At 37.8% G+C, this 72089-nt stretch overlaps 2 protein-coding genes and 2 non-coding genes across 4 annotated transcripts; 1 reads left to right on the top strand and 3 right to left on the bottom strand.

The window, feature by feature from the left end:
- Positions 1-17700: 17700 nt before the first annotated feature.
- EEF1B2 (eukaryotic translation elongation factor 1 beta 2) lies at positions 17701-21356 on the bottom strand. Its single transcript, XM_044667493.1, has 6 exons — positions 21124-21356; positions 20486-20608; positions 19434-19563; positions 18879-18945; positions 17994-18119; positions 17701-17907 (listed from the first exon to the last, which is right to left on the bottom strand). The coding sequence occupies exons 1-6, from the start codon at positions 21201-21203 to the stop codon at positions 17753-17755; spliced, it is 681 nt and encodes a 226-aa protein (XP_044523428.1). The 5' UTR covers positions 21204-21356; the 3' UTR covers positions 17701-17752.
- Positions 18590-18724, bottom strand: LOC123243477. Its single transcript, XR_006505999.1, has one exon. It is a non-coding gene; the product is annotated as a small nucleolar RNA SNORA41 (small nucleolar RNA).
- LOC123243468 lies at positions 19027-19105 on the bottom strand. Its single transcript, XR_006505990.1, has one exon. It is a non-coding gene; the product is annotated as a small nucleolar RNA SNORD51 (small nucleolar RNA).
- A 393-nt stretch (positions 21357-21749) lies between the features above and the next one.
- On the top strand, positions 21750-54497 carry NDUFS1 (NADH:ubiquinone oxidoreductase core subunit S1). The gene is made up of 19 exons (XM_044670681.1): positions 21750-21874; positions 25807-25871; positions 26416-26507; positions 28415-28522; positions 33637-33713; positions 34838-34919; positions 35006-35136; positions 39174-39359; positions 40139-40273; positions 41088-41202; positions 41701-41846; positions 42437-42565; positions 43149-43278; positions 43651-43811; positions 47130-47284; positions 50973-51148; positions 52520-52654; positions 52756-52828; positions 54063-54497. Exons 2-19 carry the CDS (start codon positions 25811-25813, stop codon positions 54152-54154), a joined length of 2184 nt encoding a protein of 727 aa, XP_044526616.1. The 5' UTR covers positions 21750-21874; positions 25807-25810; the 3' UTR covers positions 54155-54497.
- The last annotated feature ends 17592 nt before the right edge of the window (positions 54498-72089 follow it).

Here is a 72089-nt window from a genome sequence, read left to right as displayed (position 1 = left end):
GCTGAATCTTCCTTACTCCAGGCCTGGCACTCTAACCACTGAATCACCTAGCTGCCCCATGAATAACTAGGGAAATACAAATTAAAGCATCTCTGATATTCCGCTTCCCGCTCATTAGATTGGCAAAGATAATTTTAAAAAAATAGAAAATGATAATGTTAGAAGAACTATAAGAAAACAAGCACATTGATGCACTCTAGGTGAATCTGTAAATGAATACAACCATTTTAGAAAACAATTTGGAATCATACACAAATAATTGCTAAACAATACATGGCTTTTGTAGCCAAACTATTACTGAGTCTAAAACTGAAAAAGATTATATAGAATAAAGTCATATATATATTTACATATATATATATATATATATATATATATGTATGTATGTATTGTGTAATTAGAATCTATTAACCTAAACAAAACTACAATTCCCAGCACCTCACTCTCTTCCTGTCATTAGGTGCTAATGTAGACAGTATATAAATTCTGTGGAGTTCTGTCTCTCAAATTTTTGTCTTCCTGTCTCAGCATTGGTGGAGTGGGTTTTTTGAGCAGGTAGAAAAAAACTTAGTTACATGGTTCTATTTTGTTAGATAATAAACTTTACAAAATATAATACTTGAAGTACTGGATATTAATTTAAATCCTACATTAATGGCAACCATAGAAGTGGGTTTTGGAACCCTTAATTCTCTCTGAGTAGATTAGTTTGAAAAGAAACAATGTTTCTCCTTCTATGGCCTCTCTTTGGAGTTTTCCTTGATGCTGCTGATCCTGCCTCCTTCCCTAACTGCCTGGGTGGTCCCAGCCCAACTACTGCTGCTGCCTGCTGCTGATTGTTGCATCTTTTAGAACACACAAGTTGAGAGTGAAGCAAAGTAAATAATTAAAACTAAAACTGGTCAACTGACCCCTACCCTGTATACCTGCTTGTTGTGTAACCATTAACTACAGAATGTTCCCAGAAAAGTTCCAGAAATTACAAGGTCCCCAATTATATCTGTACCCCACCATCTTTAGGACAAAAGTCCTGTTTCCTCATCTTCAAAGCAAAATCCTGTAAGCACCAGACCAAAGCCCTGAGTCTCTTCATCTCCAGGGCAAAGTCCTGTTTCCTCATAAGGACCATATTAAAGGCTCAAAAATGTATATAAACTCCACTCTGATTATGCTACCTTGGAGCTCTCTTGCAGAGCTTCCCTAGCGTGATAGAATTAAAGACTTCCCTTTGCTTTGATTGCATTGTCTCTGTGTGTTCCTTGGGCAGTCATTCACTCGGACCCTAACATTTGGGGTCTCGTCCACTGGATGTGACCTCCTGAGGACCACTGGGACAGGGGAAGTTCTCTCCCAGATTTCGTGACAGCTCTCCAGAGGTGAGCAGTGTGTCTGTGCAGTGTGACTGATTGTGTGACTGTTTATGGGGGGAAGCTGGACTCTGGATGGGCATAAAGCTTAGTGGATGGCTTAATTACCGTTCCTTCCGGGCAAGATAGAAGGACATCCTATGCCAAGTCCCTAGGCAAAAGTCACCTGTTTCTCACCTGTTTCTGAATCTGGACTGGCTATTAACGCATTTCCTGTCTTCTGTGAGGAAGCAGGTTGGGAAAGTCTGGAAGCGAATCAATTAAGACAGGTGGGAAGGGAGTTGTCTGAAACCTTGGAGACAAAATACGGAACTTCAGAAGGTTGGAGGTCTTCTGTCCCCTGAGAATAATTAGGGAGAGTCTCTGTCCCCCAGGAATAATTAGGGGGAGTCCAAGGTTAGAGTCCTTGGTGGGATTAGATCCCAGGAAAACCCATGGTGAACACACCATGGGCACACAGCAAGCATTAGGGCACTGGATCTTTTTAGAAGGACTACAGGAAATGTGGGCTGGAGCCCTGAGCAAGCTCCAACCCTGGTTCAAATTCTGTGTGAATCCACCAAAAAAAAGATATTTTGTCTGTTTTTTTGTCTGTCTCTTTGTCCTTTGTGTAATTCTTCCCTGACTGAACGTGGGCCAGGACCTGTTGGTCCCCCTGAATTTGGTCCTGAATCATTATCATGATTTCAAAGAAAAGGCACTAGCACACTAAGATAAATAGCATATCAAGATAAATAGAAGCTATGGAACATAGTGAATCAAAGGAAAGAAAACTAATTATTGAAATGATTAAGTACAGTAAACAGGAGCTAATTATGATTCAGAGATATAGTGATCCTGGATGGGACCTTCTCATTTGGGTTGGGCAGCCTCTAGCGGCCCCCCTCCCTCCAGGTATTTTTCTCTCTCTAGGAAGATAGATTTAAGACTACTTCGTAGATACAGAAATCTCTAAGAAACAGCAAATTTAAAAGTGACCAGGAATTTTTTCTCTCTGCCCCACCTTCAGAAGAGGCTGGCTACTCTTGCTTCTTTGCTTCAGCCAGAAAAACCAGTTCTGTCATAGTTTTTTCTTTCCCCTTTGGAAGGATATCTATTGAAGTATGAAGAAAGGTAATTAAGGAACAAAATTCATCATATGTCAGCCAGCTCCTTGCTAAGAGTTAACCCTTTTCTGACTCATTCTTTTTCACAGAATTTTTTAGTCATGGAGATATGAATTGTAACAATTGATCTTTTGCCAGGATGAAAAAAAGAATCTAGCTTATATAATTTATGTTTTATATTTGTCAGAGTGTGTGTGATATGCCGGGAAATGTGTCCTTGATCAGTCTGTGTTTGTCTGTGATCACAATGGGAGAGTTACATGCTGGGAAAAATAAATCTTTCTTTCTCTTCTTCATTCATTCTGGAGGGATGGAGAAGACAGACAGGTGTTTGAGAAATTCAGAAAATAACATCTTAATTTCTGAATGTTTTAAACTCTAAGATAATTTAATTGGTTAAAAGAAATCTTATTCTCTGTTCTTATTAAGGTAAGAGTTAAACAAACTAATCTGTCAAACATTTCTCCTTCCATTTCTCACTGGCCATGAGAAAGAGAACATAAAAATTAAAAGACAGAAAAAGGGACAAATTTGATCCCAACACCAAATTCTATCAACAGGTTAAGTACTGAGATATACATCTAATGAAAATTACAAAAGATTCTAAAATGCAATCTAAGAAAAACTTTTTCAGACAGAAAGCAATGATTCTGAGTTGTGTACAGAAGTATAGAAGTGTAGCTTAACTTTCCTAGCTAGCCCAAAAAACCATTAGTCTTGCTCAGTGCTTAACCAAGAGTGAAAAATCTTCTTTAAACAACCATGAATTCAACCTAACATTAATTAAACTGTGTTAGTGAAAATGTAACTTAAAGATTATTAAAACAATGCAATTGGCTTACATTTCAAAATTAGACCCCTTTAGACAGAGACTGGTCCATGAGAAAATTATATGTTGAGAGCGAATCATCCATGCTGCCCCAGTTCAGCAGGAAGTAGTAATGAGAAGTTAAAAAACACCACCCATTCTGCTGGGGGGTTACCAGCAGTCCAGTTCCCCTTGGGTGCGGGACAATTGAGTGAAAATGGAGTGAGAAGAGCCAGAGACCCAATAGGTTTGCAGTGGCTGATCTGAAGTGCCATCTGCTGATTTTAATTTTTATACCCTCTTTTCTTTATGATCTCATACAGGTTTTTTTCTTCCCATACATTCAAAATCACATATTAACTTTTGAAACATCACAAGATTGACATTTACCAAATATCTTACTATGGTTAAACAAAGAAGCAAGCTTGTCAAAAATTATTCATTATGGGCTGGCTTAGTTTGAACTTATTCTTTTCAGCCATGCGTAAGGTACAAGTACATCAGTTCCTAGCTAAGCATAATAGTTAATTATATTTTAACTAATTATATTATGTATATAGTTATGTTATACTATTCATTCCCATCATCAATCAAGGAGATAGTTATGGTAGTTGATTACATCCAATAAGATACAATAATATCAGTTTGGTCCAATGTTTTGTTCCCATGGTGTTTTTTCTGTTATAGGATCACTAAGAATTCAGTTCTGGTAGGGTGACTCTGTGCTAATTTGTCAGTGCCTTAATTTCCTTGTGTTTCACTGTTTCCATGGTCTGTAGGAGTTTGGGAACAAACTCAGGCCAGGTATTTTCTTGCTGGGAACTTTAGAAACTTGCATTAACTCACTAACTGTTGGTTTTCTGCTGGGCTGATTCTAGGGGAAATTTCTATACTCTAGTGGGTTGTACAGGGGTTTATTTTTGGATAGTGGGTAGTCTATGGCTGTGATTGTTCTTGCCATGAACCTGTACTGTTTTTCTGTGTCTCCTTTGAGCTGGATAAGGATATTGATTGCAATAATTTCAATGCAAGTGAATGTCACTGTAAAAAGAATCACATGGGGTAAACTGAGTGTGGAATTTCCATCCTCCTGACAACCTGTCGTGCTGGATTTTCAGAGCTTGTGAGTAGCCGTGCTAACCTCACAGCCTTGATGGCGTCCAGCACCATTCTCCCCAAAACTCATGGACCTTTCTCTACCCTTTAGAATATATTTGTTGAGGAATTGAATAGGTATTGATGGTATAGTGTAAATTTATTGACTACTAGTTAAAAAAATGGAATTTTATTTAAATTCAAGAATGCACAAAACTTATATTGAAAAGCTATCTATTAGAACTTACAGTGTGTGAAATACTGATTTGAATGATCAGATTTACCAAAAATGCTTATCAGACTGAATTTGAGGATTGCTAAATATAAATATAAAGCATATAAGAAATTAATATCAACTCATTAAAAGACATGATATAATATAAAGAAGTTTTTATGTGATCAAAAAAATGAGCATGTAAAATTGTTACGATCTGTACCATCATATTAAGCAATAGGTAAAAATATAATTAACATTAGGGTTTCAAATTTTGGTAATTCAAAAATAATATGTGCATTAAGAATCTAGTGCATTATGAATATAGAAATTTGGACAGCATTGTAAAAATTATTCTAAAAGCATGTGCAATGTATGAGAAGAAATTCATGATTTAAGTAATAACATGCAATTTGTTTAAAAAATATATTATTATGGGTAAGAGCAAGCAAGTAGAATAGCCTCATGTGAACAGACTCAGAGAGGTACAGTGACCAATCAAGTATGACTTGCCAGCTTAGCTCTGTAAAGTGAAGGGGAAAAAAAAAGAACAAGATGCTAATAGCAACTTTATGACATCTATAGTATTGTTCAAAAATTCAGGTTTCCTTAATTCACCACAATTGGAAACATCAAAACCCACCTTTCTTTGAGCAACCCCAGAAACTAATCGATCTGGTAGAGTCTATTTTCTTGACTCACAGTCCCACTTGGGACAACTGCTAACAACTCCTCCACACCCTCTTTACCTTAGAGGAGCATGACCGCATTTATGCCGAAGGGCCCAAATTGGTCCTTGGTGGTGATGGTCAGCCCACCGTCAACCCCACCCGCCTTGCTGCTGTCTTTCCTGTCACCTGTCTGGATTGGGACTTCACCACGGAGGAAGGTAGGGAGCGTCTTCGAACCTACCACCAGACTCTCTTGGCCAGGCTCTGGGCAGTGGCCCAAAAGCCCACAAATTTGGCTAAAATTGAATTTATACCTCAGGGCCCTGAGGAAACTCCAGTGGCGTTTTTAGAACACCTACAGGAGGCATTTAGGATTTATTCCTCCTTGGACCCCATGGCCCCCGCTAGTCAGACTGTGGTTCTTCTGGTGTTTGTGAATCAGGCAGCCCCTGACATTAGGAGAAAGCTCCAAAAGCTGGACAAATTTGTTAACCAGACTCTCTCTGACCTCCTCAAAATAGCTGAGAGAGTCTTTAATTCACAGGAAACCCTGGAGGAAAGGGCAGAGCTCTTCAGACGGGAGGATCTTGAATGTCAATCGCAGCACAGGAAGGAGGAAGAGGAGAGGGAGAATAAGAGACAGAAGGATCTCCAGATTCGGGAGGACAAATTTAGGAAACAGTTTTTGAAATGCCAACAGCAGATAACCTGCATTCTAGCCGCCATTCTGGCTCAACCCCCACCCCCAGATTTTCCCAGGGGACACCCCAAGGCTTCCACTATGGGGACCCAGGCCACTGGAAACGTCAGTGCCCTCAGTTCCAGCGAAGGGAAGGATCCTGAGGGCCACGCCGGCCCCCATGGCACGGCCATCCCTTACCAGCCCTCACCCAAGTGGAAGAGGATTGAAGGGGACAGGTCTCGGGCCCCCTCCCCAAGTCCTGGGTAATGGCAAACATCAAGGGGAAAGCGCTCCCTATGCTAGTAGACACAGAGAGGAGCACTCAGTTTTAACAGCCTCTTTTGGAAAGTTGTCCTCTAAGTCATCCTGGGTCCAAGGCGTGGTCAGAGTCAACCAGTATCCCTGGACCAGCTCCTGTACTGTCAACCTAGGAACCCGACAAGTCACCCATTCCTTCTTGGTTATCCCAGACAGCCCTGTGCCCCTCCTTGGGAGAAACCTATTACATAAGATCGGGGCCCACATCCAGTTTTCTGCGGGAAAAGTTACGACTCAGGAACGCCCCTACACATCCTGACCCTCTCCCTGCAAGACAAACATAGACTCTTTTCTGGACCAACACCTGAGGGTATTCCCCCTCATGTTCTCCCCTGGGTGGAAAAATTCCCCACCGTGGGCAGAGTGATCAGGGGTGGGCCTCGCCGTCAACCAAGCCTCCATCGTGATAACCCTCAAGAGTGGGGCTGTACTGGTGAGGGTCAAATAATATCCTATGTCCTTGGAGGCACGCACAGGCATCCAACCCCACATTGCCCACCTCTTAAAAGCCAGGATCCTAACACCCTGTCAGTCCCCGTGGAACACCCCTCTGCTGCCTGTCAAGAAACCTGGGGGAACTGACTGCAGACCGGTCCAGGACCTAAGGGAAGTCAATGTCCATCCCTCCCTTATCTGGTACACCACCCTGGACCTTAAAGATGCCTTTCTCACCCGTCCTCTTGCAGCCATTAGACAGCTCAAGTGGTTGCCAAGAAACTCCTCGAAGAAAATCATTCCTAGATTTGGGGTGCCTGCATCTCTAGGGTCAGATTTGTGTCCAAAGTCATTCAGTCCCTGACTAAGTCCCTAGGGGTCAAGTGGAAATTCCACTGTGAATACAACCCCCAAAGTTCTGGCCAGGTGGAACGCATGAATTGGACCCTAAAAGAAACCTTGACTAAAATGGTCCTTGAGTCTGGCGGAGATTGGGTGACGCCCTAGCCCTGTTTAAAGCTTGGAATACACGGGCCCCCGGTCTTATCCCCTTATGAGTTATTGTATGGGTTCTTATCTCCCATCCTATCTTCCCTCCCCTCTCCTGACAACAGCCTCCCCCCACCACACTTCGCATTCCCTTAAGCCTGGGGACTGAGTCTGGGTTAGGAGACACCAGAAGAGGGCACTTCAGCCCCATTGGAAGGGGCAGTTTGTTGTTCTTTTCGTAACCTTTCTGCCCTAAAGGTTGATGGGATCAGCCCCTGGATCCACCATTCCCACGTCCGACCCACAGACCCCCAACCCCAGCCATATCGCCTGGACTGTCTGCAGCCAACTTGACAACTCCTTGAAGATCCGTCTGACCCGCAATGTTTCGGCCCTACCTTAGGCCCCTGCTTCCTTTCCACCTACTATTGACCTTAGCCATGGGATATCAGCCCCACAGAGCCTCCTTTGCCAACCCTCATTGACCCTGGAAATGGACCCTCTATTCATTAGAAGGGGGAGAGCTCCAGACGATTGTCACCTCAGGCTCCCCAACTTTTTCCCTTCCCCGGTGTAAGATCATCACCTACATTTGGGGATGTGACTATCAAGGGGGCTGTCATAAAACATGGGCCCCGTGTGCATCACTACCTCTGCCTTGCGAGCCCCCAGCCTTCTGACCCCTCCTAGTTCCCCTGACCTCACCACTGCCCCTCAATTTAAAGATCCCTTTGAAGGCCCCTTGTGGCCGCTTCTTCAAGCCTCTTATATGGCCCTTAACAATTCCTGAACCAATCTGACCGAAAATTGCTGGCTTTGTTTGAGTGCTCGGCCCCCTTACTATGATGCTACAGCTTTAAATGCCTCCTATAATACCTCTGCCTCAGACCAACCAACTCCTTGTGACTGGGGGGACTGAAAGGTTGGCCTAACATTGCAACCCATTACTAGTCGGAGCACCTGCATTGGGAACTCTTCCCTTATTGGAAAAAACTCCAGTGCCTTCCCCAAGTTGGGAGCCCCACTACCATCAGCACTAAGTACTACGTTCCCCCTCCAGGAGCAGGTGGTCCTGTTCTGTAATTGGTCTCACTCCTTGTGTCGTGTAATCTACTTTAGCGACCCACTCACATGAGGTCTGCCTGTTTGTCACAATCCTCCCTTGGGTGATCTATTATCCTGAGGAACAAATCTTGGCCCTACAACACTCGGAGTCCCCTCAGGTTCAACGGAAACCCGTGATTGCCCTAACCCTCACTACTATTCTTGGGTTGGCAGGAGTAGGAGCAGGTATCACTTCTGTAGCTCTCCATTGAGCCCATATGGCAGCATTACACCATGCTGTGAATACTGACGTTAGGAGGGTCGAGCAGTCGCTGGAAGCCCTGGAAAAGTCCCTAACTTCCCTTTAAGAGGTAGTTCTGCAGAATAGGCGGGGCTTTGACCTCCTTTTCCTTAAAGACGGTGGTCTCTGTGCTGCCCTTCCAGAGGAGTGTGGCTTCTATATAGACCATACAGCATTATCAGAGTGGTGGAACTTAAAAGGAGCCTCAACTCCAGGGAGAGGCCTTGGGCAACAGGCCAACCATGGTACCAGCAGCTATTTCAGTCTTCCCCATGGCTCATCACACTTATCTCCACTCTTCTGGGACTCTTGGTGATTTTTGTTCTTCTGCTGACTTTTGGGTCCTGTATCCTTAACCTCTTGGTTTGGTTAGTTAAAGATTGTATCAACACTGTCCAGCTCATGGTTCTGAAGCAACAGTATCAACCCTTGGATACCATCCCCGAACCATATAATGATGTGGCCATGAGGAGGATTCCTCATTATAAACAATCAGAAGTAGGGAATGAAGTAAAGTAAATGATTAAAACTAAAACTGGTCAACTGACCCCCACCCTGTATACCTGCTTGTTGTGTAACCATTAACTACAGAATGTTCCCAGAAAAGTTCCAGGAATTACAAGGTCCCCAAGTATTTCTGTACCCCACCATCTTTGGGACAAAAGTCCTGTTTCTTCACCTTTAAAGCAAAGCCCTGTAAGCACTAGACCAAAGCCCTGAGTCTTCATCTCCAGGGCAAAGTCCTGTTTCCTCATAAGGACTAGATCAAAGCCTCAAAAATATATATAAACTCCACTCTGATTATGCTACCTTGGAGCTCTCTTGCAGAGCTTCCCTAGCATGATAGAATTAAAGACTTCCCTTTGCTTTGATTGCATGTCTCTGTGTGTTCCTTGGGTGGTCATTCACTCGGACCCTAACAAGAGTCCTTGGAGCCGCTCTCCAGGGAGCTGAGAAAGTTAAAATCCCTCTTTTGCCAACACCTGAATGCTTGCTTGCTGCTTGCCTTGGAAGCCCAGGTGTGTTTCTCTTAGGCAATAATTAGCCTCCTTAAAGGGCTTTTACCTGAGGAAAAGCTTCTATCCTCTTAACTCCCTATCCACATGGCAGGGGAAGCAAGCTGCTCCCTGGCGTTTTTACCCCTGGGAGGAGGGGAAGGAAGGTTACTCTTCCAAACTACAGACAGGAAGTAGAATTGTCAGCATGGCCCAGTTTCCTGCCTATCTCAAACAGCTCCCAGTTTTAAGATGTCTTTTCTTCCTACTGTTCTTGGGTACACTGGTCCTTGTGATTAGCTTGAATAATCCTGAAATTCAGGAGAGAAATCATCTCCCTACACCCCATTGCCATTCTGGCCTGCCCAGTCTCTAAAACACATCCAATATGGGATCCCTTCGCACTATGCTCAGTGTTGAATTCTCCCTCATTATGAGAGATCCCAGAGGTGTGACCAAAGGAATCTAGATGGATGATGATACTGGGGAGGGGAAGGAACTTTAAAGAGTCTGGAGGTGAAATTTTTAAGCCTTTTCAGCCTCCATTGTTTTATGGAAGTCTCTCTATTGGAAATGGAAAAAAGGACTCTTGAATTCAGTGCCTGTATCCTGTCACATATATTGTATTTGCTGATTGCTTGTTTTAAGATTTTATTTTGTTTGTTAAGCTCTGTTACACTATGTCACTTTAAGTTACTGTGTTTTGGCAATTAGCTGTATGTGCTGTTACATTGTCTTTATTTGTTCCTCCCCATATGACTGGACTAGAGAAAATACCATTGTAAAAATAGTTTTGAATTGTTTGTAACAAAAGGTAAGGATCCATTTAGTAGCTGGAGTGAAGTGCTATAGCACTATTATAATCCCCATCTCCGTATTTATAAAAATCTAATGGATGAGACATATAAAGACATGCCATATGCAGCTGTTACAGTCTCATTCAGGAGGTGGGAAGATTTTCCTAGGGAGTGTGGCACCTCTGGATGACTCTTGAGAAGGGAGCATTACCCAGGTAGCCTAGTGGTTTCTGGATAGTTTTTTTTTTTCTATTCATAACTCTTCAGCTTACTTTAGATTCTTGGTGATGTTTTAGACCCAAAAGGTTTTCTTTAATTAGCTGCTATACTACTGTTTTTTTTTTATAAAGCTGTTTTCTTAGTGAAAATTAATGTATCCCGAGTTGATTCATGTGTTTGTCAATACCCTCCTCAGGGGGGATTGCATAATTGTCATAAAATTCTAGTTTTATAAAAATTTTTCTTGCTTGAGAGTAATTTTAGAATAAGAAACTTGCAAAAAAAAAAAAGAATAAGAAACTTGCTATCTCCCAGAATCCAGGAAGTGAACTGCGTGGAAAAGGCCCCATGGAGATGCCTACAGAAACCTCACACCACACTGAAAGATCCAGAATGAACTTTGGAATGCAGTGAAATTGAACTGTGGGGGTTGAATGCATTTGTTTTGAATGTACACTTTTATGGCAAAGGGGACTGCCTCCAAATGGCTTTTTGCCAAAGTGCCTAGCAATCATTAGTTTTGTTCTCTTTCCCTTTTATCCCCAAATTATTGCAATATTATGTTTACATGATCCATTGGGGAGACTAGTCTCCCAAAGGATCCCAGGGGGGGATTGTGTAATTAGAATCTGTTACCCTAAAAAAAACTACAATTCTCAGCACCCCACTCTCTTCCTGTCATTAAATGCTGATGTAGACAGGATATAAATTCTGTTGAGTTCCTTCTCTTGAGCTCTTGTCTTTCTGTCGAAGCCTTGGTGGAGTGGGCTTTTTGAGCAGGTAGAAAAAACTTAGTCATGTGGTTCTATTTTGTTAGATAATAAACTTTATATAACTTGAAGTATTAGACATTAATTTAAATCCTACAGTAGATATAGTAGTTCTTTTTGTGGTGGCAAAAAACTGGAAACTAAGGAGATGAACATCACCTAAGGAATGGCTAAGCAAATTGTAGTATCTGAATGCAATAGAACTTTTTAAACTTTATTATTCTTTCTTTTGGCCTGCATTTTCTTTTGTAATATGGCAAAAATGGAAATGTTTTGTATGATTGCACATAATCCATATCTTGAGAAAAAATAAGTATTAATGCAGTAGAATATTATTGTGCTATAAGAAACAATGAAATAGATGATTTAAAAAAAGGCATGGAGTCCAAAGAATAATTTGTACTACACTATCAATTTAGAAAGTGAACATTTTTGATAATGTGTATGAATTGATAAAGAATGAAATGATCAGAACCAGAAGAATAATTTCTACAATGACAAAAACACTGTAAAAACAAACAACTTTGAAAATGATGAGACAGGCAGTCACTAAACATTTATTAAGCACCTATGTGCCAGACATTGGGCTAAGTGCTGGGGGTACAAATATAAATAAAAACAAAAACAGTTTCTGTCATCAAGGAACATCATTTAATGGGGGAATATAACATATAGAAAGGAGCTAAAAAGTGGGGGATAGGAGCATAATGGAGAGTCCCAGAGGAGCCTAAAAACATCATATGTAGTAGCAAATGGGGAGGAAAATTGCTGAGCCCACACTTTCAATAGAGTCCCTGTTACTCTGTCCTTTAGGAAATAACCATGCACAATTCCAGGGTTTCAATGATGAAGAGTTCTATACCCTTCTGACAGGGGTGATGGACTCAGGCTACAGAATGAGACATTTTTTATTTTATTATTATTTTTTTTAATTGTTAAACCCTTAACTTCTGTGTATTGACTTATAGGTGGAATAGTGGTAAGGGTAGGCAATGGAGGTCAAGTGACTTGCCCAGGGTCACACAGCTGGGGAGTGTCTGAGGCCGGATTTGAACCTAGGACCTCCCGTCTCTAGGCCTGTCTCTCAATCCACTGGGCTACCCAGCTGCCCCAATGAGACATTTTTTAAACACAATCAATGAAAAATTTATTTTGCTTGACCATGCATATGTGCTCCAAGGAATTAACAAAAAATTGTTCTTAATGACCTAGGGAATGAGAGGAAGAGAAAATAGATTTGTTTGCCAAAAAGAAATCAAATCTAATGAAAAACAAAGAAAGAAAAGGGGATTCTTTCCTCAAGCTCTTTGATCCAATAATTCTACCACAAGGTATATACCCTACAATGAAGTCAAAGCCAAAAACAAAAGTCCAATAAATAATCATAGCAACATATTGCTTCTTGGCTTTCTTCAAGTCCCAGATAAAAAATCCTGCCTTTATAGTTAGCCTTTCCCAATTCCCATTAATTCTAGTGACTTTCTTCTGCTGATAATCTATAATTCATCTCATATACTGTTTGTACACAGCTGTTTGCATGTTGTCTTCCAAGTTAAGAGAACAAAAACTGTCTTGTCCTTCATTTCTCCTGTGCTTAACACATAGCAGTGCTTAAATGTTTAAAGGAAGGAAGGAAGGAAGGAAGGAAGGAAGGAAGGAAGGAAGGAAGGAAGGAAGGAAGGAAGGAAGGAAGGAAGGAAGAGTGTAGCATGTCTTAAACATTGGTAGAATATTATTGTAAAATAAGATTCTCTAAGTATGAGAAATTCAGGGATTTATATGAATAGATGTAGTGATATATGGAAAGTTGTCAGAACAATATATAGAACTCTAACAGTGCAAATGAGAAGACCCTTAAAGGGAAACTGAATTATTGAGTAATTGAAAAGGTCAGTCATAGTCTTTAAGAACAGGCAATGAAATCCTTTCAGCAAAGAAGATGAGATCAGTAGGGTCCCTAAAATATGAGTTCTGTGAACTATCATCACTTTCAGTCAATCAATAAACATTTATTAATTTATTTACTTAGTTCTTTTAAAACCTTTACTTTCTGTTTTAGTAACAACTCTTGGGCAGAAGTTGATACCTTTATTTCCTGATGTAAAGCTAATAAATTAAATAAAAACAGAAACTAACCATGAGATCCATAATTCCTTAGGTTCCAATTGACCTCATTCCTATTCTTATAGTCCCTGGATGATTAACAATTTCTGGGGCATAGATAGTTTCAGAGAAGCATCTTCTATTTGTAGCCATTCAAGTGATAAATGGTTAACCAGCATTTATGAAGCATACATTACATGCTGACAGTTGGTCATCTTAAGCTTCCTTAAGATTGACTCTTGTCACAGACAACAATAAATCCTCAATCAGTTACCCATGATACAACCCAGTTAAAGACAATCAAAATTATAATTCCTTGTACAATCCCCTTATCCTCTGGATATTGCATTTGACCCTCTCCCAGTCACCTTAGACTGGCTAGGGCTTTTCCCCAAGCTGGTGGCTGGGCTCCTCTCCAAAAATTGATAAGCACTTTGCCTTCTTCAGTTCAGCAGAAATTCCCAGTAATTATATTACTGCTGGTCTTTCCTGAGATGTGACCATCCAACCACATGGTATTTCTGGCCATGGTCTCTCTTGTCCTCATTAAAGACTTGTCCTAATATAACTAGAATTTTCAGGTTGACAGTGGAGATAGAAACCATGTTGTAAGATGGTTCAGGTTCATACCTTACTTACTGCCTCCCATCCAGTACTTCCTTAAGATTGGTTGTTTCAATCACACAGATCAGATTGGTCAAGATGATAGAAAAGGAAAATATTAAATATTGGAGATGTGGGAAATTTGGGACACTAATGCATTGTTGGAGGATTTAACTTATCCAACTATTCTGGAGATCAATTTGGAACTATGCTCATAGTGCTATAGAACTGTGCATATCCTTTGATCCAACAATGCCACTTCTAGGTCTGTATCCCAAAGAGATTTTTTTTTAAGGTAGACACTAGAGAAGGACCTACTTGTACAAAAATATTTCTAGCAATTCTTTTTGTGATGGCAAAGAACTGGAAATTGAGGGTCTGTCCATCAGTTGGGTAATTGCTAAACAAGTTGTGTTACATGATTACAATGGCATACCATTGTGCTATATGTGTAAATAGAATTAGCTCCAGCCCATTAATAATGATGAGTAGGATGATTCAGAAAAACCTGGACTTTCATGAACTGACGCAAAGGGAAGTTAGCAGAACCAGAAGAACATTGTACATAGTAACTAATATTTTTTGATGAACAACTGTGAATGACCTAGACTCAGCAATACAGTGATCTAAGATAATACCAAAGACTCATGATGAAAAATGCCATCTGCCTCCAGAAAACTGAGAATGAATGCAGACCAAAACATACTATATTCCACTCATTCTTTTTTTCCATCTGAGAACTCTTCTACAAAATGACTAATATGGAAAAATGTTTTACATGTTTTGCACATGTAAAATCTATATCTGATTGCTTGTTTATCTCAAGGAGAGAGGGACGGAAAGGCTTGAGAAATCCTCATATCTGAGGATTATGGTCAAATCCCCTAACCCCTGTCCTTTTGACTCTGGGCAAGTCATTTAACCTGTTTCATTATCTATAAATTAAGGGTTAGAATAAATTACCACGTGGCCAGACTAGGAGAAATAGTCCAAACTTAAAATCATCAAGTGTGGAAAGAATTACAATTTTACTTAACCTGGCTGTAAAATGGGATCATAGCTTTAAACTGTCTTTGAAGGACTCTAGGTAATAATGGGGGCAACATTCTTTGTAAATGTGCACAGGGGATGGCACATTAATTCATGATAGCAGTAATTAATGTTAATGGTTGAACTGACTGGAACAGAGATTAGAGACTTAAGGTTTTTCCTCATAAATCACCTTTCAGTGATTTGAAAGCACTCTCATTGTTGAAATGATTGGTTCTGCCATGGCATCCTATCAAGGAATGGCTAAAAAAATTATGGTATAGAAATATAATGGAACATTATTGTTTCGATAAGTAATGAAACAGACAGTTTCAGGGGATACTGAGGTCTCTATGAACTGCAAAGAACTGGAGCTGAACTGGAATGGTAGCAGAGAATATAAATCATGAGTCCAAAAGAATGAAGATAAAATATCTGTTACTTCCTGACAAGAGTTGAAATTAGAATGTGGATGCATTGTTTGTGGGTTTTGAACACAACCAATATGGAAATTTGTTTGGCTGGACTATGTTGATACATATGGGGCTTTATCATTTAATCTTGCTCTGTTTGGGGGAGAAGAGAATTGTGGTAAATGGGACATTTTTTTTAGGACAATAGTGCTATGCTATGCTGCATTTATTTCGATATAATTTACTGTTATTTTGCTCTGAACTGAAACTTATTCAATGAACCACATTGCTAGAAGACTGACAAAAACATCCTGCATTACATTGTTGGTAAAAGTATTTTAATGCACTGCCTTAATGGGTTAGATATCACCAATTGGGAATGAATTGGTTCAGACATGTCTGACTTCTTGGTGACACCATTTAGTTTTAGTTTTCTTACCATTTCCTTTTCCAGTTCATTTGACAGATGAGGAAACTGAGGCAGTTAAGTGATTAGTCCAGGGTCATACAGCTAATGTCCAATTTGAACTTGTCTTCCTAACATCCCCCTGCAGGGAATAAACTATTGGGTGGGTGGGGAAATAAGTGCACAGAACTTAAAATGGACATCAATTATACTTTTAAAATCATTGTATTGCTATAAAATGGGCAGGTAGGTGGTGTAGAGAATAGTGCCAGGACTGGAGTCAGAGAAAGCTCGAGTTCAAATGTGACATTACTTATTGGCTGTCCAATCCTGGGAAAGAAATAGCAAGCCACTCCATTATGTCGAGAAAACCCCAAAATGAGGCCATGAAGTGAAGACACAACTGAAACAATTGGACAACATGGCCATAAAAAACAATGAGAATAAATCAGTCCTCCATAAGACCTAGGCAGGACATTCATCTCTTTACCTTTACTCTTGCTATTCTGATTATACAAATTCTTTGGGATCAGATACATCTTTTGATATGGAAGCCAGTGTGTCCACATCATTGCCAAGTAAATCCATATTCACCATCTATCTTTCCTTTAAGGCTATAATGAAATATGGTTATTTGAGCAATTCATTTCAGACTATTGCACCCATAGTCCATGGTGGGTTTTGTCTGCAGCACCATGCCTTCCCTTCTCTATACAAGCCCCACAACCTTCTTTAGGTACTAAGGGTTCACCAGTTGGGAACCAAATTTGTTATGGATTCTTCAGAAGCCAGAGAAAATCTGACATCACCACCCAGACTTCCCCTGGACCTTTTGGGGGAATTAAAGCTAGGAGTGGAGTGACTGCTAATGGATCCAACTCCCACTTCATTTTAAAATGGGTTAGGTTGAGATGCAAAGTAGGATAAGGATGGCACTATGAATCAGTTTCACATTTCTCCAATCTTCCTTATTTCAACTTCAGGAACTTGACACAATTCCTTTCCAGTTGCAAAATGTCTTTGCTCTAATGCTGTATCTGGGTCCCCATTAACTCAGCTTTTAAGTTAACTTTTCAGGGTCTTATTTTACCATACACATAGCAGCATACATCTAGCATAAATTTTAATTGAGTCAAATACAACTGAGAGCGGATGAAGTTCTAGTTAGGCAGCCAGATTGGCTTAATACCAGAAGGACCTAATACTATCAAGTTAAAGGAGAGTGGTAGGCTACATTTACAATTTGATTCTGGGTTGTGTCATCACCTATCATCAGAAGCCTATCTCTAGGGGTAGCTGGATGGCTCAGTGGATTGAGCCAGGCCTAGAGACCAGGGGTCCCAGGTTCAAATCTGACCTCAGACACTTCCTAGCAGTGTGACCCTGGGCAAGTCACTTAACCCCCATTTTTTCCTAGCCCTGTAACAAATAAAATAAAGGATATGCGTATATATACATATACACATACATAAAAGATATTAGGGTTTAAAATTTGAACCTAGGACCTCCCATCTCCAGAGCCTGATTCTCTATCCACGGAATCACCCAGCTGCCCCACTAATCTTGAGGGAAGAACAAACACTCCCACCTTAAAATTTCCCAAATCTCAACTCCTGGAATACTTATTACAAAAATTATGTATGTATTGTTATACAAATCACATTCCAAAAACCATCTATGAAGAGAATGGGAAAATATATTAAGGCATTCCTGTGGATGATGGGAAACAAATGTAAGCTAGCAGGTTGGATTGGAAGAAATTAAGCTAATCAAGTATAAAGAATTTGGACCGACCTACCTAACTACTCTATTAAGAAGACCTGTGATACAAAAGGTTTTTGCTTGCAAATATTTTTATTTAAATGAAAATTTCAAAGATGGTTGATTTTAGATTTTATTGAAGGCAGCAACATCCATGGATTGCACGTAGTCACCAAAGGCAGTTATCTGCTCCTCTAGCATGTCAGTTCCAACTTTATCATCTTCAACTACACACTGTATCTGAAGTTTCTTGATGCCATATCCTACTGGAACTAGTTTAGCTGGGAAGGAAAAAAATAAAAATGCTAACCCTATGACAAATTCATAAGATGCCAATCAATACTTAAAAAGTTACTTTTCAACTTACAAGATCCCCAGACCAAGCCATCTGCCTGAATGCTTCTGACACATTCTTCCAGTTTTGCCATATCTGTCTCGTCATCCCAAGGTTTTACATCCAGTAAGAGAGAAGACTTGGCAACAATTGCAGGTTCTAAGGAAGGTAAAAGATTAAAAGCCTTATTAATAATTCCTACTCATCCTTCAAGGGTCAAATTAAATACCATCTCCTTCCTCTTATCTAAGAAATAGCAATCGGTGTCTCCTATTTTATGTATGTAACCCCCCTCCCCCAATGTACTGTATACTCTACTAGCTATCTCCCCAGCATCTTGTTCTGACAATACACTCAGCTGTGGAAAAATTGTTAAATTAATCCCATCTAATTAAGACTTTACCCAATAGTAACTCAAGCTGAAAGAAAAGTAAACCTGATATTTCAGGGCATAGGAAGAACTCAAAGCAGATACACTAAATGAAAGGTATTGATGCGTCTCAGTGTCATTATTATGAACATGAATTGTTACTGTATTATATAGAACGGAGTTCTAATGGAATCTGGAATAAACTATAAAAGTGCCAAGAAATTCAGTACTATCTTTTCTTATTAAAATATCCTTAACTAGTTGTCTGTCACACAAAGAACCCACTTTCTGTTGTATCAGAAAGAGGTTATTTAACAGTGTAACAGTTCCTTTCCCACAGTGGAATACAACAACTGCTATAGATGAAAACAGCTGCAGACCAGTAGCTGTGGAATGTATAGTCTCTCTTTTAGAATTCTAAGTAGTGAACACATAGGCTAATCAACCAAGAGTCAAGCTTACCAAGAAAGAGTGGATTAATAACCTCATGTTCTGGCTTCCCTCAACAAGAGCTAAAATGTGTAAGGTCAAGCTTTAAGACAACCTACTTTTGGATTTCTTTGATTCATACTGAGCAAGGCGTTCCTCTCTTAGTCGCTTTGCTTCTTCACTTTCCTGAGGAGAGAATTCAATACATTTCAGGGCATTATTTTTTTTCTTGCTAAAATTAGTTAACAATTTACATAGAAAAAAGACCAGCCAATCAGAAAAAAAGCAATTCCATCAGGAACTCAGCCGAAAGATGGTGATTAGATTTTATTCATCATGTAGCCAGCAAGTTTTAAAATTAAGTAATAGTCACATAACTAGAATAATAACTATTTGATCTAATTGATTTTTGGGTGACCTCTAATGCACACCTACAATATAAATTTAAAATAGGTGTTCCCTCAGGTACCCATCTGTAAAAACTTACTAAATCTATTGTAATAGGATGCTTTATCTAAGATGACTCCAAAGAGCATTTCTTTTGTGAACCTAATTCACGAGAAAAATTTCATGAATTTTTCTGATCTCACCTAATAAGAGCTAATAAAAATCCATTTATGCACAAATATGCACTTTAACCTCAATAATGCACATTTCTACTTGATATGACATACCTCCTCCTCATCAGACCCAAAGAGATCAATGTCATCATCATCTTTGCTATCTGTAGCTCCACCACTTCCTGTGTTATCTTCTAGTTCAGCAGGCCCATACTTGCCCAAAGCTTTCTTTACTCCTGGCAAGCTTAAAAGAAAAAGAAATACACTATCACTTTCAATATAACTTCAAATGCTAAAATTGAGGTCACTAAAACAAATTTGTATCACAGCCCTAACAAAATTTTACCAATGCCAATGCCTCACACGAGTCTTTTCATTTACAGTGAACTGATAAAATACTAAGACCTAAAAACATTTTCTGCAACACTTCTTAGAATACTAACAATCAAGATGCACTTCTGAATCTAATGCAGAAGCGGAAATGGATTACTTTTGACCTAGTTTTAGGAATTGGAATTACACTAAATGGGGGAAGTGCCCAAACATTGCACTCTTAACTCTCAAACTCCTCTATAAACAGGACATTAACTTCAGCATTACTATAAGTCAATACAATTTTAGTACTCAAAAACTAGCATTTCTATTATACCCCATTTAAATACTTCTTTTTAAGATTCTCACACCCAAACCACTCTGCTACCCTGGAGACATTATATTGAATACTCACTATGATTTAATCTTTCAGTATGAACATTTTTGTTTGAGATTTCATAACAGTATGTTCAGTTCCGTTCTTAGTGAACTGGTTGTCCACTTCCCCAAACTTCCACCCTTGTTGGCAGTTTCAGAAGCATGGCCAAGGATTGAATGAATGAGCCATAGATGAACTACCCTCTCACCCCAGAGGTGGCCCCCCCAGGTCAGGGTCGAGGCATTTTGGCAGGACAGTGTGGGGAAAACTTGAATTGCTGTTGTCCATGTTCTACCTGTTCTGTGAAAAAATGGAGGACTTCAGTCTCTTGGCCTATCAAGGTGGCACAAGCAATTAATTAAGCTTACAACATCTCAGCAAAACTAAAATAGCCTAGGTCCAAATTTGGAATGTGAAAAACCTTATTATGAGCTGCTCTCCTTCAGAGGACGTTCACACACCAGCATAACCTTACCTTGCCTTTTGCTTCTCATAAGACTTAATGTGGTTATACCAACGGAGAGCATGGTACAGGTCAGCGGGCGGGGGGCCCGAAACTGCTTCAAATACTGCAATGTCAGCCTGTGATGGCACATACCTAAGGACCAAAACAAACCAACAACGCCAATTAGGAAGCAATGCCAGCACGCTAATTACAAGTACATCCTACAGCCCCAGCAAGTTAGACTGGCATGACGCACGCCTGCCTTCACTTTGCTGAGCGCCACAAAGTACCTTTTTTTTCTCTTACAAACCATGTTTAAGTCGGCATTCAGAAAATCAAGGAGGGGTGTGTGTGAAAGCCGGGTGGGAGGTGGCCGCACACGTGAGGCAGGCCTGTCCAGGGCAGAGTGGTGACTGAGGGAAGCTCCTTCTGCCCTTCCCCTTGGGCCCGAGGTGCTCCTGCCACGTGTCCTACCCAAATCGGGCTGGCCCTACAGCCTCCACCTCCTCCCACCACCTTCGGGTGACCTTTCCGGGGGTGCACCCCTTCCCTCTTTCTCCTCCTCTTGTTCGGTCCCCGCAGCCCGCTCTCGTTCCTGGGCCCTCGCCGACCACCCGCGCTGTACCTAAGGGCCTCCCGGTAGACGCCGCCCCAGGGGCCTCGCTCACCCCTCGATGTAGCTCTTGTCCGCTAGGAAATCGTTGAGGTGCTGCAGGCCCGCGGGTGTCTTGAGATCTCCGAAGCCCATGGCGGCGGCGGCGGCGGCGATGGTGGTGTAGGGCCTGGGAAGAAGCGGTGGCGGCGTCGGAGGAACTGAGCCCGGGGTAGAACAGGAGCGAGGCGTGGAAATACGATACTGCCGGCCGCCGACTGAAAAAAGGGCCGCGCGCAATCGGCGACTCCCTTATATAAGGTCAGTGCGTATCCTTCCGCTCCGCCACGCTAGGAAAGGGGGCGGAGTTCAAAGGGCAAAGTTCTCGGATTAGACCCGCCCTCAGTTGGCCTTTAAAATTCATTATCTTGCGTGTTAAAGTCTCCTGTAGCTCTCTAAACACTTGATTTCCTAATGAGAAACAATAAAAATGGTCATTTCCGACATTAGCTCTTTCCCCCGGAGACATTCGTGGTATCAGGAACCCAGAGAGCGACAGCAACCGAAACGTAACCAAGCGGCTCCGGAGATTGCCGAACCAAACTGGCCCCGCCTCCGCCAGAGCCTCCTGACGGACAGGGCCGAGTCCCGTCCCTCCCACAAGCCGGAAATTGCCGAAGTCTTTCTCGCTGCCGCCCGGTCTCGTCCTGTTCCAGGAGACGGAAATTGCCGAAGGCGCCATAGAGAATAAAGGACGGGGGAGCTGAGGGCCTGCTCCGGTCCCGGAGGCCCTGTCGTGCCAGCCCCCCCCTCCACCCCCGCAGAAGGTAAGGCCCGGCGCGAGAGAAGAGGGCCGGGTCGGAGGTGGCCTAGGGGAGCGCGGTGCCTGCAGGCTTCTTGGCCGACAAGGCCTAGAGCCCCTTTCTCCCCTTGCCCTTGAGTTCAGGTTAGTCAGTTTCCCCGCCTCCGAAACGGGGGAACTGGACACCCCCTGCGGGCCAGAAGGCTTGGACGTCCTTCTACATCTCCCTTCCCCCTGGGAGGCCGAGCGGGGCCGCAGCCTGGCCTGGGCCCGAACCCGCAGCCTCGGTCCCCGAGTCATGCCGCAGTGAAACCCAAGTGACCCTCGAGAACGAAGGGCGATGTGGGCCGTGGTTCTACGGGCCTCCTCCGGACGTTCTAGCCCTCCGCCTGGGACGCCCGAGAAGCGCCTTAGGGACCCCCAAGTCTCCCGGAGAAGAATCCCGAGGTCCTGGGGCCTCTTCAGGCAGCTCACCCTAGAAGCCCTGAGCCCCAGGAGGGAGTCTTGGGTCACCTTCCCCCATCCTTATCCCTGTTCAGAGAGGGGTCAAGTGACCACTCTAGGGACACTCGGTTTTGTTGGCCCTGAATGAGAACGAAAGATAGAACCAGTTTGTGGGGGAACCGTCTAGTTCAGCTCCCCCATTTCACAGATGAGATAGAAGGGACCTCCCCTAACTCCCAACTCCTACAAACTCATTGTTTATGATCGATTTCTTTGCGTTTTTCTATGCTCAGCTTTGATAATCTGGGAACCCTCTTGGGGAACCAGAATATTGAATTTATCAGAATTCTTTCGTTGTTTTTTTTTTTTTTTTTTTTTTTTTTTTTTTTTTAAGGAAGAACGAGTTTATTGTATGTACCTCCTCAGAGTAACTTGGAGCTATGCAGGTTTTGATTTTCAGTGACCCAGGTTATTACACAAAGAATTTTTTTTTTAAGATAGGGACTATCCAACGAATCATAATAGGCTAAGGTTAGTAGGAACCCTAAAGAGATCATGGAAGAAACTGAGGTTCAGAGTGAGACCCTGCCTTTCCTTGCTTATGCAACCTTTCTGAAGATGTCCTACATGTGTCAGTATCTCCTAGCTATGGGACTCCTACAGTGTATTTGGCATTGTATTAATTATTATTAGTTATAATTATTGAATTATTATTTCCTATGTTTAAAAAATTGCAGACCATTTCACAGCAAATGCCACCTGTAGGAGATCAGCAGCACCATTTTCAATAGTATATGAAAGAAAGCACATTGAGGATGAGTAGTGTTTGTTTATATATATATATATGTATATATATATATAATATTTGCAAGATTTAAACAAAATTGTCTCATATACCTTAGAGATAATTAACCGAATGTTAATTCTTTAATTCCTCTCTTTGTGTCTTAAAGTTCTTGAGGGCACAAACTTTGGGGCAAGAATCTTGTATCTTCAATTGCTTTACATATATAGATATGCAGCAAATGTTTATTGAATTGAATTGATCAGAGAAGACTTTCCAAAAAAGTCTTTTTAAAAAAAATTTTAATCTTTTAACTCTTACTTTCTGTCTTAGAATCAGTATTAAGCAATAAGGGCTAGGCAATGGGAGTAAAGTGACTTGTCCAGGGTCACACAGCCAGGACGTATCTGAGATCAAATTTGAACCTAGGACCTCCCATTTCTAGGCCTGGCTCTCAATCCACTAGCTTCCCCTATTTTATACTTTATAAAATAAAAACTTTCAGGTTTTAGGTAGCATTATATGCAAACAATTTCAACAAAATGATAAAAAATGAAAACAAAACTAGAAATGTAAGGGTAAGAAGATGGAAGGAACTCAGCAAGTACTAAAGAATTGTAATTGTTTTTCCTTTCTCCATGTGTGCAATAATTGACCAAAAGGTAGAAAACTTTTACTTGGAAATTTAGGTAATCTTACAGTAGTAGCCAATCTTAATTGAGAACATATTACAATTAACTAGCTAGGAAAATAATGCTCATTTTATAGAAGTCAATCCTGGGAAAAATAAGTAGATCCTGGATTATAAATTCTGAGTAGAACAAATTATGGATTAATAAGATTTTCATTTTAAAATTTACATATATGCTTAAAATTCTATAATTACTTTGATAATGGCACTTTACTGCTGAAATAAAATTTTTAAAAGAGAAAAATATTGATTTGGAAAATCCCATTTAGTCCATAATTTGAATCTTCTATTTATCTAACTCATAAAGGACAAATGTTCCAAGTTTCTATTAAAAGCTGTCTGAATTTTAGAGCTCTGGGTTGGAATCCCACTTCTGATACTAGCTAACCACATTAGTAGCACATAATCCCTCTGAGCTTTAGTTTTCTTATGTATAATATAGGAATAATGATAGCTAAAATATAATCAAATGAAGTAATATCTAGAGTTCTTTGTAAGTAGTAAATCACTACACAAATGTTATAAATGTCAGGGAAAATCTGTATGAGTCTTATAGAAAAATTAAGCTTTCCCACAAGGAAAGGGAATAAAGCATTTCATAGTTTCTACTATGTGCTGGCAATATTTTAAGTACTCATAAAAAATATTATCTCATTTAATTCTAAGGACAAGTCTGGGAAGTAGGTGTTATTATTATTACCCAAATTTCACAGTTGAAGAATGGGGGCAGAGGTAAAGTGACTTGCTGAGATCACACACATAGGAAATATCTGAAGTCACATTTGAACTCCAGTCTTTTAGAGTTCAGGAGGAGGGATCTATCCATAATCCTGCCTCCTCTCTCCAAATGTAGTTGGGTAAAAATGCTTTTTTAAACTTAATGGATACTGTGTAACAAGAAAATGAATCATAAATGGAAGACTTTATTTTTATTTTCTATTTTATGAAGACATTCACTAAAGTCAATGTCTTGTAGTGACAAAGAGTTGACCCTGAGTTATCTTATGGCAGTGACATGGAATCAGAAATTCTGGAAGATGTCAGTAAACAAGCTAGAAGAGCTTCAAGGACAAGTGTTGTTATGAGGGTCAGAAGGACCACTAAGTCACTAGGTACCAGAGAAGCTTATTTTCTGATTGTGATTTTTTTTTTAAGTCAGCTGAATCATGGACAGTCACAGTCTGTAGAGATTAGAAGGACAGTTCATTGCATTTCAATAATGGATCACTTAACTATGCATCTAGTCAACTCTTGATTATTCGTATTACTAGTAATTTTTTAAAAATGGTATATTGGGTTTGGAAACTAGTTTTTTTTGTAACAGTTTCTTGTGCAACAAACATCTTAACTTATATTTTCCTTAAGCAGATCCTAAAACTATTTTGTATTCCATATTTGCATACACCAACTAATTAAGAAGAGATAGCTCAGAAATATATTGAATGGAAGGAGGAAGAAAACCAGTTTCTGATATTTTTTGAAAATTCAACTGATAATTAACATATGATTAACTGAAAGTTGGTTTTAAAAGTTCATTTTATTGACATTGCAAAGGCCTACTTGGTTGCTAAATTTTAAATGCCTTGAGATGTGGAAAAACTTTCAGTATATATTTTGAAATATTTCTTTATGATACTGAACAGTCTTTTTTTTTTTACTAAAAGAATAGATATATTGTATGTCAAGGATGTTGTGTATTTTAAAGCTTTGTGAATGATAACCCCTTTGTTTTCAAAGAAGCAACATTCTATACTTAGTACTTTTAGCCACTTAAAAAATCATTTGTAAATAATACTTAAGGTTTTTTAATCATCTCTTAATTTGTGATTCCATTTTACACAACAGAAGGGCAGGTTAGTCATAGCTCTTTTAACAGTTTAGAGTATATTAGATAAAATTTGTAACATATTAATGGAATTTTGTAATTCAGCAGCATAAAATATCAAATGTAAAATAAAGGTGTTAGCAATCTAAACTTGTTAGCCACTAAAGTATTTTCCTACAAAGAACTTTTAAGATTTTTCTGTTTCATTTTTAGCAATATGTTACGACTACCAGTACGCAGGGCCTTAGCTGGCCTTGTGCAGTGTCCTAGAGGATGCAGTGAGTATTCTTTTTAAATTTACTTTTATAATAAATAGATGGAGTTTAACTATTCATCTCTGTTAAGATATAGGACTAACTCTTGGAATTCCATACATGTGTGATTTTGTTTCTGCAAAAATAGAAACAAATTGGCTAAATTGAGTAGGCTATTTCTCAGTAGATAACATATTTGAGTTTTTAAATCTAGGTTTTTAAGAGATATGAGTAAAAATTAATGAGTAAAGTTTCTTAAGGAATAGAATGTTGCTAGAACTGGCTATCAGATTTCCTGATGACATGTATAATTAATCCTATTTGGATAACTAATCTATAGTACCTTAATACTAATATTATAAGTTTCCATTTACACTATTCTTCAAAATAATCATAGACAAGTGTGGAAATGTATCTTTTGATTATAGGTGATCTCTTTTATTAATTCAGTGTTTTAAAATCAGTTTATCTAGCTTAGTGGTTAGAGTAAACAAATCCATTATCCTATGCCATAGCAGATTCAACTCTAGTTAACTTGAATTCCCAACTCAATATTTTTGATGGCCAGTGCGAACAACTACTACAGCATCCAGCAACTTGATAGAAGTATTTGTTGATGGTCAACCCGTCATGGTGGAACCTGGAACCACAGTGCTCCAGGTAAATCTGAACTCAAAGATCTAAGCATTTTCTTTTTTGTTTTAATTTTTATACAACTTGCTTTAAATGCTTTTCTTTCAAAATATCAAGATTTCCCTATTGATATCATATAATGGCCAAGTATTTGTGGAATTAATAATAAAGCCTATTAAAGTCTAATATAAAGTAGTCCTTCTATTCCAAACTGATTTACTACTCCATATCATACTACTTCCCATTGTTGTGTACCTTCTTCTCCACTCAAGACTCATTCTATCTTCTATTCCATGCAAGTAACATGTTATCGCTCTTTCCAAGAATGGCTTTCCTCTATATTGCTTTTTTGAAATCCTTTGCCTCTGTTAGGTGCCAGCTCAAAGTTAACCATTTTCTTAAATCCTTTTCTTATTCTCCCATTTCTCATTCTGAAAGAGAAGTGATCTTTCTGTCCTGAAATATCTTGTATTGCTCTTTTACCTGATGTGTACTCAAACTATGGTTCCCCTCTCCCTTGTAGTCTCTCAGGCACTCTGGAACGCTATCTGACTGATGAATGACTTTTATTATTTGCAATTCAGGGAATGGGGAAAGGGGTGAAGGGCAGAGGGATTTTGGGGTGCCCTCTTCATTATTTCTATGGGGTACATCACTTAGTTGGGAAACACAATGGTTCCCACTTCTAAGCTTCTCCCCTTGCCTCTTCTTCAGTTTCTATTTCTAGCCTTTCCTATAATTGTAAGTTTTGACTGAAAAGGGGGTCTCTTAGCAAGGTTGGGTAATGGGTGAAAGAGACTAAGAGATCGCTTCCAAAATGGAGTCCAAAAACTTAGCTAACTTGATGATTGAAGTCTTGATGGGAGAGATGCGATGAATGGCTTTGACCAGGGAATCAGGGTTTCAGTGTCCAAAGAAAGATCCTCAGGAAGCCCTCAGGACTGGATCTGAGCTAGGATGCCTCCTCCTCCTCTCTCCTCCCAGTGCTTCGCTCAAAGACCTCTCTTCCTCCCCTCTCCTGGAGAAATACCCAGAATTCTCACTGTTCTCAACTGTCACCAACTGTCACCAACTGTCTGCAACTCCTTCTCTGGCTCCTTTCGTCCCATCCCCCTTGCACAAATCCCATCCTTACACTAACCCTTAAGGCTCTTGCACTTGGAACCAATACTTGATTCTAAGATGGAAGGTAAAGGTTTTAAAAAAAAAAAAGGTTTGCCAGCTGGTCTTTCATTAAAAAGGACAGTAGTATATATGTATTAGTTTTGTTTCTTAGCTAACATAAAATCATTATGTGCTCTAGGCAAGTTTATATGAAAATCTTCCATATTATGGACTTCTTGAGGTATTTACTTTTCTGTTACCTTTATAGTTTTAGTTCTACATTCATGGGTTTTACTTGGAATAAAAGGATTGTAATTTTTTTCTATATGTTGATTCATATGTTTAGTACTTAATCCTTAGTTTTGTTACGATTAAAAATGATAAAGACTGATATAATAAGAGAAATTAGTAGTTTAATTAAAACCATGGCCATGTTGGTAAAATATATATGACCACGCCTATCTTTTAATTTTATCGCCGGAGCCCATTCTCTCTCCCGCTTGCCAGCCAGCTCTTCAGGAAGACCAAAAGGCCTTCTCTAGGCCCTCCTCTGAATTTAAACTGCCCCCCTTGCGTGGGGACCTTTGATGTCCCCACACCCTAAGACCCATTGGAATCATGGGTAATGTAGTCTCAAAGCCCCCACATGTCCATAGAGAGTCTGCTAGACATTTCCAAATAGCACTTCCCAGAATTTAAAACAAACTGTTTCAAGGTATAACTGAAATATCTGAGCCATAGAGGAAAAAAAAGGAACTATTTTCTATGTGGCAGGCAGCTTGGGTGGTAAGTACTAATTCCCTTTAATATAATTTCTTTTTATTTCCTAGGCATGTGAGAAGGCTGGCATGCAGATTCCTCGATTCTGTTATCATGAAAGGTTGTCGGTGGCTGGAAATTGTAGGATGTGTCTTGTGGAGATAGAAAAAGCCCCTAAGGTATTTGTTACCTAAAAATATTACACTGTTGTATAAAGAAGAAAAACTAATCATACTTTATAGTTTGCAGTGTGGTTTTTGAAAGAAAATGGATGTGATCCTTGTGGGGCAGATGACACCACTATCATTTTACAGATGAGAAAATTGGCCTTACTTTTCTGAAGCTCCTTATCCAAAGTCAACTAGCTATTAAGTGGCAGGACCCAGTTTTGAACTGACAGCAAGGTCTAGAGTTCTCCAAGCTATAAGCATGCTTAGGTGCTGCTAGGATTGAAAGAACCAACAAGCTTTGTTTCTACCTAGACCTTTCTGTTCTGAAAGTGACAGCATAACTAATGTGGGATTCATTTCCTTTGTTCTTTACAATCTCTACAATTCTTTCCAGCTCCACTGTCAAAAGACAAGGTATTTCCATTTTAAAAGCCCTCTCCCCTTTTTTTTAGGATATTTTTCCATGGTTACAATGATTCATGTTCTTTCCCTCCCCTGCCTCCACCCTGTGTGTTCAAGCAGTTGTTTTTCTTCTGTTTTTCCTCTCTTATAGTTCTTCCTCTGAATGTGGGTAGAGTTCTTTTCCATAAATCCCTCAGAATTGTCCTGGATCATTGCATTGCTGCTAGTACAGAAGTCCATTACATTAGATTTTACCACAGTGTATCAGTCTCTGTGTACAATGTTCTCCTGGATCTGCTTCCTTCACTCTGCATCAGTTCCTGGAGGTCTTTCCAGTTCACATGGAATTCCTCCAGTTTATTATTCCTTTGAGCACAATAGTATTCCATCACCAACAGATACCACAATTTGTTCAGCCATTCCCCAATTGAAGGGCATACCCTCATTTTCCAATTTTAAAAGTCCCTGTTTTTGACTTGTTTAGGATACACAGATTTCAATGCCAGATGGCTATGATTGCCTAGCCTTTATAAACACACTTCAGCAAAATCCTTAAGTTCTCGCCAAACTGAATAATGATCAAGAAATCTAATGATGAAGGCAACTGGGTGGCTCAGTGCATTGAGAGCCAGGCCTAGAGATGGGAGGTCCTAGGTCCAAATCTGGCCTCAGATGCTTCCTAGCTGTGTGACCCTGGGCAAGTCACTTAACCTCTTCTGCCTTGGAGCCAATAAACAGAAAGTAAGACAGAAAGTAAGTATTTTAAAAAAAAAAAAAAGAAAGAAAGAAAAAAAACTAATGAGAATCTTTAGTAAGTAACATCTTCCCACAACCTCCTTCCTAAAATGCACAAGATATTGGGCAAAATCAAAAAAGAAATGGAAAAAATAGAAACTGTAAAGCCAGCACAAATTCAGGGTAGCCTCCTGGCATTACCAGAAAGGCCACATCTTATCTGCTAGACTCTGTGTGTGAATGGGCAATAGGAGAATCCCTCATGTGTGTCCTGTCCCAGGATAGAGATCTTACAAGCACCAAGAGAAGCAGCATCCAGATCAGGACAGCAGCACTCAGACATGGACAGCTCAGATCCAAGGGTTTCTGGATTCCTAACACTGTCCTGAAAAGGAAGAAAAGACCCAGAAGATCTAGCCCAACAAAAGCATAGCAGAGAGCTGAGCCCCAATACAGAAACTTAATCTGGAGAGATAAATAAATTAGAGAAAACATTAACCAGTATTAAAAATTATAGTTCTCGTGATCCCCAAAAAGGAATATTTCCATAACAATTACAAATAGTGACAATGAAAAAAATGGACTTTCCACAAGGATTATATGAATAGGTAATAATAATAATAATAATAATAATAATAATAATAATAAAGAGTTAAATGAATTAAAAACTCTTGAGAAAAGAATTAGAAGGCTAATAATAGCTTAGAAGAGAAAGTTTTAAAAGTTATTCAAGAAATATACTTCCTGAAAACTAGAATAGAACAAACTAATCATGAAGTAGTAGAATAAAATCAAAGGATTGAAAAAATAGAACAGAGTAAAGATGTGTTATCAAAAATGTTTAACCTGAAAAATGGGCCAGGGAAATATAATTTAAGAATCATTGGTCTATGTGTGGCCGGAGCAAATCTACAATCTCCACTACTTAGGAGGCAGAGTTTAGTGAATTGCTTGAGCCGAATAATTCTCAGTTCAGTGAGCTACGAGATAATCATGTGTCTGCCCCAAGTCTGGTACCAATGTGATGAGCATTTGGGAACATGAGGACAGAGGGCCCATACTGCCTAAGGAGAGGTGAGCCAACACAGGTTGGAAATGGAACAGGAATTGGGATTAAGTCTATGAGAGATCTGCTGTGCTTTCAGACTGGGTGAGATAGGGAGTCTTGCTCTCATCTCGCCCTCATCCAACCCGCTACCCCAAAAATAATAATTGGACTCCTTGCAAACTGATTTTTTGTTTTAGTCCAGACATTGTATTTCAAGAAATCTTAAATCAAAACTTCCAAGATCTACTAGAACCAGAGGGCAAAGTAGATAAAGGAAAAATTCACTCTGAAAGAAATCCTAAAAGGACAAATACTAGGAATGTCATAGCCAAAATCTAAAGCTTACCCATCAAAGAAAAAGTACTTTTGAGTATCCAGAAAAAGCAGTTCAAGAACTAAGGAACTGTTCAGAATCACTCAAGACCTAGCATCTTTTGCTAAAAATCAAAAGTCAAATAAACCAAGAGTCACTTACTCCACAATACTGATTATAATACTACAGGGGAAAAAATTATATTTAATAGGACAGAGGATTTTCAAATGTTCCTTATAAAGGAGTCTAGTGCTGAGTAAGAACTTGGAGAGATGTAAACACAAGAGTCCAGAGACACCCAAAAAATCTAAATTTATTTAAGGAATTAAGAAGTACTCTATGATGATATCATGCAGACATACTAATGGGTTCTGTTCAGAGGGTTTGAAGAGGGAAAAGAGCACAGGACAGTAAAAGGAAGAATATGCTTCCTGTAGGAAAGAGGAACTTGCTATTTTTCATAATTTAGGTGCTCGAGTATTGCAGGCATGAAGAAAGGAATAAAGAGCTGGCATCAGATGAAGCTCTTACCTAAAATGGACAAAGGAGAGTTGAACTAAAGAGTTTTGTGTAGAAATAGATCAAAAGTTAACAGAGAAAATAGTGAGTAAGGAAGGAAGAAGTTAAGAAGGTGAATAATACCAGAAGGTAATAGTAAAAAATCTAAACATACTTATAGATCCTGAAGGAGAAATTAATTGGGTAATTGGAGAAGAAAAGAACTAGGATTGAATCAGATGCCTTAAATTGCCTCTTAGACAATTGTTTAGCAGCTGAATAAATTGTTCTATGTGAATGGAATGGAATATTATTGCTTGTTAAATGATGAAAGAGACAATCACAGAGAATTCTGAATAGTATGAACTAACATGATGAAATGAGCAGAACTAGCAGAATAATTTGTGCAAGAGCATTTGTTTAAAAACATCTTTAGGGGGCAGCTGGGTGGCTCAGTGGATTGAGAGTCAGCCTTAGAGACTGGAGGTCTCGGGTTCAAATCTGGCCTCAGACACTGCCTAGTTGTGTGACCCTGGGCAAGTTATTTAACCCCCATTGCCTAGCCCTTACTCTTTGCCTTGGAACTAACAGTATTGATTCTAAGACAGAAAGTAAGAGTTTTTAAAAAAATCTAAAAGACTTAACTGATCAGTACAATCATTGACTGTGTTTCCAGTGGATCCTATTCTGAAGAATATTTTGTTCCTCCAGAAAGAATTGATGGACACAAGATGAAGACATGCATGTTTTTGAACATCTCTACTGCATAGATTCATTTTGCTTTTGACTGCTTATTTGTTATAAGGATTTTTTTCCTTTCAGTTTTTAATTGTAGAGAGACAGTGAGGTTAACAATAATGTTGTCAATAAAAAGTGACCATGAAGTATTTTTAAGATTTTTTTTGAAAAGATTTATTTTGATGGTTTTTTTATATCCCATTAAGAAGATTTTCTTCTAGGGATTCAAGATTTAAGAATGCTCTGTATTATTGTACTATTTCTAAGATCAAAAGACAGGGTTTATCCTGTTTTTTTTTTTATGTTCTAGCAGTACTTTTCACAAGGTGCTATACTCTTTTTTTCCCCCCTCCTTTTAAATCCATACTTAATATTCTAGTAACATTATTCTAGGTCAGAAGCATAAGGGCTAGGCCAACAGGTTTAAGTGACTTGTCCAGGGTCACATAGCTAGGAAGTATCTGAGCCCAGGTCCTTCAGACTCCAGGCCTAAGTGCTCTATCCATTGGGCCACTTAACCTTGTTTGGTACCATTCTCTTCTAAATTAGTAAACATAAGATTTAGTGCTAGAGGAGACTGTGGCCAATTTGCTGTGTTGGTCCAGCTTCCTCAATTTAGGAATCACGTGATATAATGAATGCCAAAAATATTGGCACCTGCAAAATGTATACACATTTAAGTCATCATCATTAGAAGTAGATGTACTCACCATGTATTCACCATGGGACATAAATCTAAATAATGTGAGACAGTATCAAGAAAGGTGTCAATATAAGTGAAACATTTTTGGAAAACCTATTAGAAGTTAAGAGTAGGGGCAGATAGTATGCACTAGATAGCATGCCAAGCTTAGAGTTGGGTTCAAATGTGATTTCAGATACCTTCTAGCCATGTGATCCTGGGCAAGTCACTTAACCTCCATTGCCTAGCCATTACTTTTCTGTGTTAAAGTTATTACTAAGACACAAAGTAAGGGTTTAGGGAGAAAAAAAATTAGAGGAATTTGTTGTGTTATTTCTATTTGGAAAGAAGTTTTGAGTTGTAGAGGAGGGTAGTATAGCTTTTTATTCAGTGGAATTTTATTGCAAGCTTTCTAATTGAGATGCTCTTTTGATACCTTTTATCTGAATTTGTTTATCAAGCAGAATAAACTTAAACTATGGTTTACATTTATTACTCAAAGGGAATGGCAAATGGGAACTTAAAGCAAAACATAAATAAGATGGGAAAATTTAATGTACCTTGTCATGTAATTACTTTGTTTTCTGGTTGCAAATGCCTCATTTTTTTTCCCTGAAAAATATTGGATTGATGTATCTAAAGAGAATTTATTATTTTTACTGTCAGAGAGGTGCAAGTGTTAATGGGTTTTCCCATTGAAATTCCAGCCTGTAGCTGCTTGTGCTATGCCAGTAATGAAGGGTTGGAACATCCTTACGAACTCAGAGAAGTCCAAGAAAGCAAGGTACTTTACTATTATCATATTTTGAATGTTATAAAATCTTTTTACTTTTTATCCCACAGGTCCAAAATTCGACCTGAAACTTGTGGGAAATTGGTATGCTAGGCCTTTATGGTTTAGAAAAGAGTAGAGCAGAACAGTTCAAGGGTGATACTGAGCCATGAAAAGACTTCAGTCTGGTAGGGCAGAATTGACAATAGAAGCAGATTGTTCAACTTGTGGTAGTTTGCTTCCCTGAGACCATTGCAATGGTGTTCTTGGCAGGGTAATGTTAAATATCATTGTCATGGGGCATCTGGGTAGCTCAGTGGATAGAGAGCCAGGCCTAGAGACGGGAGGTCCTAGGTTCAAGTCCAGCCTCAGACACTTCCCAGCTGTGTGACCCTGGGCAAGTCACTTGACCCCCATTGCCTATTTTAAAATATATATATATCATTGTCATGTACACCTAGGCAGTTTTGCCAACTCATTTTTGTAGTAAATAGTTTTATTAGTATTCAATATGAATGTTATGATTTTGCAGTTGTGGAGGGAACATAAGACATGAATTGAATGTCCATTTTTACAATTTTCTAGGTTTTTAATGAAGTTTTAAGTTCTTTGCCTTCACTATTTTTAGGTTGCATAACTAAAATTATTTGTAGAAATGACTCATATAGCTAGTTGTATTGACTCAAGTTTACTAACAAATACAAAGTTTTAAAGAATAATTTCCTGTTCGTTTTCTGAGTCAAGAAAGTCAGCATTGCATAACAGCTTGAGAGCTAGTTCCAAAGCCCATGTGAAGGCTTTGGATATGAAGGCCCAACTTTGACACATCCTAGTTTTTTGACCTTGGGCAAGTTACTGCATATCTCAGTATTCTAGTCAACTCCCTTAAGTCTATCAGTGGCAGAAAAGGTACCTGCCTAATTGGTAGAGGGAGTTTCTTCAACTGGGAGTTCCATATGCTATTGAAACCACAGGTTTGATTTCTATCCTGTAACCCTATCTCCTGATGAAAGTGTTGATATTAATTGAGGGAAAAGTATATGTGAAATGTATTGATTTCCTTGGGAGAAAAGAAATATATAAGCACAAGATGATGGTACTTATTTGCTCATATGTACATTCTTATTCTTTTATAGAGAAGGTGTAATGGAGTTTTTACTAGCAAATCACCCACTGGACTGTCCTATTTGTGACCAGGGAGGTGAATGTGATTTGCAGGTATATAGTCTAATTCTATAAAAATTGAGATTGTCTCTGATTTTATTAGGTTCATTGGTTTAGCTGTCTCTTATGATTGAATCTAGGACCAGTCAATGATGTTTGGAAGTGATAGAAGCAGATTTTTAGAGGGAAAACGAGCTGTGGAAGACAAGAATCTTGGTCCACTCGTAAAGACCATTATGACTAGATGTATACAGTGCACTCGGTGCATCAGGTAAATTTTTTGTGTGTGTGTGCCCATGTATTAATTTCTTGGTTCATTTAGTTTTTGTAAAATGTAGTTAAATATAACAGTAGAAAATGTTATTTTTTACAGGTAAAGCCCCTGATAAATTTTGTAAAGTTTCTGAATGCTTTAGCTATAGATTAATTTTTAAAAGATTGACTATACTTCAAGAAGCTATTCTATATCTTGAAGTCCTGGACATGAAACTGTCCTTCTAATAACTAAGCCCTCAGTAATAAATGAATGAGAATATGAAAAAATTGCTTTAAGCCCAGTAAGGGAAAAGGGAGCTAGTGTGCACTCACTTATACCACTTCTTTCTAGCTATTATATCTTCTTGAGTGGTGCTAGTTTTTTTTAATGACTGGAATGAGGGTTTAGATGAGTTGTTTTGTTTTTTTTTAAATAAGTTTCCTTTGGTGGGGAATATGAAAGTGGGAGGAGAATAAGAGAAAAGAATGCTAAAGAACTTAGTAAGGCAGCTTACTAAGAGTGCCAGGCCTGGAGTTAGGAGGACCTGAGGTCAAATTTGACCTCAAACACTTCCTATATGTAACCCTGGGCAAGTCACTTAAGCACAGTAATCTAGCCCTTATTACTACTCTTTTGCTTTAGAACCAATACACAGAATTGATTCCAAGTTAGATGGTAAGGTTAAAAAAGAACTTAGTAACATATCAGTGGAACTTTTCTTTCTCTACTTATAATATAGTAAGCATAAAATCAAGAATTTTGTTTTCAAGAATTATCCCTTACATAAATGGGAGCCAAAGTACATATCTATGTTAGAAAATCTGTTGGTAACCATATTGTTAAAGCATTTTTACTATGAATTTTCACCAGGACATGAATATAACTTTGATATAGCCAATTCTCTTTTCTAAAGTTACCATTTATTATGGGATTTTATGTAGACTAGAAGTAGTGTCAGGAATATTCAGAGATATGTGTGGTCCTTGTTATCAAGGAATTTATCTTGTTGGGGAGACAGGAGAATTGGAAAATATAAGGCATCTATATACGATGAATGCCAAATGATTAGTACAGAGGTCTATCAGAATTCCCAGGACCCTTGGTTAGGGTCATTAGGGAAGGCTTTCGAGTGGAAATAAGGGATGGGGAGGAGTATAATCAAGATGACAGGGTGAGAGGTAACAGTTTGCCTTTGCATCTCCTGGCTAGTAAACTCATTGCAGCAGAAGAAGATGAAGAAAGCAGGTTAATGCCCAGGGATGGCAAGGGGACTGAACACTGGGGCAGAAAGAGATCACAAAGGATTTCCATATTAGCCTTGGGAACAGGAGTGGGTGCCACTGGTGGCTCTGTTACTCACAATCCAGTGTGGCATCACAGTTCCAGAGTGGAGAGGAGTGGTCAGAAGTGATAGAGAGCCTAGCTACTTACAGAGCAAGGACCAAATTCCAGAAACAAAGTGCGTGCCTCTGAGCCCAAAAGGGAGGAATCAGTTCTGAGTTTTAGTCTTGCACAAAACTACATAGAATAAACCAGGGTGGAAGGCAAAACAATGGGGGGCCAGCAGTTTGTCACTCTGAACATACAGAACCTTCCAGCAGGTTAATAGTGGCTTGAATCCAGCAGCAGTCTAAGGAAATTCAATCACACACAATTCAGCTGATCCAAACCAAGTCTGGAACTTATAGCTCTCAGAGCAGGAAGAAAGTGAACAGACTTCTCAGATCACATCACTTTGGAAGTACTGAAAATCTGCAGGTCCTCAGGCTGAGCTGTGAAAGCAGCAGAACATAAAAGACAGAAGCTGAGGTTAGACATCTCCCCTTCCTCCTCCCCACAACCCCCATGAAGTGAGCAGAACCCAGCACTAAAAAGTTCAGTCAAGAAATAGACTGGAAGAAAGAACAAACAACATCAGGAAAAGAATCTGACCTTGTGGTCCTGCTATTATGGTGACAGGGAATATTAAGACACAAACTCGGCAGAAGAGAGTGACTTGAAAACACAAGCAAAGAAAATGCAATTTGGACACAAGTCCAACAAGAATTCCTAGAAAAGTTAAAAAAATTTTTAAAGCTAGTTTAAAAATCAAATAAGTACAGCATAGGAAAAAATTGGGGGGTGGGGAATGAGAGATATGCAAGAAAATTATGAAAAGAGAATCAAAGGCAGTTAGTTGGTTCACTGGATAGGGGGCCAGGCTTGGAGATAGGAAGTCTTGGATTCAAATGTGGCCTCAGACACTTTCCTAGTGATATGACTCAAGGCAATTCACTTGACCCCAGGTACCTAGCCCTTAGTACTCTTCTGCCTTGGAATTGGTACTCAGTTTAGATTCTAAGGCAAGGCAAGGGTTTTAGAAGATAGAAAGAGACTTAACATTTTAATAAAAGATGAACAAAAATTACTGAAGAAAATAACTCATTAAAAATCAGAATTGTTCCAATGTAAGACTTGAAGGTGGGTCCTGAAAAGAGGATCTAACCCAGATAAAAAGAAACAAAGGTGGCATTTGAGGTTGAGGAAATGTTTTAGGACTATACATAGAGACAGTAGTGCATGTGATTTATAGATTTGCCTTCTTTGGCTTTATTTGTTGACCCTGAAAACAAAAGCCATGTAGACAAAGTAGCAAGTTTGCAGGGTGACTTTTCTTGGTTTCAGCAACAGTTGAAAACCAGAAATTGGAAATTACAAATTTTTCAAGTACTAAAGTATTGCTTGATCTTATTTATTTATTTTTCACAGCACCTTTGTGAACTAGACAGGGCAGGTATAAAGATTCTCATTATATAGATGAAGAAGATGCGATTCAAAGAAAACAGTGTGGCATGATAGAAAAAGCACCAGACCTGGGGGAATAGGTGTTCAGTCACTGTTTCGTCACTTCTTTGTGCCATACCCTACATAGAACTTGTGTAATTGTGGGCAGCTCTTTTAATCTCAGTTCCATTTTTAAAAAATAATAATACCTGTAACATATTCTCTATGGGGTTGTTGTAAAGATTAAATTACCTAAATATGTGTAAAGTGTTTTGCAAACTTCAAACTGCTATTAAAAATATTAGGTTTTTACAAAATGACTTGCTCAACTTAAGCTGGATTTCAAATCACTATTAGTAGATATAAACAAATATTTTTTGAGTGCCTTTTTATATGCAAAGGCTGCTCAGTAGACATAGTCATTCAGCATGTTTTTATTAAACCCTTACTATGTGCCAGAAACTGTCCTCAGGCCCGGACTACAAAGAAATAGTGAAAATGGTCTCAGTCCTTAAGGAACTTATATTCATTTGGGTAGATAATGTGTACCTGTACATATGTAGGCATGTATACAGTGGTGATTTAGTTCCTGCCCTCAAGGACCTCACAGATTAGTTGGAGAGGTCAGACTTTTAATACATGTAGAGTTAAAAACCTCACAGATTAGCTGGAGAGGTCAGACTTTAATACATGTAAAAACTCATTAAGACAATACAAAAGAAAAGGGGTATGGTGGGAAAAACACTGAATTAATGCCTAGGAAACCAAGGTTTGATTTTTCTGCTTTGGCACTTTGTAACTGTGAAGAAGATCCTAACTTCTCTGAACTTTGCTTGAATCATCTGTAAATACTTACCCTACTGATTTCATGGGGTTGTGAGAAAGGCTTTGAAAACTGTAATGCATCGTAATATATAAATCAGAGTTATGGCCATTATTGTTACTGGTCATGAGAAAGTATTAATTACCAAATGAATAGCATGAATAAAAATTCAAAAGAGTAAGAAAGAACTATGAGGGAGTTTTTCTTTTTTTTAAAGTTCTATATCCAATAGAAGGGACTTTTGAATGGCTTGCTTACTCCTTACATTTTTAGACTCTTAATTTTGTTTCTCTGTTTTCTTATGGGAATAGAGAGTTTGGGATTTTAAAAAAATTAAACTTAGATGGTTCTTATTCATAAAAATAAACTGGAATCTTTTTTAAAAAATGTTTTCCTTTTAATATAAGTTAATGAATGGGAAAAGGTGTATAATTTGAAGATTTGACACCATACTTTTATCCTCTAGGTTTGCTAGTGAGATTGCAGGTGTGGATGATTTGGGTACAACAGGAAGAGGAAATGAAATGCAAGTTGGAACATACATTGAAAAAATGTTCATGTCTGAATTGTCTGGGAATATCATTGATATCTGTCCAGTGGGAGCTCTTACATCTAAGCCCTATGCCTTTACTGCACGTCCTTGGGAAACAAGGTTTGTATCTTCATAATCACACTATATTTGTTTTTCTTATTATTTACCTATCACTTAAAAAATGAAAATGGTGTAGTGATTGGAGAATTGGCCTCAGAGGAAAGAAGACCTGAAAACTTAGATTCAAGCCCCACCTCTTATATATACAGTTTCTGTCACCCTGGGCAAATCACTTAGCATGCCTAGGCTACTCATTAAGACTGTACATTTTGGAAAAACTTGCATTGGTAAAATTTCCTCATCGGGGAGTTGTCTATACCAGTGAAATTATAATTCTTTTTCCTATCCCTAGCCCTCTCCCACTTTAACAATTTATAAATAACTTTCAAAAGCTATTTAAACTCTTTAGTTTTTTTGATTTGGTGAGATTTTAGTAGTCTCTAAAAAAATTCAAGACTTAATGTTAGCATTGCATTCTTTGTTAGTATTTAGCCTATGCATATTATAATCCTATAATGAACTTGGAAATGAAGTCCAGAGAGTTTACACATAATGAATTTAAGTGAAAGGATTTTGTTTTTTATGCCATTATTTTCTTGTGGCAAGTAGTCATTTTCACAGCTGATTTTCTGTACTAGCGATCACTGAAGTTGTCTCCAGATTTTCAGGTGCACTTTGAAAAATTACCCTTCTTGAATCTTCATTTGATTATTAGAAAGTCAGAAATTGATTGGAAACACAACTTTTACTAAGATTTGAAGCTAATTTTTGAATTTCTAATTCACTTTTGCTTATTGGAGTCAGTACATATTTATATGATCTCCTTTCTCTTTTCTCAGAAAGACAGAATCAATTGATGTTATGGATGCAGTTGGAAGTAACATTGTAGTCAGCACAAGGACAGGAGAAGTGATGAGGATTTTGCCAAAGATGCATGAGGACATCAATGAAGAATGGATCTCTGATAAAACCAGGTATTTATACAACTGTACCAACTTTGCTTAAGCCTACTATTCAGGCATAAACATACACATTTAAACCAAAGTGTTTGATATTAATAAAACTCCTTTTGATTGCCATTATCTGTCTGCTATATCAGTTGCTATGTGGGCTGTTGTAGAGGAACTGGGCAGTTAGCAAAGAATGCCATTTCTAGGTGTTTTCTAATAGTTTTGGAGAACTCATTTAATGTTCAATTTTTCTATCTTGGAAATATATGGGAGCATACTTTACACTGTATAATGCCAGTTAAACAGAGGTGGTCAAGTTAAATATCTGTAAGCAAAAATTATCACAGAAAAACATGAAAATGTTGGGACTATCATGTTAAACATAGTAGCAATTCATGATTTCACATATAGTGCTCTTTTTGTATTCTTTGTATAGGGAAATGTTTGTGCTTGTTGATGGCTGTCAATTTCATTATAGTGGAGAAAAATTTTTCAACATTAAAAATTATCTAAGTTGTTAATGAATTCACAAGATCTATCTGCAGTTTAATAGCAGATTTCTTAAGTATTAGGCATTTTCAGAGCTAACTAAACTTTTTAAGATACTAAATCTTAGTTTCAATTTTAATGTAATGTTTTAGTAAATAGATATTTTGTATTTGTTAGTCCTTCATTTCCAAAAAGTGGGCTACATTGTTAACACTTAGTAGTTCTAAAATTGCTTTGGTCACTTTAACCAGTGCAATATTTTTGTCACTTTTTTTTTAGTCTTTAAACTTGAATGTTACAAATGATCCTTTGGGATGACTCTACTAATAATTTCATTTCTGTTGTCCAGGTTTTCCTATGATGGATTAAAACGGCAACGACTTACTGAGCCAATGGTCAGAAATGAAAAAGGGCTTTTAACTTACACTTCATGGGAGGATGCACTCTCTAGAGTAGCTGCAAAGGTATGGGACTTAAAATAAAGAACTCTGCTAACTATAATTTTTCTAAAAGGACCCACAGCAGGATCAAGAGCAGTTATTATCATTCTCTGGTTCCCAGCTTCTCCCAGCATTATGTTTCTGATAGACAAGGTTATAGCATTTAAATGGAACTATCATATGTTTTGAACCTCTAAAACACTGCTATTGAGGATCGTCTACCCCTCAGTTCAAAACTACCTTCCCTCCCACCATCAAGATAATATTTTCCTTGGTCCTGGCATCACCTATTTCTGATTTTTTGTTCAACATTTTAGATATGTTTAAAGTTTGTGCAATTCTGCAGAGTAGAAGTTTAGGCTCCCTGCCATGCTATGCATTGAGTTTATAATTTATTAGACCTTAAAAGTGTAAGTTTGGCCTGCTTTTTTCCCAAATTCTTGAATGATGGCTAGGTTCTTTGTTTTTATGTAGCCTTTTATAGTAGACAGATTCACAGATAGTATTCTTTTCTATTTCTAGTTACAAAGAGTTCAGGGCAAGAATGTAGCAGCAATTGCAGGAGGTTTGGTGGATGCAGAAGCCCTCATCTCTATCAAAGACTTACTTAATAGGGTAGACTCTGATTTCTTGTGTACTGAAGAAGTCTTCCCCACTGCAGGAGCTGGGTGAGTTCAATTATAGACTAGATTTTTTTCAAGTCTCATGTAGGATCTTTGTGGTATTTTAAGTGTGAGAATATGTGCCTATAGCATAATGGGATATCTTCCAAATTATATAAATTTGATAGGCAAAGGAAAATACTCATGATACACATAAAGGGGGCTCAATGGATAAAAAGCCAAGCCTTCAAATGTGGCCTTAGAAACTTCTTAGCTGTGTGATCCTGGGCAAGTCACTTAATCCCCCATTGCCTAGCCCTTACTACTCTTCTGACTTGAAACAATATACAGTATTGACTCTTTAAGATGTAAGGGTTTTAAAAATAAACAAATACACACACATATGGGCTCCTGTACCATGCCATCTTTGACAGAGACCCACGCATGGAATAATAGGAGATTAGATGCTTTAGATGAATGCTGAACTTGATCTAGACTAATGTAATTTGTGGAGTCTTTCATATTTTCCTTGCAGGCAATGCTACTGATTAGATGGTGCACTTTTAAAAATTCATTGTTTTAATCGCTCAGAAATTAGCTTCACCTCGTCTTACCACTCCAGTCTTCATAACATTATGTGTGTATTGTGTTTCTAGCACAGATATACGCTCTAGTTACCTACTTAATTCAACAATTGCTGGTGTAGAGGAGGCAGATGTTGTCCTTTTGATTGGTACAAATCCACGTTTTGAGGCACCCCTATTTAATGCTAGACTTCGGAAGAGGTTGGTATTTCAAGAGATATAATATGTTTTTATAAGATAATTGTTTATATTTCTACACAGACCTTTTTTGAGATTTACTTAAAATAATATAGTGGCATGTTCCTAATGTTTAAAAAAATGCGATATGACAAAGTAAAATAAAGGATAAAACAAACTACAAGTTTAGATTTGTAAAGATAAGCATAACCTGGATAGCTTTTCTACCATTTCTCATATAACTTGGAAACTTTTCACTTGGAAAGAGCAGCAGCTTCTTATAAGAGTTATAAACTTCTTAGAAGTTTATAACTAGTACTAGATCATCTGTATGAATAGTGAAAGAGGGGTAGGAGGGTGTGGACAGGGACAGTTATAATGTATGCAGACTTTTTTCACTTATGCTCTAGTTTTCTCTTGATAGTAGTAGTTATGCCTCCATTTGATTGATTTGTTAAATAGTACGACTTTAATTGCCAATTCAGGTGTTTTGTTTTTTAAACCTGTAGCATTTTCTGTCCATTGATTGGACTATCAGTAATAAAAAAGCTTAACTACTTACCTCAAAATTGAGACTTTGTTTGACTTTTTGTCTTTATTATTCCAGCTGGCTTCATAATGACTTACAGGTGGCCCTTATAGGCACAAAAGTTGATCTGACATACAGTTATGACCATCTGGGTGATTCTCCAAACACCCTTCAAGACCTTGTTTCAGGAAACCATCCATTCATCCAGGTTCTCTTATAGTAATACATTTATTCAGACTTTACACAATACCTTAGCACAACGCAGCCATAAAGTCATAAGATCATAAACTAAGGCATCTCTGTAGTATTACATTTGCCACTAAATAGAAGTATGTTTTGAGTTATACCTAAGCTTTAAAGGAAATGCAAATTTTGGTTCTTTTTCTATAGCAGATTTCTTAATGATTATGTCCTTGGGGGTGGGATGTGGGGAGAGAGACAGAGAAAGGGATAGGAAGAAGGAGGGAGAGAGGGAGAAAGAGAGGGAGAGGGAGAAGGAGAAGGAGAGAGGAGGGAGAGGAAGAAGAAGAAGAGAGAGTATTGTGTGAATCACTATTTTTATGATGTTTCTTTTGTACAGGTTTTGAAAGAGGCTAAAAAACCAATCATAGTTTTAGGCAGCTCAGCACTCCAGCGAAATGATGGAGCTGCAATTTTTGCAGCTGTTTCTATCCTTGCACAGAAGATCAGTTTAAAGAGAAACGTTGGTGATGATTGGAAAATTATGAATATCCTTCATAGGTTTGTTGAAATTTTTTATCATATTCTAATTTCTAAAATCTGGTTTGTGTACTTTGCACAGTATCTAATTCTTGGGGTTAAAGTTAGAAACCCCTTTAAAACAATTTGCATATTAATTCAGTACATTTATGAAACAATAACCATTCCACTGGATGTTTGGGCAGGAAAACCACTTATTTTAAAGAATCTGAAACGATGGTTAGGAAGAAAGTCTTTAACTAAGTTAGCCTGCATATCCTCAGTACAGTCATGCACCTGATATTTCTTGTGTTGATGAAATGGGAAGAATTAAAAACTTGTCTGCAAGAAGGAGGTAAAATAATGAATTAAATTGTGAAATATTTGTGTGCCAATGTAAACATGACAAAATAAGGTATTCATGTGTGCCACTGTAAAGGGAGTTTTTTATTTGCTAGTCTCCATCTTCACCTTGTCAAGCAAGACACCCTATATTGTACTGCCGTATTATCCATCCCTGTCTTCTTCCCTCCTTATCCTGGGAATTAGAGCAGGGAAAGGCAAAACAAATATGTCAAGAGGTATGTGTTGATCTATGTAAGTTTTGGAAAGAGTGGAGCCAGAAAAAAAGGGCACAGATTCTTTGTAATTTGTTTGACTTAACATTAACATTCCTTATTTCTGCTTTTGAAGAAAGGAGAAAGAGAGAAGGGTGGGGTGGGGAGAGAAAGGGGCTGTAGGAATGTGAGGGAGGGAGGCAGACAGGCAGGGAGGCGTTTTACATAGCAACAACATCTATTGAGAGAGAAGAAGAATGATAGTTATAGGTTCAGAGCTATCTTCCCACCTGTTCCCACAAATTATTTTTTAGTCTATAGAAAAGAGCAGCTAGCTTTATAGACAAAGGGTCTTCAGAAATTAAATTTCTATCTTTTGTTTCCTTTTGTTGGGAGCTAGGATATAGCAATTCAGTAGAGAAGACTTCTTATTAATCAAATTATAGTATAGGTGTGCCTGGATTTAAGAAAACTTGGTTAGATCAGAGTTTATACCATACCTAATATAAGAGCTTTTATTTCCCTTCTGGATTTATTGTATATTATTCATGAATCCTTTAACTAAAATATAATAACATCTTAAGTTTCCTTTAACAGAAACTTGCCCATATAATTTAAAAACAATTTGTTTTCAGTAACATCTGTTAAGTAATAAAAAATACATTTCTACATAATAATTCTTGGTACTAAAAAGAGACAACTCACAATAGTTAGTTTTCTATGCTCTAGGTTAGAGGATTGATTTTAACTTACACCACAAATATTTACTAAATACCTTTGTAAAGTACTCCTTTACACTAGGGGCTATGAGGGCAGAAAGAGAAATAAGAAATGTTCTGTAGGAACCTCATCTAATAGAGGGCCTCAGATATGCACAAGGAACTATAGATCATTTCAGGTTTAGTGGGGATTGCTGTTCAATATCATTACTGTTACATGTGCTGTATTAAGAGCTTAATCATTCCTGAATTATACAGGCAGTCAATAAGCATTTACTAAACACTTTATTAGCCAAGCACTGTACTAAACATTGGGGACATAGAAAAAAAATTTAAACAGTTTCTGCCCTCAAGGAGATTATTTTCTAATGGTGGAGACATCGTTATATATAAATTAGAACATACAGAATAAATACAGAATATTTTACCTTAAGATGGGGCCGCACTAGTATTAGGAGACCAAGAAAGATGATCTACTTGGGCTTAGTTTTGAAAGAAGGGAGAGTTTGGATGCATTGAGTGTGAGATGCTTCCTAGACACCTAGTTCAAAAGGTTAGTGATGCTAAACTTCATACCCATAGGAACTGGTGAAATCACCAGATAAGAGGAAGAAAAGAGGTGAGACAGCCCAGAGCAGCCCTGGGGGACACTCAGTTGGTAGAACATAATATGGATGAAGATCTAGTAAAAGAGAACAGTCATGAGATTCATCCACAGGGGAAAGAATGCCAGGAAGAGGTGGTCACTGTTAAATGCTGCATCGAAGTCAAGAAGGTTGAGGATTGAGAAGAGATATTAGATTGGGTAGTCAGAAGCCCTCTGGAGAGAATAGTTTCAATTGAATGATGAGGTTAGAAGCGAGATTGCAAAGGATTTAGAGAGGAGGAAACAGGTGCCAAAGGTTGAATCTTTCAAGGAGTTTGGCACAGAAATGGAGCTTCAACACTTCCCAGCTGTGTGACCCTGGGCAAGTCACTTGACCCCCATTGCCTAGCCCTTACCACTCTTCTGCCTTGGAGCCAATACACAGTATTGACTTCAAGATGGAAGGTAAGGGTTTAAAAAAAAAAAGAAAAGAAAAAGAAATGGAGCTTCAAGTGAGGATGGCAGAGATTTGAATGTGTTGTGGACTTCAGAGAAGGAGCCAATAATGATGCAAAAATATCTTCTTTAGCTGCAGGTTTTTATTTGCATTGCTAATTCTTTCTTTAATCTTTGTGGCCCTGCATGCTATAGCCAATGCATACTTGTGGGTCTTTCTAAGTTTCTTGGTTTCTAAAGGCTAAACCTTTAATTTCAGCACCAAAGAACCACTTCTTTAAAAGAGAATGTGTGGTAGAGATATAATGGGACAGGGAGAGCCTGCTTTGGAGACAGAAAGACTTATACTCTGTCTTGCCTTTGACATTTACTGACTCAATGACCTTGGACAAGTCATCACCAAGGAAATCATAAATCTGGTTTTCCCTTTTTTCCTTTCTCATGTTCCACACCCCACAAAGAAATGTGTGTGGTTGTCTTTTTGGTGGGGGCAGTAGAGATAATATATTGTACCTTTAGTACATGCAGGAGAAGAAAGAAACTAACCTCCAGGGGTCTGAAGACCCAGGCTTTAGTCATGGTTCTGAAGCCAATGGTTTTGGCTCCTGGAAAAGGTTTCTTCATTTCGTGGAGGTTCAATTATTCTGCTGTGAAAAGTAGTTAAACTAGGGCCATCTCTAAGATTTTGTCTCATTTCAGTAGCTTCTATTATAATACATTGAGAATGCACTACTTCTTGCTGTGGTGAATGAGAACCACCCAAAGAGATTGTAGTTAATCTAAAAAGCTCTTTAGTTAGTGTTTTCTGTTGTGTCTTTTGGTAGATCCTGTGCTAGGGAAAATACAGTGGCCTAAGGGCAATAGACCAACTTTTTATAAATAGTAGGATTGCAAAAGACTTGGCAATCCATTCTTTTTCAGTGAGCAAGAAAAAGTAGAAAAGAGCTTTAGAAGTCACATTGGCATCATTGAATAGAAATGAAATTGGGAATTGTCCATAAAACATATCATTTTGATATAAATTTTTATTGTCATACTACAGGGTGGCAAGCCAGGTAGCTGCTTTGGATCTTGGTTTTAAACCTGGAGTAGAGGCAATTCGGAAGAACCCTCCTAAAATGTTGTTTCTTCTGGGAGCAGATGGAGGTTGTGTTACCCGTCAAGAGTTGCCAAAAAATTGCTTCATTGTCTATCAAGGTAACTAGCACTAGTCACATAAGTTGAAACTGAATAGAAATAGAAGGGAACCAATACAATCATTAGGCAGGGTCTGTCTTAAACTTTTAGTTTAACGGGCTTTAAAACTTATTTTGTCAGTATATTTAATGAATTAAATATTTTCCACTTGAGCATTGGGGGAATCTGGTGAGCTTATATAAACCTTAATTTTATGTTTACAGTTAAGAGCTCCAATAAGAGTAATTAATCACTTTGAGTCATCAAGGGAAAATATAATAAAAGTAAAGTTGCTGTGGGCAGATGTTGGAAAAATATATACAGAGTTTTAAGAATAAAGCCTAGACAATATCATTGTAAAAATTGCTGAAAAGAAATGTTAATCTGGCCTGTCTCTTTAAACTATCAGCTTTTAGCTGTCAAACTATTTTAGGTATCTTCTATAAAACATTAACATTATGAATCTTAAAATATTCAATCCATGGGGCAGCTAGATAGTTCAGTGGATAGAGAGGCAGGCTCAGAGGCAGGAGATCCTGGGTTCAAATCTAGCTTCAGACACCTAACTGTATGACCCTGAGCAAATCACTTAATCCCCATTGCCTAGTTCTTATTGTTCTTCTGTCTTAGAACCAATTCTAAGTCATAAGGTAAGGGTTTAAAAAAATTTTTTTTTAGTCCACATAACTAGAATTTCAGCACTGTCTCAAGATATTAATAATTAGCTTTAGACTTTGTACTTCTTAGGCCTTTATTTTTCCCATGCTTTATTTTGTTTTTTTTATTTTACTAGGACTACTCCAGTTCATGTTTTTGTTACACTGCTTTTTTTCCCCATGCATTTTAAAATGAGATATTATTTGAATTATATGGAGATATATTGACTAAACTTAAGTTATAAATATGTTATGTTATACATACTATATATTAAATGTATTCTTTTTAGCCACCATATCCCATAATAATTTATTGTTTCTCTATTTCTTTATATTCTATATTTTTAAAAAAACTTTCTTGTAAATATCCTTTTTTTTCATGAATTGGCTCACTTTTCATGAAATACCTATATTTATAAAGCTTCCAATTCCATTTGTATGATTTCTCAGGGTATTTTAAAAAAATAATTATTAAGATTGTTGAAGGTATTTATCCTTGATTTTTTTAGTAGTCTTCTTAATTCCATAAATCAGTAAACTTTTACTAAGTGTTAGCTATATGATGGTCACTGTGCTAGGGATATAAAGACAAAAATGAAGTAGTCTTTGTCCTCAAAGAACTTACCTTTTGTCAGTAGAGACAATCCTTTATTAAACAAGGACATAAAGAGGTATATACATATGATCAATATGAGCTAGTTTGGGCACTGGCAGCTAGAGGGGATTAGGAGAGGTGTCATGGAAAAGGTAGAACCTGAGCAAAGTTTTGAAGGAAACAAGGGATTCTAGGAAAATCAGTACAGAAGCATGGAAACAGGAGCTAGTGCCATGTGTGAAGAAGAGAAAGGCTAATCTGGCTAGACAGCAGAATGCTAGATGGGGAGTCATTTGTAAAAAGTCAGTTAGACCAAGTTCTCCGGGACTTTCAGTGCCAAACTGAGGAGTATATATATGATCCCACAGGCAATAAACCATTAGTTTATTGAGTCGGAGAATGACATGGTAAGACTTGTTATTTTTTTTTTTTAATATTTTTTAAACCCTTAACTTGTGTGTATTGGCTCCTTGGTGGAAGAGTGGTAAGGATGGGCAGTGGGGGTCAAGTGACTTGCCCAGGGTTACAAAGCCGGGAAGCGTCTGAGGCCGGATTTGAACCTAGGACCTCCCAGTCTCTAGGCCTGACTATCCACTGTGCTACCCAGCTGCCCCCGGTAAGACTTGTTCTTTAGGAAATTCACTTTAGCATCTGTGGTGTTGGGAGAATCATGAGGCAGAAAAAAACATTTATAGTTGTCCCTCATTATATTGTGGTTCACTTATTGTGGCTTCACTGTGTCACAGGTTTTAAAAATATATATATTTAATTCTGTATCGTGGAGTTTTTGCTATATCGCAGGACCAACCACAGTGCTGTGTTCTGTTTCCTGGGTGCTGATTGGCTCAGTGTTTATAAGAGTGTGGGAAAGGTTAACAAGAACATGGAAAAGATTTTTAGGCGAGTGGGAAGGGTTTATAAAGGCTTAAAATATATATAAATAATAAAATAAATATAACACCACTACTTCACAGATTTTTACCTATCATGGGGGGGGTCTCTGGAATGTAACTTGTGATAGGTGAGGGATCACTGTACTTTCACAGTCCAGGCAACAAGTGTTAAAAGCTCGAACTAGGAAGGTAGCCATAGGAGGACAGAGAAGTGAATGGGCATGGGAGATGTCAAGGAAGAATCAGTAAGATCTGGCAACCTATTGGATTGGGTGTATTGAGGAAGAGTGAGGAGTTAAGGGTAATTTAGGTTGCCAAAGTGCCTGGAAGGAAAGTGGTGTCTTTTATCTAACTTGCCCATATTTTGCTGGTCTTTTCCACCTCTTTTTATGCACTAAGCAAGAAGAGAAAGGACCAGCTTATTAATTTCATTCTACTCATTTTCTGGACTTTAATTATATTCAATCTACTTAGCACGTTTGTGTTGTAGCATAGTTCCCTTCAGTAACTTTATAAGACTGTCTTGAACAGGACTTTGTATAGAGGGTATTTTATATATTGATTGGGGGTTAGGCTCTGTCATTTCTAAAGTCCCCTTCAGTTCCTAAGATTCTGTCACCCAGAAGACTTTGAACCAGAGATAGTCTAGACCTGTGTTGCAGATTAACCTATCTTTTACACAGCATACTTTAAGCTATCCCCTATTCCATTTATAATTTTTTTTAAAAAATATAGCACCTTCTGTGTACAGTTTTAAGTAAGATATTATCTAAGTTTGTGGAACTTGCATGTTAGTTGACATGGCAAAAGATATCATGATGCATCAGAGGCCTGCCATCTGTATGGTTTTAAAAAAACTCTTCCTCATTTGCCCCCCACAACATCACAGGCTGAGATATTAGTGCTTTTGTAAGGATGAAGACCTTGAGAACAAGAGAGAGCCTTCCTCTGGGTCACAGAGCTGGTTCAGTTCATTCTCTGGTAACTCCAGACTTGCTGCCTTTAATGTGGTATTGCTCTATAACCACATGTATCTTATCAAACGAAGTAGGACAATATTATTTCTCTACAGATTAAGGTGTGTAAGGCTCCATTCTTTAGCAAGGCAATATAATAGAAAGATTTCAAGTTCAAAGACCTGAGTTCAAATTCAGACTCTCCACTCAGATGACCGTTAATATCTTTAATCTTTCTGGGCTTCTGGTTTCTTTTGAAAAAAACACTGCTTTGAAGTCAGAAATCCTGAATTCAAATCCTATCTCTTATGACTTAACTTCTTTGGGCCTTGGTTTCCTCATTTGGAAAATAAGAGACCAAGTGCCTTCTTAAGTCACATCCAATTCTGCACATCCTCTCTACCTCACAAAAATACCTTTGTACAATTTAAACTAAATCTATAAGTGAGTTTTTTTAACCTGCATGAAGTAGTAATTCTTTTCCTAATCAAAATAAAATTGAGTAGATCATTCCCAAGTTCTGATTTTTTTCTACCTTAGAAATCCTAATACATTGTAACAAAGTTGTTTTTTAAAATTTACTCTCATTTCCTCTTTTTGTTCTGGCAGGACATCATGGTGATGTGGGAGCTCCTATCGCAGATGTTATACTCCCAGGGGCAGCTTACACAGAAAAGTCTGCTACTTACGTCAACACAGAAGGCCGAGCTCAGCAGACTAAGGTAGCCGTGACGCCTCCTGGCATGGCAAGAGAAGACTGGAAAATTATCCGGGCTCTTTCAGAGGTATGGTTTTTAGGACATTTTCAATTAAGACTGCTGACAAGGCTTTGAACATTAACATACATCACATTGGAGTGATTTTCAAAGAAGCTGAACATGAAAGACCAAAATCATTATGAAAGGCTCCTTTCCATAAAAAGTGGTTCTCAGAACCTGAGCATTTAAAATTGGTGTTCTCATCACTGTTTTTTCTTTCCTTTTTGTTAAAGATATACACAGTACTGGTCAGTTTTTCCAAAGGCAACAAAATAATGTCATTAGGTCTCCATTTGCTTTTACTATGAACAGATAGCCATGAATTGTTACATGATTATTATAGGATTTTTATATGTGATTAATCACTAGATTAGCAGATTTTTGTTCATATTTAGCTTTAATTATTCATTTCTTCTTTTTTTTAAAAACCCTTACCTTCCACCTTAGAATCAATACTATATATTGGTTCCAAGGCAGAAGAGTGGTAAGGACTAGGCAATGGGGGTCAAGTGACTTGCCCAGGGTCACACAGCTGGGAAGTGTCTGAGGTCAGATTTGAACCCAGGACCTCTGGTCTCTAGTCCTGGTTCTCAATCCACTGAGCTACTCATTCATTTCTTTTTATATCAGTCATTTTTTAATATGCCTTTCCTATCTGATTTATGAATCTTCTAAAAAAAGATTCCCCTGACCCCTCCCAAAAAGTTATGTAAAATCAGCTAATACATCAACTGTATCTGAAAGTATATACCACATCCCATACCTATTGCCCTCCCTGCTTCTCCAGTTATCACTCATTTGTAAATCAATTAATGTTTTTTTATTCAATTAATTAATTAAGAGTATTTTCCCATGGTTATATGATTCGTGTTCTTTCCCTCCCCTCTTTCCAATCCTCTTTCCCCCTCCTCCCCCAATAGCCAATGAGCAATTCCACTGGGTTTTACATGTGTCTCATCTATGGATTTGACACTCAAGACAAAATAATCATCAGAAATAAAAAGAAGAGTAAAGTGAAAAGAGCTCTGATCCTGGAGTCAAAGGAGTTGGCTTCAAGTCCTTTGTAACTCATCCATTTGGCAACCATATTTTAATGGCCAATCATTGGACTTTTCTGAATTTCTGTTTCCTCATCTGAAGGATGAGCATGATAATTTGGATACCTGTCTCACCTTGTTATTTTGGGGGAAATATTATCACAAATTTGTATTAAAATGCATACAATATCAGCATAGATTATAACTCTGAAAACCTGTTCTAAACTAGTGGTGTGATAGCTAATGGACATAGATAGTAAATTACAGTGGGGTTGTTATTTCATGTTAAATGAAATGAAAAATCATTTCACTTTTTTCAGCACTGTAATAGTATTTTTATCTCTGTCTGGATGATTTCTAGATAGCTGGTATGACCCTTCCTTATGATACCCTGGATCAAGTAAGGAATAGATTGGAAGAAGTGTCCCCTAATCTTGTCCGATATGATGATGTAGAGGGAGCTAATTATTTCCAGGAAGCAAGTGACCTAGCCAAGGTATGAAATGCTTGCCCTAGGTGGCTTCTTTAAAATTGTTCTTCAGTTTGTGTATTAGTACCATATTTTTCTGCTACTCTTTTTCTCATTTCTTTTTGTAGCTGGGGAATGAACAGCTGCTAAGTGACCCTCTTATTCCACCTCAGCTCACAATAAAAGATTTCTATATGACAGGTATGTCCTTGCAGACCCACTTTCATTACCCAAGATCTACCTTTTAATTGGTCAATAGAGCTACTGGCATTTAAACTGATAGCTATTACTTTTAAAGTAGTTCTAGAAAACAAGGGGACGAATACTTGAGTATATCATCATAGTCCCAATAAAATTTATATTGCTATGTAGTATTCATTTCAAATAACAGTGAAGCAATATTTTTAACTTCTTAATTGGTCCTTTCCATCAAAAATAGTGAAATAATTTAAAGTATAAAATTTAAGGCAAATTTGCCAGAGCTTTAAGAGAAAGTGAATTAAGGGCCATTTTGTTTTTTAATAAAATGTTAAGGAATATAAGTTAAAGGCTAACCAGATCATCCCAGGAGCCAAATCACTGTAGTGCCTAATCATTTCATTGTGGTTCTTAAGTGTTTGCTGCAGATTTATCCAAAATTGCGCAAGTGTACTTTGTTCTTCTGGCTTTTGTGTATTTGCATTTTGTTATCATAATAACCTGAAAAAGGGTATCCATGATACTAAACAGTTCTTCTTAGTGTGGACAACAGTAGAGTTACAGGTGTGGGCTATTCAGCTGCCACTAGCTGTTTGTTGGGAGGAGAAGAAGAGTATGGGTGGACAGGGAGGCACTGCTTACTCCCTATTTGATCTAGGAAGTATGTACCCTGGCCAGCTCTACTTAGCTGCTACTGTAAGAATTTCCAGAGGATCTTTCAAGATCCTTTTCTAGACCCTAATTTAGGTCTCTGAGGTTGGGAACCAATGCCCCATGGTAGCATACTATTTTTTTCTTTCTGCCCACCCCTACTTGAAAACTGAAAATTCATCTGCCTCCCATATCCAAACTAAATTTGTCATGCCCTGGTTTTTTTGGCAATGTTTTATTTTTTTCCAACTTAGATGTTATCCCCTCTATTAAGTGAGATAGTAGATGTCTTAAATGTATCGGAGATAAAAATATTGGAGAAGTAGATCAAATATCTATGCCAGAGATAGTAGTAGTGGTTCATTGTGATTGATCATCCACTTGACAGCATATGAAAGTATATATAGAACTCATGGCAGTGCATTTTAATAAGATAGTGTCCATATCTTCAAAATATATTCACTGACATTATAACCTTTTAGTAGTGTACATATTACATTGACTCCACTGTGCCTTTTTCTAAGCCTGACTGACCTTATACCTTTTATTTAAAAAATAACAAAACCTTTTCTCAATATTGTTGCAGATCCCATTAGCAGAGCATCACAGACAATGGCCAAGTGTGTGAAAGCTGTAACTGAGGGTGCTCAGGCAGTAGAGGAGCCATCCATATGCTGAAACATCACTCACAATGAATGGAAACCCAGTTTTGCTGCAGATAGCTAACAAAGACAAAATTATGTTGTGATGATCCCTTAGAGGTTCATCATTCTATAAAAACAGTCTGAATAATGTAATATTTAAGGTTGTATACACCAGTACTTACTTGGAAATTATATTCAACAAAAAGCTTACTGTATCGAGAAACATTTACGCATTTGAAATGTTTGGTTGTGTACAAACGTTAATTACATGGTTTATTAAATATGAATATGGATATTCTTTTGTGTGAGAGCAAAGATTTGATAAGAAGTCTTTGTAAAAGCAAATACAAAAGAAAATCCTGAAAGTTTTTGTTTTATCTTCATGTGTCAATTAAATTGATTATAGGGATAAATGGGGGGCAGGGTTTGGTAGGAAGGAATTCTGTATTTTAGCTGTAAAAATATTTAAATATTCTATAATTTTTAGAAGAATTTTTTCATATATCAGAAGTGTACGCAAGATATGGTCATTTAAGGCTATTGTGATTTGATTCATTCTTCCCAAGAATCTACATTTACAGACTTTGCTGATACCCAAATTATTCTTCTGCATTGGTTCTCTTATTTATCTAGTTGCTGTGCAGTGCTTTGTTTTTCTGTAATAGATTTTTGTGAGTGTGAGGGAAGTAAGGGAAGCTATAAGAGGTAGAGAAACTAGTCAAAATAGAAAAACAGAGGCCCAAAATATGGCTGCAAATTAACTCCAGTTATGATCACATTTTCATTATTAACACAGTTTAAGTTCTGCATCAACTACTCTAGTATTGGACAAGAGCAGTTTTCATAACCTTCCATTGTCACAGCAAAGAAAAAGTAAAAATAAGTTACCACAGTTTATCTGGGAAATAATCATAGCTTCATTTCTGAAATGTCATGAATAGTTAGTGTGTATTTAAGAAAAAAAATTCTTGCATTTGAAAACCTTGTTCCTCTTCACATATAGTAATGAAGTCCATGGCCCTAAATTTTGGAGACCATTGGTTTTCCTGATACCAGAAAGACCCTTAGAATGGTTGTGAATCATTAGTCCTTTAATGGAGAAAAAATATTCTTGTGCAGATGAGGCTCTGCTCATTCTCTAACAAACAGCTACTCTGGATCCACAGATCTCTCACTTCACATTAGGTCTTACTTCAAAATTTACCCAGTACAAACTCATAGTTTCTGTAAATTTAATAAATTAGATTTAAACTTCATTCAAAAATTTTTTCTAAACCTCATTGAAAAATGTAGTGAAGCAAGAGAAGGGTGTTTGTTTTATGAGTACAAAAAGGGGAAGGGCTGCACGTTAACCTGGGATGATGGAAAGGAGAAATGGATGGTCTAGAAACAAATGTTATCCAAAAACACTTTATTATTATTTTTTAAAGCAATAACAAAGTCATTAGTGAAAACAGATGCTTTACAGAATAAACCAGCCACTGAAGAAGTCTAGGAAACAAAGCATTATGGACATTCTTGGTACCAGTAAAATCTAGTTTAAGAAAATAACAAGACCTGCAAATTATTTTGTTAATTCTATAATTATGAAAGGCCCCCACTACTTGACCCTAACATTTGACAAGCAAGTATGGGTATACATATTTCCTGATTTGAAATTACATTTGCAAAATCTAAAGCCATAGGTTGAACTATAGCTAAACCCATCCTTTTAGAGAATTAGCAAAAAAAAAAAAAACCCAAAACCAAAAAGCTAAGCAGGTAAGTGGCATAACAGCCAAAAGTATTCCCCAAACCCCAAGGAAGCTGGTGATGCAATGGGTAGAACACAGAACTTGGAGTCAATATGACTGCAGTTCAAATCTGGTTTCTGAGTCTCTACCTCACTTATCTCAATGTAAAAATGGGGCTGTTGTGGGGATTAAAAAAGGTATTTATTTTAAAAAGTGCTTGGCATATAGTAGACATGTGAGAAATAAATGCTTATTTCTCTCCCCCCTCTGTTATGGGGGTATTGTTTCATTTTAGTCACATTTGGCCATTTTAATAGGTTTTTTAAAAATCATGAGGGGACTTAGGTAAAAAGAGGGAAATTGGAGGGGACAGCTGCTTGAGGACATATTAAAATCATAGTAAAGGACTTAATCTAGCTTTTCTCCCTCCATTGGCCCTCCAGTGTAATCAGGACAAAAATAGGCACTTTTATTTATTACATGGACTAAGCATTTATTGTACAGGGACTACCTTAAAGAGAATTGATAAAATCTCTGTTCATAAAAATGAACAGAATATTAACTAGAAAGGATTTTAGAGGTCATCTAAGCATTTTATAGATGAGAAAAATGTACGTGAAGAAGTGAAATGACTTCTAAGAAAGGTTAACAAAGCAGCGGGACGATGGGCCATCCTCAGCAACATGGAACTCTTTTATTACGTAGCATCCTTTGTAAATACTGATTGTGATGGAATTTTACTTGCTTCACTAAGTTCCATGGAATCTCTTCTTTGGGAATCATCCTTAATGAGGGCTGCTGGAAGGGGAAACTTCCTACCTCTGGCTGCCAGATTGAGTCCTGAAGCATCTCCAACAATGAGAGATCTCCAAGTGGGGACAGAAGACGGCTCCTTTTTTTGGAAAACGACATTAAGCCAGGGCTAACTGCTGGCTTTATCGTGGTGCCCCAAATAAATTGCTGCATCAGTCTTCATGCGACCTAGGGGAGGGAGAAAAAGATTTCAGAACTAAAGCAGTAGAAGAGCATTTTAATAATCTAATACTGTGAACATGACTTTTAAGATGTTATTATAAATCCTTACCACAGGGGCATGATGTGACTGGGAAAACAATACAAATAAAAACCGCAAGTAAAAGATTCCATGAAGGGATCTACACAATGTTCCCCTCACACATTTTTAAGGTTGGTCCTGTCCTAGCCTATCTTTTTTATGACCTTGTGTTTATATTGTGGGGAGGATATGGACAGGGAATGCCTTACATCATCATTCATTGATCCATCAAATATTCACTGAGCCCCTTATGCTGGGCACTAGGTGAGATAAAAGGATGATTAAGACCTTCTCCATCTTCAAGGAACCCACAAGGAATACAACTAGAAATCTTTTCCAGTGGAGCAAAAAGGGTTGGATGGGGGAGATTGACTTGGAAGAAAGGAAATAGAGCAATGGGGCCCTGGGAGGTCAAGAATGCTTGGTAAGAGCAGAAGTTACACTTTGCTGTTGGTATGAATCTGAAGAGAAACAAGGTGAGGAGCCAAGAGCAGAGGTCTCTATGGAGGCGAGGAAGAGTGCCCCCAAGGAAAAAGTCAAGTTAATAATTTATTAAATGCCTTTTATGGACCAGGTATTACGCTAAGGACTGAAATACAAAGCAAAAGAAAAAAATAGCTCCTGCTCTCAAGGAGATATGTAAACAACTAAATACAAACAGAATAAATACAGGATAAATTGTTCATAATCATAGAGGGAAGGCACTAAAATTAAGGGAGATGCGCCATCCATATGTTGGCTCACCCAAGGAAAACTGGGCTGCTCAAGCTGATAAGCTTTGAAATCTTATATATAAAAGGGAGATCTCTTATACGCACACATAAATACAAAATAGAATAGAATGTTTGTGTCTAAAAGAAATAAAATACTATGTGAGTTCAGATAAAATTCTTTAAAACAAGGAGGAAATGCATGTTTCTACGAGTTTGACTACCTTTTATCTAAAGATAAAACTAAAACTCCATATTTCTTTTAAAAGTAGATAAAATATGGTATTAATAGTACTATAAAGTTATTCAGCATTTTACTCTATCTGACCTACCTTACTCAAGTTCACAAGTAGGTCAAAGTCAAAGGCAAGACTATCTCATTTCTGATTTCCAGTCCTGGCTTAAGAACATGGAGTTTGGGGGCAGCTGGGTAGCTCAGTGGATTGAGAGCCAGGGCTAGAGATGGGAGGTCCTAGGTTCAAATCCGGCCTCAGACACTTCCCAGCTATGTGACCCTGGGCAAGTCACTTGACCCCCATTGCCTACCCTTACCACTCTTCTGCCTTGGAGCCAATATACGGTATTGACTCCAAGATGGAAAGTAAGGGTTAAAAAAAAGAAAGAAAGAAAATGGGGTTTATCAAGGCTTTTAAGATGTGAGAGAGGTTATTTCCATAATATTTTAATGTTTGCAACAAATATAAACCTTTACAAATTATGCCAGATATCATTAAAGACTAAGTTATTTGCAACTGGCATTTTAATTCTATAATTTTTGGAGGGTGCCCTTTTGAGACAAGCTAGACTTAATAGTTATATTGCTTTTCTTTTTTGGATTTTTTTAATTTTTCACATATTAAAACAATTTTTAATAATTTTTTTTGATATTTTTCAATCCATGTTCTTTCCCTCCTTCCTCTTCTACCTTCCCCAAGATAGTAGGTTATATGATATAGGTCATAGATGTGCAATCATGTAGTAGATTGCTTTTTTAAACGGATAATTTTTTCACTTAGTTTGTATTTTCAGAGCTCTTTGAAAGTATTGGCACATTTTAAAAATAATCAAGTTCAATTGGCATTAATGGAGGCTGGTAAATGATGACAGTTTGGAAAAAGACAAGCAGTGACAGATGTTCTAGAAAGTAAAATTAATTAAAGTGTTAATGTAGTTTGAAAAAAGTTGGTACCTAAAGATGTGGAAAAATATAATAGTTTTAAATTTCCTATGGCATCAACTTTTATTATTAATGTATATTTGTTGAATGAATATCCTTTGGGTACATAGGCCTGCAAGAAGTACACACAGGAAAGAAAAAGTTTACAGAATGCCTCAAATGTGGTAGTTAAAATTCCAATGGTGATAATTAACATTTTAAAGTAGGTTCTACACATTTCTTTCAATCCCTATATATGTAAAGAACTTGTGATTTTATCTGTGTGGATGTCCCCATTCTTCTCCCCACCACCACCACTCCCCAAGAAGATCACAGCTCTCCATAGCCCTATTAAGGGACTGAGAGTTACTGAGTAGCCAAAAATCCCATCACTTCATGGCTGAACTAGCAAGGGAAATCAGAACTAAGTTAGACTGGTACCTAGAAAACAGGCTTGTTGTATAGTCCATCACTCACAGCCTATACACATCTGAAGTCTTTCCCTACTTGGTAGAACCTCTTCTAGGTTCTCTAGGACCCTAAAGTCATCTCATCATACCAAGGAATCTAAATAGGATTTGAGTGAATTTGATAATAATCTCACATTTCTAGAGCACCAAGATTTAACGAACATTTTTCTCATATGACAATCCTGTGAGGAAGGTAGAACAGGTATAATCTCATTTTAGGGGGGCAGAAAAAGACTTGGGGTGCAAATGATTTGCCTAATGTTACAAAGATAGTAAATACAAGAGGTATGATTGACCTAATGTCTCTGGGACTACCAGTTTAGTGCTCTTAGCAAAATGCCAGGGTTATTTATTAACTCTCTATAATATGCCAATCTATTCAACATTGATTAAGTACTTATTCAGTAGAATGCCTTACTATGTGCTTAGGAGATATAAAGTTTACCTAAGACTTTGTCCTATAAAAGAGAATTCTTTACTCTATTGTCTATCCTGAGTTAACACTAACTCACTAGTAACTCACTAGTACCTCACTAGAGACTGAAGACAGGATTAACTCTCCTTTGTCTACCTTTTAAATTTAGTCAACAAAAGGTTGAACACCCTACTTAGTGCTAGGTGAGAAGCCAGCAAGATACTGGGATAGCTCCACCCTTTTTTTAACTCAATCAGTCAGAAACTTGTGAATTCTTTTAAGAAGTTCACACAAGAGTTCACACCCTCAGAAACTGTTCAACCAGGAAACTGTGAACTTTTTTGATGAGAAATTGACCTTCAGAAGGTGAGAAGTCCATCCCACAGACATCACCCCCTGGGCAGTGCTAGACAATCTGGAGACTGTGATTGACCCCGTGAAGAGGGGAGGAGACAAGAAGTCACCAGAAAAGCAAGCCAGAACTCCCTCAGAGGAGATGGTCTTTGAGAAGACAAGTCTGAAGAGATTGTCTTCTGGAGATAGTCTTCTGACTGGGGAGAGTCTTCAAGAGAGCTTCACTGGAGACTGGACTTGGAGCTTCGCTTCAACTTAGACTCTGATTCTGATTCCTGGACTACTTTGTTGGGTGAGTGAAAGGCTGACTCCTTTCCTAGTTTCCTAAGAGACTAGCTTCCATCTTGGAGGAGGCCTAGTAAGGACTAGTATAGGTATTTTCTCTAACCTCTCTCACATTTCTCTACTTTATTGTTTCCCCTCTATTTTGATAAATAAGCTTCTGACTTGAGATATAATAATTTTGGCCACCATGTTATTTCATATAATTTAAGTCCAACCATTAAATTTAACTTTTATAGTCCTTTCCCTAAAGCAGCTTAATCTAGTTGGGGAGAAGCTAGCTAGAAGGAGTGATGGACACAAAATGATACAGTAGTTCAGAGGAGGAAGTCCTGACTTCCACTTAGAGGTTTCAGAGATGGCTCTATAGCATGTCAGCTGGTTCTTGAAGCAAAAGGAGCAGATAGAATGAAGTAGGTAAAATTATAATAGTGACAATCAGCAGAGTTTAAATATGGTCATCCAGGTTCCTCCATTTCATACATATGCTTGTTTCATTCAGATTTGTGAGCCATAAAAAGTTCCTAGGTTGGTTCAGGAATTTCATTTAGGGTTTGGACTTTTAAGGCAATTCATCAAACTGAAAATATGAGTGACATTTTCTTGATATAATTACATAGAGGACCTTATACCAGTTCTGAATGTATTGTCACAGTATAAGACAAGGATTTAGAATTCAGAGAAACACAGGAAGACCTGTATAAAATTATGTAGAGTGAAGAAAGCAGAACCAACAGAACAATAAACACAAAGACTATAATAATGTAAATGAAATGAATTAAAATGTAGTCAAACTCAGATGAATTGCAATGATCAGTCTTGATCCCTGGAAACAGATGATTAAATAGATGAGACTACATCTCTGGGATCAGAGCCAAGATGCCAAAGTAACAGGAAGAACAGCTGAGCATTCTCCCCCACACCTCCTCCACAAAAGATCTAGAAAGTGCAATCAGACCAAGTCATGATCAGGAAATTCTAGGAAAAAAAAATCACAGTGAGTCATTTTTTCCCAGCCCAGGTCAGCCTATCAAGACAGTGGGGCTTGTGGACCTGGGGACAGGATTTGACCAGGAGTTTGCAGCTTAAGCATTCTAGTTCACAGAGACTGAAGAGAACTGAGACTATGCCCAGGGGCAAGAGATTTCATATAGGAACAGTGGCTCCCTGGCAAGTCTGGTCTTCATTACCCAATTCCAGGACTTGTGCCCAATATTAGGAATGGCACACAGTTCACCTAAGTACTAAGAAGGGCACAAATTCAGAAGCAAATAGTAGTTCTGCGGCTCTGACCCCAAAAGTAGCTTAGGGTTTCAGCTTTAGTCACCATCACAGTCTGAAGTTTGCAAAGGAATAACCAGGGCAGGAACCCCAGATCAAAGAGGAATCTATAGTTCTGTCACTCTGAACCTGCAGAGCTTCCAGCTGGCTCATAATGACTTTAAACCAGAAGCAGTCTAAGAAAATTTCCAAGCAGGGACAAGATAGTACAAGTGTGACACAGATCCAAAGCCAGGTAAGGAATTTACAGAGCTCAGACAAGGGGAATAGAAATCATACTTTGCCCTGGATCAATAAAGAACCACTGAAGAAATTATTAAAAATTGAATATAAATAAATTAATCCTGAAGAAACAGTAGATCAAAGAACAAATAATAGAAACATTCAATAATTTCATGAAATAATGAGACAACATGCCCCAAAATTTTCAGATATAGCAAAAACAGTTATCAACTGGAAATCTGGAGACCCCAATTCTGCCTCAGTTCCCTGGAGAATTCACCAGGAGGGAAGTTTTAGATTTAGGCATTTCAGACTGAATAATAGACCTGAAGGTACTTAATGGTCCTAGTGGGGTGGAACTAGTAGACCTAGATCAAATATTAAGTACCTTTTGTCCTAGTAGTTTCTTTGTATCAAAGTCCTTTTCCAGGAGGCCTAGCCCTTAGCTGGACCTCTCCCTTTTGAATTCCTTGTAAAGCATCTCCCTGATAAACCTGTCTGGAGCATCTCATTTCTTTGTAGCCATGGTAATGTCAATCAATCATTCTTCCCTGCCCTAAGTTCCCCAAATTCTATTGTTGAAATTGGAGAAATCCTCTAGCACAGTGCATTCTCCCAGGGATACATTCCGGAGTCCCCAGGGACTCCGGAGGCCCTGTGAAGTTTTTGGTGCTAGACTCTGGGATAACAGTCCATTATTGGACCTATCCCTTTCCTGATTAAAGGCTTGGTTTTTCTGACTATAATACTTCTGTGTTTAACACAGTACTTAAGGAAAAATTTACATCTTTAAACACTTTTATCAATAAAAGTGAAGAAAAGCAGAGCAATGAGTTGTACAAGCAACTAAAAAACCAGAATATCAATGACTTTTTAAAATCTACAATTAAAAACCAAAATAGAAACCCTGAAAATCAAAGAAATTAACAACTTTGAAATCAAATAAAAATTAAATTAATAAATACAACTTTGTTGTTGTTCATTAATGTCTGGCTCTTGATGACTCCAGTGGCAGGGAGTGGGGGCTTTTTTGGCAAAGATATTGGAGTGGTTTGCCATTTCTTTCTCTGGCTCACTTTACTGATGAGGAAATTGAGGCAAATAAGGATAGGTGATTTGCCCAAGGGCTACACAGCTAGTAGGCTGCATCTAAACTCTAGAAGAAGAGTTTTCCTGATTCCAGGTCAGAAAATTCTATTCACTGTACCATGTAGTCAATAAATAAAACTATGAAATTTCTAAAGAAATAAAATAGAGATACTTCCTAGCTATGTGACCCTGGGCAAGTCACTTAACATTGATTGCCTTGCCTTTATCACTCTTCTGTTTTAGAATTGATACTAACACAGAAGGTAAAGGTTATTAAAAATAAAAATTTAAAATGGATAAACCATTAACTAAAAAAACTCCAAATTATCAATAAAAAAATTGAAAAAGATTAATTTACAACCATTGAAGAAGAATTTACTGCAAACTATATTGTCCAATTGTGTGCTAATAAAACTGATAATCTAAATGAAGTGGAAAAATATTTACCAAAAATATAAAATGTCTTGATTAACAGAACAAGAAATACAAGATAAATATATTTTAAAATTTAAAAAGCCATAAATTATCTAAAGAAAAAACCCAAGACCAAATGGATTTATTGAAATTATTTTAAAAATGTAAAGAACAATGAATTTCAATATCACAAAAATTATTTGGAAAAAATAGGAAAAATAAAGGTAAATTTCTTCTATTATATAAATAAGGTCTTGATCTCTAAACAAAGGAGTCAAAACAAAGGAAAATAAAAACAAAAATCCACTATCCCTAATGAATATCAAAGAAAAAAATTTTCAATAAAATATTAGCAAGTAAGATACAGCAACATATAATGATTATACACTACCACCATGTTGGCTTTGTGCCAGTAATTCAGAGCTGGCTCAATAAGAGGAAAACTATAAACACAACTGAATAACAAGACCAATAAAAATCAAATGCAGGAAAAGCTAGATCAATCTGTATCAACAGACACAGAAAAAGGTTTAGACTCATTCCTAGTTTAAAAAAAAAACAAATGTTAGAAAATATTGGAGAAACAGATCTTTCCTTACTATCATAAGCAATATCTATTTAAAATCTAGATCTGAGACACCAGCTACCACAATACCAAAAAAAAAAAAAAAAAAAAAAAAAAAAGATAAGAAATTGAGGTACATAGAGAAAAAGGAAACAAAAATTATGCCTTTTCCAGGGAATATGATGGTTTACTCAGAGAACTCTAGCCATTGTGTGGAATGGAAATTGAGGGGACCTTGGAAATTTCAAAGTTAAAAATATATATAACTGAGGAAATTAATCATTTAAAATATAATGCTTTATTGAGAGAGAGATGGAGGGAGGGGCACTGTCTTACGCAATAGACTCGAGATGAATGCCCAGAAATTCACAGAAAAATCTCTTATAGGAGAATCCAGATGTAAGCAAGTATCCCAGAAGAGATTATAACATTTTTAAGACAGTTGGAGACAGAATGTTGAATAGCTTTACAATGAACACATTCAAGCTAATTAATATCTTCAAGAAATTGGAGAATAGCTTCACAGTGGGTACATCCTAGCAAATCAATATTTTAAAGAAATGATCAGGAAGTTGGAGATAAATGTAAGGAGGGGAGTAGTTCAGGACTGGATTATCTAGGAGGGGCTAATTAGAGAATCAGTCAAGCCATTGGGCTAGACCTACAGGAAGAAGCTTCAATAATCCAAATACAAAGATACAATAGGAGAGTCTTTTATTTATTTTTTTAAATTTACTGAATTTTATTTTGGTTTTTTTTTCCCCCCATGGTTACATGACTCATGTTCTTACTTCCTTCCCCCTTCACTCCCTCTCCCCTATAGCCAATGGGCATTTCCACTGGTTTTAACATGTGTCATCAATCAAGACTTATTTACATATTATTGATAGTTGCATTAGTGTGGTTGTTTCCTGTCTACATCCCCAATCATGTCTGCCTCAATCCATGTGTACAAGCAGTTGTTTTTCTTCTGTTTTTCCTCTCCTATAGTTCTTCCTCTGAATGTGGGTAGCGTTCTTTTCCATAAATCCCTCAGAATTGTCCTGGGTCATTGCACTGCTGCTAGTACAGAAGTCCATTACATTTGATTTTACCACAATGTATCAGTCTCTGTGTACAATGTTCTGGTTCTGCTCCTTTCACTCTGCATCAATTCCTGGAGGTCATTCCAGTTCACATGGAATTCTTCCAGTTTATTATTCCTTTGAGCACAGTAGTATTCCATCACCAACATATACTACAATTTGTTCAGCCATTCCCCAATTGAAGGGTATACTCTCATTTTCCAGTTTTTTGCCACCACAAAAAGCATGGCTATAAATATTTTTATACAAGTCTTTTATTTATGATCTCTTTGGGGTACAAACCCAGCAATGACATGGCTGGATCAAAGGGCAGGCATTCTTTTATCGCTCTTTGAGCATAATTCCAAATTGCCATCTAGAATGGTTGGATCAGTTCACAACTGCACCAGTAGTGCATTAATGTTCCAATTTTGCCACATCCCCTCCAACATTCATTACTCTCCCCTTCTCTCATTTTAGCCAATCTGCTAGGTGTGAGGTGATACCTCAGAGTTGTTTTGATTTGCATTTCTCTAATTATTAGAGATGTAGAACACTTTCTCATGTGCTTATTGATAGTTTTGATTTCTTTATCTGAAAATACCCTATTCATGTCCCTTGCCCATTTATCAATTGGGGAATGGCTTGATTTTTTATACAATTGATTTAGTTCCTTGTATATCTGAGCAATTGGACCTCTGTCAGAATTTTTTGTTATACAGATTTTTTCCCAGTTTGTTGTTTCCCTTCTGATTTTGGTTACATTGTTTTTGTTAGTACAAAAACCTTTTAATTTAATATCATCAAAATTATTTATTTTACATTTTGTAATTTTTTCTAACTCTTGCTTGGTTTTAAAATCTTTCCTTTCCCAGAGATCTGACAAGTATACTATTCTGTGTTCACTTAATTTACCTACAGTTTCCTTCTTTATATTCAAGTCTTTCACCCATTCTGAATTTATCTTGGTGTATGGTGTGAGATGTTGATCTAAACCTAATCTCTCCCATATTGTTTTCCAATTTTTCCAGTAGTTTTTGTCAAATAGTGGATTTTTGTCCCAAAAGTTGGGCTCTTTGGGTTTATCATACACTGTTTTGCTGACACAACTTTCCCCAAGTCTATTCCACTGATCCTTCCTTCTGTCTCTTAGCCAGTACCATATTGTTTTGATGCCCACTGCTTTATAGTATAGCTTAATATCTGGTACTACTAGGCTACCTTCCTTCACGTTTTTTTCATTATTTCCCTTGATATTCTTAATCTTTTGTTCTTCCAAATGAACTTTGTTATAGTTTTTTCTAATAAAGGATACTCAAGATTGGTACCTAAAATCTGAACCTAGGGACTTCAGGATCTAAGACCATCAGTATGGGACTCCTGCCTAGGGTAATTCCCAAACAGACTCAGCTAAAGCTATAAAGATTTTATAAGGATGTGGGGGTAGGGAGGAGAAATACCAACTTTTAGATATTAATAATTATTAATAACTTGAGAATAACACTAATTTCTCACTCCACATACCATTCAGTTAAAACTTTAATTGAAATAACTAACAACCTTAGTGAAATTGAATATGACAAAATAAATCTATGTAAAAACATCAGCATTTTTGTATTCTATCTACAAAATCTAGCAGGAAGAGATAGAAAGAAAAATTCTTTTTCAAGTAACTGTGAAAAGTTTTCAGGTAGGTAGGTGGTACAGTGGATGGAGCACTAGACTTTGGAGTCCAGAAGACTCCATTTCAAACCTAGGCTTAGACACTTACTAGCTGTTTGATCCTGGGCAAATCATTTATCTCCATTTCCCTCAGTTTCCTCATCTGTACAATGAGTTTGGAGAAGAAATGGAATGGAAATGACAAACCATTCCAGTATCTTTGGCAAGAAAACTCCAAATGGGGTCATAAAGAATCAAATACAACTAAAATGACTGAACAACAATTAAAAGTCCCATACTTGGTATTCCACTTGGAAGATTCACAAAAGAACTATTTGAACATGATTACAAAACATTCTTTACACAAAGACAAATTTGAGGAATTAGAAAAATATTAATTACTCATGGTTAGGCTGATCAGTGTGGGCCCAGAGCAAAGCCAGGAGTCCCAGTCAGGGTTTGGGGTGGCTGATAGTATAAGGGAAGCCCAGATCTTTTTGCCTTAAGCTCAGGGCAGAGCTCCAGGACTGGGAAATCAAGGATGTGCCCAATTAGAATAAGGACACAGTAAGAACAAAAACTTATGTCTAAGCCTGAGGCTACAGTTCCTGGCCTGATCAGATCAAAGGGAGACCAAAAGCTTACCACCAAGCCTAAGGCAAGTCTTTGTGATATAAGAATCTCAAGGGTTAATTGAATCAGCAGGGAGAGAGGGCTCTTAGAACTCTCAGCCCTCAGGCCATCATACCATCTTCTAAGAACTGAAACTGGTAAAAACCCAGAAAACAAGCTAAGAATAGCATCAAGGAAGGACTAAAGTTTAAGAGGGTACCCAACCTCCCAGAAAACAGAGTCTGCCTATACTTAGGTAGGAAAAATGAGCAAACAACAAAAAAAAGCACCCAATTCTAAAGAAATTTTTATGGAGACAAAGAGCAAGATATAGACACAAAAGGGGACAGTGAAAGCAAAGCAAACACATGCAAAATCTAAAAGAAAAATATGGATTGGACACAGATTCTGAAAGAGCTCAAAAAAAGACTTCAAAAACCAATTAAGAGAGGCAGAGGAAAAGTGGGGAAGAGAAATTAAAGCAATACAAGAAGAAATAGGTCAATTGAAAAAGGAGAAACAAAAAATGACAGGAAAACCAGGCCATGAAAGTCAGAATTGAGCAAATAAGAATATTTACAGAAACTCTTTTCTTAGGGTGACAAAGAATTGAAAACTACTAGAGCATCCAACAATTGGAGAATGGCTAAGCAAGTTATGGTATAAGTGTGATAGAATACAATTATGTTGGGAAAAAAGGTATAGGGAATCATTTTAGAGGAATCTGAGAAAACATGTATGAACAGAAAGACGTAGGAAGAACCAGAATAATTTGTATAATAATAACAATATTGTAAAGATATAATTCTAAAAGACTCACAGTGAAACATGGTGACCAACTCCTGATAGAGAGACCATGGACTCAGAGTGCAAATTAAGAAATTCTTTTCTTTTGACATGGCCAATGTAGAAATTTGTTTTGCTTAACTATATGTTTGTAAAAGGAGTTTTATTTTTCTTGTTGTCTCAGTGTGGGGGTAGGGTGAGTGGGAAGGAGGCTTGCTGGAAGGGGAAGGTGGCTTGAAATAAAATAAAATTTAATTTTAAAAAGAACAAAATGAACAAATGGGGGTTAAGGGTATGAAATGTTGCATATGCTACCAGGCATGATTATTTGGTTGATTATTTTGCTTTAATTAATTTCTCTTGTAAGAAGAGAGTGAGTGAGGAGTAGAATATATTGGGAAATTACTTCTTTTAAAAAGGAATATATAAAAACTTTAAAAAAATAAATATATATGGTGGGGGCAGGCACCTAGGTGGCACAGTGTTAGGCCTGGAATCAGGAAGACCTGGATTCAAATCTGGCCTTAGACACTTACTAGCTGTAGCCCTGGGTAAATCACTTAATTCATTTATCTTGACCTTGCTCCTCTGTCTTAGAGTTGTTACTAAGGCAGATAAGGGTTATACACATACATATGCCTATGATCAAGGTAAAGTCCTACTCCTTAGAGAAAATTTGTATTCTACCACCAAATGCCAGCTTGTATCCATCTAAGGTATGAGTAGACTTTTTTTGCTTTAATTATCAATGACATATCCATCATCCAATAGGGAATCACATTCCTTTTTCCCCACAAAGGAGCTCTCATAAAAATAAAATTTTATTTTCATTGGGAGAATAACAAAAAAAGGCAGGAATATGAAGACAACAAGTTCAGAGTTCATTGTAAAAATAAAAAGTAATTAGAAAATTGCAGTGACCAAATAATTACTTCTTTCTATGAACATTAGGATGTTAGGAGCCATCAAACATGTATATGAACATCTGATTATTAGCTGCTTTGTGAGGAAATTAAATAATAAAAATTATTATTGGTTTGTGTTTCAAAGAGTAATATCCAACTGAAAGGATAACATTAGAGATTGTTTCAAATTTTACCATACTCTCTCAGAACCTACAAGCAAGCTCCACTGATGTTAATTCCATTAAAATGAAAAAATAATCTCAAATACTATTTTTAAAATGTAAGTATAAAAGATATATTCATGCTGGTTTAGCTAAAGAAATAGCAGAAGTATTTTCCAAAAGATTTTTAATTGAGAGAAGGTATGGTGTGGTGAATAAAGAGCCCAGGTAGGAGAAGAAACAAAACTAGAATAAAACATAAATAAAACTGGTCCTGACCAGTTGCCAACATCTCAAAGAGATAATCCTTCTGTAGAAGAAGGGAGTGGTTCCCACCCTTGTTAATCCCTCCTCATTTATCCCCTCAATCTGACCTTTAGGTTGCTATTCCTCACCCATCCCCAAGTCCTGTGTCCATCAGCCCCCTTTTCCCCAGGTGCTCTTCCACCAGATTAGAGTTAAGCACACTGTATCCCTTAGGACAAACACTTGGCATGGGGACCCAAGCTGCTCAGGACACTGAGGATCAGTTGCAAAAAGAACATGTAAAGGGCCTACCGTCTGCTACTATCCTACTTCTTTCTGCTCCCTCCCAGTTCCCACAATAACCTCAGCTCTAGGCCTTATAAATCAATATCGCCTTCTGTTCCCTCTTTCCATGGTGCCCTTTGAACTTCTCTCTTTTGTGGGTCATCAGAAAAATGACTGTGGTAATGGACTTCTCTACTAGCAGCAATGCAATGATCCAGGATAATTCTGAGGGACTTATGAGAAAAAACGATATCCACATCCAAAGAAAGAACTGTGGGAGCAGAAACACAGAAGAAAAACAACTGTGTGATCATATGGTTCAATGGGGATATAGACTCTAAACCAGTGATTCCCAAAGTGGGCGCTACCACCCCCTGGTGGGTGCTGCAGTGATCCAGGGGAGTAGTGATGGCCACAGGTGCATTTATCTTTCCTATTAATTGTTATTAAAATTAAAAAAAAATAATTTCCAGGGGGCTAAGTAATATTTTTTCTGAAAAGGGGGTGGTAGGCCAAAAAAGTTTGGGAACCACTGCTCTAAACTATCACTCTATTGCAAATATTAATAATATGGAAATAGGTTTTGATCAATGACACATGTAAAACCCAGTGGAACTGCTCATTGGCTGGGAAGGGGTGGGAGAAGGGGAGGGAAAGAACATGAATCATGTAACCATGGAAAAATATTCAAATTTAAATAAATAAACTTAACTGAAAGAAAGATGACTGTGTTGAGAGTTAGATGACCTGAAATTCCCTCTTCTTCAATCATAACCTACTTTCCTTCAGTCTCTTATTTTGCCTCATTTTACCATCAGCTCAAATTGCCTCCATCCCTCACTGTTCCCCCAGGCTATCATCCCTACTCTGCACTCAACTCTCCTCCTTTAACTCTCTGGATACTAGAGAGAACTTTAACTACATGCTGTTTTTACCCTTGCCCTCCTGCCATTCACTTCAAATCTTCATTCAGGGTCAACCCCCCCCCCCCCCCCACTTATCTCCCTTCTTTACTCTGATTCTAAAACTGCTAGATGCTACCAAAGGAAATATCAAGACTGGGATGATAGGTCCACTATAAATTCATGTTATCTAAATTTAACTAGTCCTTTACAGAAACATAGCAATGCTTTTAGTGGTTTCTGGTTGATTTCTCTATCATGCTCCACACAGCAAATGTTTCAGATCTTTTCTTTTCCCTTCAAGTGTTCCTACTTTCCCTCTTTCAGCAGATGACCTTGCCTCCTAGTTTTGGGGAAGTAAATGATAGTAAAATATTAATAAATGTTTGCAAGTAATTTTCCTGCAAGACCATCCATTATAAACTCTCACAACTTCATACAGCTAGTTTTTCTTGATGAGTGAAACTTCACTTGTGTGCCTGATGTACGTGAGGGCCTGAGACAGTGAGGTCTCAGGACCACCAGAAAAGAGGAACTGAGTACATGCTCCAAGTATGGGGCATCTTCAGTCAGATTGCTGTGCACCAAATTATCAATTGTGACCTCAATCAAATTCCCAAGCTAATCTTTCTTCTTAGTGAAATGAGAAGGAGCAAAGGAACAGGCTGTCATTATTAGGCAGTTGTAATAGGAGCCCAGGAAAAGGGTTCTCCCCCATGGTATGGCCAGCAAAATGTCTATCTTCCATTATCTTAAATCTTATAATTCTGAGTTGTTCGCTAGGTAGAAAGCCTACGACTCCTGTTAAATCACTGATGTCTCATCTTTCTTTGCTCCAGCTCTATCCTCCTAAGTTTCCAGTTCTCCCAAGTCTCTCAAGTTATCTCCCTCCCCTTCTGTCCCCAGAACCTTATCTCTTATAAACTGCAGCTTTGTTTGACCTTAATCCTACATAGATATGGTGCCTCTCATAAAAGAACAAAAATGGAGAGGGGAGGAAGATCAATAAAACCAATCTATACATCAAGCAAATGATAGTTTGTGTTATGTTTTACACCCATAATTCCTCACCTCTTCAAAGAATGGAAAAAGGGGGCATTTATCATCTTTTAGAGAAGATAAACATGGTCGTTATAATCATTCAACATTGTTTGAATTGTTTATTAAATAACTTACATTGTTGTGGTCATTGATGGTATATATTGTGTTCCTGGCTCTGCTTACTTCACTGCACCCCTTCTATATGCCTCGCTTGCTTACCTGAATTCTTCAACTGTTACTTATGGATAGTAATATTTAATTATGATCATATATGAAAGAATTTGGCCATTTGTTAAATCAATGCCTGCCTACTTTGTTTTATTTTCTTTTTTTGCATCACAAAGAATCCTGCTATGAAGATTTTTGTATATGTGGGACTTTTCTTTTACTATATTGGAATTCATGGTGAAGTGCCTGGATCAAAAGGTAGTTTCTAACAAATATGGGACTAGAACTTAGATCTTCATAGTTAACAATTCAGAGTCCTTTCTCCCTCCAGAGGCAACTGGCTGTACAAGGGGAAAATGGTAGGCCCTGCAGTTAGGAAGATCTGAATCCAA

The sequence above is a fragment of the Gracilinanus agilis genome, chromosome 3 (assembly GCF_016433145.1).
Source record: "Gracilinanus agilis isolate LMUSP501 chromosome 3, AgileGrace, whole genome shotgun sequence".
Lineage (NCBI taxonomy): Eukaryota > Metazoa > Chordata > Mammalia > Didelphimorphia > Didelphidae > Gracilinanus > Gracilinanus agilis.
The sequence above is the reverse complement of the archived record's forward strand: the minus strand, read 5'-3'. Positions and strand labels throughout refer to the sequence as shown.

Bases quoted from the DNA above. Each gene is read 5' to 3' on its own strand.
- EEF1B2 (XM_044667493.1), bottom strand. From the start codon at position 21,203: ATGGGCTTCGGAGATCTCAAGACACCCGCGGGCCTGCAGCACCTCAAC. The intron at 20,609-21,123 runs GTGAGCGAGGCC...TTTGGTCCTTAG, and splicing joins GACAAGAGCTACATCGAGGG to GTATGTGCCATCACAGGCTG. The intron at 19,564-20,485 runs GTAAGGTTATGC...TTTTCTTTTAAG, and splicing joins TATGAGAAGCAAAAGGCAAG to CTTGCCAGGAGTAAAGAAAG.
- NDUFS1 (XM_044670681.1), top strand. From the start codon at position 25,811: ATGTTACGACTACCAGTACGCAGGGCCTTAGCTGGCCTTGTGCAGTGT. The intron at 39,360-40,138 runs GTTTGTATCTTC...CTCTTTTCTCAG, and splicing joins GCACGTCCTTGGGAAACAAG to AAAGACAGAATCAATTGATG. The intron at 41,847-42,436 runs GTGAGTTCAATT...TTGTGTTTCTAG, and splicing joins TTCCCCACTGCAGGAGCTGG to CACAGATATACGCTCTAGTT.